Below are 72089 nucleotides of genomic sequence, written 5' to 3' on the forward strand. Positions count from 1 at the left end.
CGCTTCATACATATATGTCTTGTACCCGAAAATGAAGTAAAGCTCCTTCAAAGTGGGGACCAGGCCTTCTGTTTTATTTGTAAACTCATCTAGAACTTTGAAAGACTAACATAGCTATGGTCACACAGCTGTAGGAAGTGAGGACACACGTTGACACTGGGTCTTTGACAGCACACACCCCTCTGCTGTCCTGAACACTTGAGGCCTGGCCTAGGGTATTCAGGTGGCTGTGCTGACAGCCACATTCCCACAGCACTGTGGATGTGCCTAGCCTAAGGGCATTCATTCAGCAATCCCAAAGCCCTTGCCAGAACCTTATCATTTTCTCTGGTATTTCTTTCCAGGTTTAGCCTTCTACTCCCCTTCAAGCCCCTTTGCAGCCAGGTATAATAAAAGGGAGGGTCACCCACAAAGGGAGAGAGAGAAAAACATACCCATGGTAAGTCATACCCAATTGTCATAGGCTATCTAAAATATATCTCAGCCTGACTTTGAAAATATACCAAATATAACTACAAGATGAATTATAATTGATGACTATTAATTTATATTTCATCATATTCTAATTAGTTGATAATAATAACTTTCAAGGTGTACAAATTTGCATTAAACTGTTAAATAAGGTATATAGGTACAGTACTTTGATCAAGATTAGAAACATATATATGTGTAATTTTCTAACAAAACAACTATAAATTTGTATCAATTTACAAAAATCCACATCAATATAAACTGAGATTACCCGAGGTTTACCCTCAAGGGCAGAAGATCACCCTGGAAGGTAAGGAGTCAGTTTCAATGACAGGGACCCCGCTCATCTGAATGAAGATGCCCCAGTGTGCAGGACCCAGCACCGGAAATAAGACCTGCTAAGAAGGAGGTCAGCTGACCAGTGGCCTCAGCAGAGCATAGTGCACACACCAACTCTGCTTCCTTAGCTTCATCAGCAGTACATGACTTATCTATCTAGGAAGCACAGCTGAGGATTTTGAAAGTGTGGGCAATTTGAAGTTAAGATTGAAAGCTCCATGGTTCGGAAAGAATCCCCAGGGATGTTGATTTTCTTCTCCAGATGGGAACTGGGAAAGAAGTGGAGATGGAATACAAACAAATAGGCTTAAGCAAGCACACCGAAGATAAAAGAACCCTCCAGAAAGGCAAAGCGGAGCTGCCTCCCTCCGGATGATTGCAATGACCTAGGGCAGTAGCTACAACACATGCACAGGTGAACTCCAGTGACCAAGTGTGTGACCCTGGAACACTCATCCCACAGGCACATCTGGGGCTTGTCCCCTCCACCTCCACTCCAAGATGGCCAGGACTCATGTCAGTGGGGTTCACTTCGCACCTCTGAAAATCAGACAGTGACATTTCATCATTAAGTTTACCTGCACTATAAACAAGCCCTGAGTCTCGACGAAGGACCTGTGCCTCTGCCAGCTGCGACCTGGGACGGGGTACAGAGTGCAGGTGTGGTGCCGAGAGGCCTAGCATCTGAGACTCCCCTTTGGTGGAGTTCCCTTCAAAGAGAGAGAAAGAAAAGAGAGCTACCCTTAAATGGAAAAGAAAGGTTAATGTGTTTGCTTCTGCTAGAGGAGTCACACAGACTTGGGTTCCCACTCGGAACCCCCAGATCCATCCTTATTTATAAAATACAATATGTATTTACCTCACAGGGTTCCCTGTAAAGCCCAGATCAGACATGGGAAAGAGTCTGCTCCTGGCACATAGAAGATCCTAAAGAATAGGATCTGCTGTCCCCCAAAGAAGCTACAAGGAAAGAAGAGGGAGGGAACCCCACAGGGGTAGGACTTCCACCCGCTACTTCTGGAGGTTAGACCTGTCCCTAGCGGGAGACCCCAGAAACGGGTTTCCAGGAAGGAGCCAGCCCATCACTCCACTCACCTCAGAGGCACCAGAGTTCAGAGGGTCGCCTGAAGACCAGAGGAGCCGCCTCTTATGAGAGAAGCACATTGTCTGAACAGCCAATGGGTGCCGGGCGCACGGGCCAGCGGCTAATGAGGATGGAGCAGTGCGAATGTGGGCGGGAGCAGCCAGCGCTGACCTCGAGTCTCTGGCCGCAGCCCAGGCGGACCTCTCATTCGCAGCTATTCTCCAGGAGTTTTAATTAAGTTAATGTTGACTCATCCTCAGCCACAAAAGTCTGAGTAAGATCAAACAATCCGTTTAGAACTTCCCTCCAAACCCCATCACACCTGTTATTGACACAGTGACCTCCCGCGGGCTGGGCTTGGACCGAGGCTCCAAGATTAGAAACCAGTGCAGGACTCCTCCCCCTCCCCCGGCCCTGTGTCTGGCTTATCCCTGAGCTTCTGGGTTAATAACCTGGGCCTGCCTCGTCTTTCTCCTAGTATAGAGCCTTATTCATTTAGACAGAACAGCCACTGAACTTTTTAGAAGTGCTCAGTACTCCTGCAATTAAAAAAGTTTAGGATGCACACAGACAAAGATACTGTGTTTACTGAAATATCACTCTCCCTGCCATACGAACGTGGCACAGAACCCAAATAGCATTTATCTGTTGATAACCCATTATTAGGCGCTATACTACAGCTCTAAACCGTGGCCCCTCTGTATTCTGGGGGACTGTTCCCAGGACGCTTACAGACGCCAGTGTCTGGGGGATGTTCCAGTCTTATAAGGAATGTCATGTCTGTATTCTGTAGGCTTTAATCATCTTTAGGTTATTTACAGTACCCAACGCAATTTTACTCCTATGTAAATATAATAGTGTTGCATGGACTAAGGACAAGGAAATAAAGTCTGCAGAAGCAACCCCCAGCCTCCACCCAACCACCTCCTTCAATGCAGGGTAAGAGGTTGATGTGTGATTCCTGGGTGAGGAGGGCCAGCTGTATACGCAACACTTCGTATTATAGGATATTCTGGAAGAGGAGTGCCAGCTGTATACGCAACACTTCATATCATAGGGTATTCTCCTGGAAGAGGAGGGCCAGCTGTATACACAACACTTAGTATTATATGGCATTCTCCTGTCCAGATTTTGGAAATCTGGGTTAAATGGTCAATGCAGAAACTAAGCAAAGACATATCCACTCTTTTGAGGGGAGGGTTTTTTTGAGACAAGTTCTTATGCTGTATCTGAGGCTGGCCTGGAACTCACTCCATAGCTCAAATTAGGCTAGAGCTCTGGCAATGCTCCTGCCTCTCCCTCTCAAGTGCTGACACTACAAGCATAAGCCAGCATGTATGGTTGGATATCCACTTTTTTTGAGGTGTACAATTCTGAGTCTTGACAAACAGTATGTAGCCACCATGCAAACAATCAAATATAGACTATTTTCGTCTCCAAAGAGTATTTGCTTGCCTCAAACTTCTCACCACCTGCACCCATTTCCCAGAGGCAATCACTGATCTGATTCTGTCCCTATTATTTTCTTTTCTCTGGAATGAGAAAAATGGATTATACAGTCTAATCGGGCTTTTGTTCCAGGCACATATCGCAATGTTTTTGAACTTCACGATGCATATTTTATCAGTTGCATTGCTGAATGTGTGTGTATTGCAGAGTCTGTGTGAGGGGTCGGGCAAGGTCTTTCTTGCTCTGTAACCCAGGCTGGCTTTGAACTTCAAGACACATGGGGAGAAACCGACCAGCTGGGGACAGGGGAAAGGATTTTTTTATGCTGAATCTTCACTAACTAGCCCAGTGCCTGGCGCAGAGACATGCAGTTTTTTCTCAGTACTTGTCTGTGGGAGGTTGGGCACAGAGGTACACATCTATAGTCACCGCAGCCTGGGACACTGAGGCATCTGACTCCAGTAATTCAAGACCAATCTTTACAACATATCAAGACCTCCATCTCAATGACAGGCTGGAAAGATGGGTCACTCAGAAAAGCACTTACCCTGCAAGTATGGGAACCTAGGTTCAGGTTCCAGAACTCAAGGAAAACCTCAAGTGTTCGGGCACCTGCTCATCATCTCAGCTCCGGGGAGGGAGAGTCAGGAAGATCCCTGGGGTTCCAAATCACAAAACAAACAAACAAACAAACAAACAAACAAACAAACAGATTCTGTTTCAGAAAAAACACTGGCAGGCTGCGGATAGGGCTGAGGAGAAGCTGCACCGCGATCACAGGGCTTTTGCGGCAGATGGGAGGCAGAGACCAAAGAGCCTGAAAGCTCTTGGCCCCGATCCTGGTGGACGGACTCAGCAATAAACAACACAGAGACCCCCCGCGCATCAAGCAAAGGGGAGAGGTACACCAGCACCCCAGGTTGTCCTTGACCTCCATATGTGCTGTGGTTTATGCATTCCTACACACACATACACACACCATACAAACCTGTGCACACGTGCATACACACTATACTAACCTATACACACATAAGCATACACACAGATCATACATACCTGTACACACACATGCCACATGCACATACCATACATACCTTATACACACACATATACTTGTACATACATATAAGTAAATACATAAAATAAATACAAATAAGTGATAGAACTTAAGTTTGGATAAAAGCAGATATGCCAGGCGTGATGGCACTGTCATCTTAGCACAAGGAAGAAGCAGAAGATGGCAAGTTCCAGGCCAACCTGGTCTGCACAGTGAAAGTGTCTGCCTCAAAAACAAATACTTTTATCACAGAGCTTTTGAAGAGTGGATTCCAGATGCGGGAGGCCCACTTGCCTTCCGAAGTATTACACCAGCTTATATTCCCACTGGACGGGGTCTACGGCCCTTCCATCCTTACCAGCATGGATGCTCTCCTCCATGCCTGCTGTGTGGCCAGCAGAGGGGACTCGCTATTCAGCAGCCCTTCGCCATCGCTACCTGAGCTGAGGTCTCATCGTGTCACCTGAGCAGGTCTGTCATACTTTGGGACCCCTGGAGCTTCAGACTCATGAGCTCTGGAGTTAGGGGCTGTGCCCCCTGGGTGACACGCACATGGGCTCTAGAGATTGTGGATCTTGGTTGCCACCACCAAAACCTTCCACTTGTCTTTAAATTCACTTAAAGTCTTCTGTTCCTCACAACTTATTTTTTATTGTTTCTATAGTCAAAGCGACCTTCTGATTAGGCCACTGATTGATGGCTGCTGCTTCCAGAGTTACCAATGGGAAGCAGAAAAAAACAGGAACAGATTGAGATGATTCCAGGGTAAAGGAGGATTTTAAAAACTGATGTTTCTTAAAAGTAGCATAGAGAGGAGCTGGAACACTACACCAAGAGGAGATGACGGTAGAGGAAACAGAGGGGGTGCCCTCATCGTTCTGATGGGTCAGCTGGAAAGTCCCCTGACTTTGTAAATCAGACCACCTGAAACACACCTGGAAGACAGCACAGCTCTTCAGGCAAGTGACGCTGAGAAACATCAAGAGGGTGGCTCCTAGGTAAGACAGGGGCTGTGACAGAGAGACACAGAGGAGAATTCAAAATAGAGTGTATGTTAGGGCTGTCAGGAACATGTTCCACACACCTGTTCCAGCTTTTCGTGGGAGTATTTCTAATGTTTCTGTTAACAGCCCCCATGCCCCTTGGGGGATGCACAAATGGCTCGTCAGGTCAGAGCACTTGCTGTTCTTGCACCTGAGTTTAGTTTCCAGCACCTACATCAGGCAGCTCTACCTGTAACTCCTGGTCACTTTTAAAACATAAAACTAGCCGGGCGGTGGTGGCGCATGCCTTTAACCCCAGCACTCAGGAGGCAGAGGCAGGCGGATCTCTGTGAGTTCGAGGCCAGCCTGGTCTAGAGCTAGTTTCAGGACAGGAACCAAAAAGCTATGGAGAAACCCTGTCTCGAAAATCAATTCAAACAAACAAACAAAAAAACCCATAAAGCTATTTTTTTATCCTCTGACAACACACACACACTTAAAATTAAATCATTTTTTTTCAATTTAAAAGAACCATGTCTGCTATAAGTATCATATTAACTAGATTTTCCCTTTATACCAGTCTACAAAGGAGACTCTATCTTTGCAGAAATACACACTAATTTTTATTGAATGAGCTACTGCCATTCCCTGGAATGGTTGCATAGTTCTGTTTTCATTTGTAAATCACTTTGCCTTTCTGGGATAAGATTCATCTTGGTGTGGAATGAGTTCAAAATGTCCCACTCCAGAGGGGCATGTGGAGAAGTTAAGACCAGTGAGAATGGGGTGTGGGAGTGGATATGGTCAAGACGTGTGGGGTGTGTGTGTCTGTGTGTGTGTGTGTGTGTAATTGTTAGAGGATAAGAAATAGTTTTAAAAGTTCTCCCAGCCGGGCGGTGGTGGCGCACGCCTTTAATCCCAGCACTTGGGAGGCAGAGGCAGGCGGATCTCTGTGAGTTCGAGACCAGCCTGGTCTACAAGAGCTAGTTCCAGGACAGGCTCCAAAGCCACAGAGAAATCCTGTCTCGAAAAACCAAAAAAAAAAAAAAAAAAAAAAGTTCTCCCACCTTTTTTCTTGCCTTCAGATGAATGGTGTGGAAGGTCCTTCTGTATATGTGTTGCTTTTATTGGCTAATGAATAAAGAAAATGCCTTGGCCTATGATAGGGCAAAGTAGAACTTGCAGGGGGAGGGGATTAAACTGAATGCTGAGAGAAAGAAGGTGGAGTCAAGAGACACCATGGACCCTCCAGAGGGGAAAGACATGAGCTGTTAGATGGAACCATGCTGGTAGGCCATGAACCTCATGGTAAAATATAAACTAATAGAAATGGGTTAATTTAAGATATAACAGTAAGCCAGAAATACACTTAAGTGATTGGCCAAGCAGTGATTTAATTAATACAGTTTCTGTGTGGTTATTCCAGGGCTAAGCTGCTGGCTAAACAAACAAGCGGCCTTCCCCCAACAGATTGGTGCACCAATGTGGTAGACTATCCACATAAAACTCAAGAAAGCTTAAAAAGGAATTCTAGACACACACAACACACATAGAGTTTAACACAGTATCTTGCTCTGTTTGATGGTAGTGTACTGCTGCTCCTGTAAGAGAGGTCTTCCTGATTCAGTGGTAGAAAAAAAAAAGCGCAGTTTTGAAACAGTGGCTGCCTGGGCCATGCTGCTAGAATGAGCTCTGACTCTTTCGGGAGGCCTGGCTGTGGAGCATTGAAATGGGTTTGTGAGCAGAATACTACAACTTGCTTAATGGCAACACAGACCTGCTGCGACCTGACCCTGGATCTGAGGCAGAATGGCGCTCAGAGGCAACGAACAGATGTCCCCTCTGACATGTTGGACTGAGTGGAGCCAAAGGCAAAGCATTCTTAGTCTTAGTCAGGCTGTGGCTTAGCATTTTAAGAAGCATTCCTGGACAGAAAAGTATTACAGATACACAATAGGACAGATTCAGACATAAAAGGACTCTAAACAAGACACAGTGTGTTTAAAAAGTGTACATAGGCTTGGGAGAGAGAAGAAAAAGAGTAAAGAGACATTAAATGTGATATAAAAGATTACAGACAGTCATAGATTAAAAAAGTAAAGATAATAAAATAAAATAAAACTTGTAGAAAAAGTAATAGAGTAAGAAAAATAAGCTATGTGAAGATGGAAAATACACAGAGAGTCTGAATTATGTATATTATTGTGTTTTCTTTTAATTTTTTTCACTGTGAAGGAGCTAAGTACAGGGAGGCATTTTATTGTATGGGCTGCTATGCTAAACCAACCTATATATTTTAAAGGTATATTCATTCCAAAATTTGGGTCTAAGGATTTGTTGCATTGTAAAAGAGGTTCTGCTTTTGTTTCCACAGAAGATGAGAACCTGTGGATTAATTCCAGACTAATGTGGTTTGATTGACCAAGACCCCCCAAAAGGTCGTTGTGAACACCCCTCCCCCCCGCAAAATTACTCTGCCCAACAAAAAGCAGGAAGCAGTTTGGAGAGAACTATGCTCAAATTCTCTAAATGATTGTTTATAAATGTTTGTTTACATTTAAAGGGGGATATGAATAATATATAGAAATAAATAATTTGCATTGTATGGATCTTGTTCTATTGATGCAGGTTTGGGGTCAATATTGTTATATGTATGTTTCTGCTCTTGATTAGGGTATTGTGATTGTGCAGTTCATTTGAAAATATAATGTATAATTAAGAAATATAGGTTAATAGATAATCATCTATAATAGTCAAGTGTGTAGTCATGTGGTAGTTAGGTTTTCTATATACATAGAGATATGTTTCAGTTAGACAGGTATTTTTTAAATATTTCAGAGACTTTCAGAATATGGTATTTAAGATGTTTTAAAAACTTAGGATTTTTCATGACAATGAGACACATCTGCTCCTGGCAGCACCAATTTACTTCAAGAGGATGATGGGCACTGAAGAGGCTCCTTATGGCTCCATTTGGGCAAGAAACTGCTCTTGCCTGGACAGCTTGATGCTATATGTATGAACTAGACATGTAAGACCCACAGAGAAATGAATACTGAACTTGCCAAAAGGTGATACACTCCTTCAGGTTTTCTGCTTCATGAAAGAGTCTGCTAGATATTCTGCAGGACACAGGTGAAAGTGAGTGACAAACTGCCAATATAGGTGGAACTGTCTTTGAAATTTCCTGCTTCATGGAAAAGTCTGCTGGATACTATGGGCCTGTGGGCTGAAGATGGATGCCCCAAAAGTACAGAAGAACTTTGGGTGACTGTCCAGGCAGGGAGATGTCTCTGTCAATTCTAGAGTTTTGGAAGTATCTTACAATGCATTTCCTATTAACCTAGGTAATATTATATCCTTCTGAAGTCTTTGATGGAGTTGAAAAATAGTTATAGTTTTCCTTAGTTATGATAAAAGATAAAGTAGATATAAATATTGTAACTGTAATTCTTGCTTGTTACCTGTTTTGTTATATGTAATTTTACTATGTTAAAGTTAAAACATCCCTTTTATTTTAAACAGAAAAGGGAAAATGGTGTGGGAAGTCCTTCTGTATATGTGTTGCTTTCATTGGTTAATGAATAAAGAAACTGCCTTGGCCTGTGATAGGGTAGAGTAGAGCTAGGTGGGCGGGGTGGGGGGGGATTAAACTAAATGTTGGGAGAAAGAAGGCAGAGTCAAGAGACGCCATGGAGCCTCCAGAGGGAAAAGACACGAGCTGCTAGCTGAAACCTTGCTGGTAGGCCATGAACCTCATGGTAAAATATAAACTAATAGAAATGGGTTAATTTAAGATATAAGAGTAAGCCAGAAATATGCTTAAGTGATTGACCAAGCAGTGATTTGAATAATATAGTTTCTGAGTGGTTATTTCGAGTCTGGGCATCCGGGAATGAACAAGCAGCCCCTGCCTACAGATGAAAGTGAGGTGGTCTTTCTACAGCATTTTCAATATTTGTACCTGTACCTTAGTGCGAGGTTAGTTAGCTACTATTTTCCCAGAGAGTGATTAAAATTTTTCATGAGGTTCTCTTCTTCCCTCCCTTCCCTTATTCCTTCCTTCCTCTCTCCCTCTGGTCACACTTCTAAACTGTGTGTGTGTGACATACCAGCTATGGTAGGACATACCCGTAGTCTCAGTTACTTGGGAAATTGATGCAAGGTGTCTTTGCCTGGTCACTCAAGGCCAGTCTGAGCAACCCCTATGGCGGGGGGGGGAGGAAGAGGGAGACAGAGAGAGAGGAAAAGAAAGTATGTGTATGCATGCATGAGTGAGTGTGTGTGTGTGTGTGTGTGCTTGTGTGTGTGTTTCTTTCTCTGCTTTACTGCAAAGAAGGTAGAGAATGTGCGTATATGATTTCTGGGGTGGGGCTCTGAATCACCTGTTTTATGGGTGTCCCATTTAAATATAAAACAAGGTAAATTTTTCCATTTGACTAATATGTGGTAAGTACAGCGAAGGCAGCATTCAATTGTCTCTTTGTTCTGTCAACACCATAAAAGCTTATTTCTCTCTCACTCTTGTTCAACAGTCTTTGAGTGACTCTCCAGAGCTGTTCTTCTCCATGTGATCTGTGTGGTTGCTCAGGGATTTTGTAAACCTCCATCTTAGGGTTGTGCCATCTGAATATAAGCATCACCAAAATGGATAGTAATTTTGAGATGTAATACCAGAGTTTAGATGCTTCGACATTCCCTGGCTCCCCTTAGTCACATTGCCCTCTCTTACTGTAGAAGTGTAAAGTGTCTTCCCATAAGCCAAGAAGAAGAAGATGAGAAGCAAATATGGAAAGTCCAGAATCATCTCCACAGAAAGTAAAGGTCTTTCCCCATGTGCACCGACAGCACACGGACTCCAAGAAGACCCTGGGGCCCAACACAGCCTCTTCATTAGCTGTGAGACAGCAGGCAGCTTAGCTTTCTGTTTCTCTTTATTGCCTTTATTTCTCTCCCTGTCAGGTGCCTTCTCACAGTGTGCATTAAGGGTTTCTTTTGTGATCACCATAAAACTATCAAGGAAAACATTCACCCTTTAGTAATGGTAATTAGTTCACCCATATCAAGGGTTGCACAGTTTAACTCCGGAAGACAAACACCAGCCAGAAAGAACTTCAAGGTGCAAGTGTTTCCCTTTGCTCACAGATTCAGAGGCGTCAAGTCTAGCACTGGCAGCTATTGTTTCTGGATCGCAGGGAGGCAAAATATCACAATGGAAGGTGTAAGAGAGCCAAGGTGCTCAGTATGGTGGGCTGGGAAGCAAAAAGCAACAGGAAGGAACCGTGACCAACACATACTCATCAAAGTGACCCTAGTGACCCAGCCGTATCCAAGTAGGCCCCACCCTGCCCAGTTCTATTACCTCCCCAAAGTAAATTCAGACTTTTAATCCTTTGACGCAGTAAGCCACTGACCAGGACAGAGCCCCTGATCTAATCGCCTGTCCCTGATCTAATCGCCTCTGGGCACATTTGCAGCCACACTCTGAGCTCTTCCTAATCTCCTGGGCATTTTTCAATCCAATCAAGTAGACCAATATTAATGATTAATTGGTTTAATTGATTAGGAAAAAGAAAAGGTACAGGGAATGAGAAGAGGGCATACAAATGATCAAAGTACATTATATACTCACAGGAACATATTATAAAAAGGCCCATTATTTTGTACAGTAAGTTTTAAGTTATTAATAAGACATTATATTTGACTTTGTTATTATGTATCTTTTTGTTTTATTGTGAAGTAGGGATCAAACCCAGGGCCTCACATTTTCCGGGAAAGTTCCAACAAATGAGGAAAATCTCCATTCCTGTTTGTACTTTTTATTTGCTTGTTTATTTTTAGTTTCTTACATGTATGTGGTCTATCTTGATCATAGCCACCATCCATTCCCTCAGATTCCCTCCATCCCAACACATCTTCCAACTTGTGCCCGTCTTCTTTTTAAACATCAGCTGTTAGTGCTGCCCGTACACACGTGGTTGCAGACCCATTCACTGGGACAGAGGCAACCCACCAGGGGCCACACCCCTAAAGAAGACTGACTTTCCCCTCTAGAGCCAGCACGTGGCAGCAGCTCCTCATCCGGGGTAGGGTCTAGCAGCTCCTCCCGCATTCATGCTGGGATTTTAACCGGAAAGACAGCAAAATTCCTGCTGAATTTTAAGTGTTGAATCATTAAATAGTAAAACGCAGGTGTACAGATAGCACAGAGTGTCCCTTCATCACACAGCACTCAGACCCAGTGAGGTCACTCTCAGGCTGGTCTATTCAGAATTTCCTTAAAGGAAAAGTCTACATTTATGTCTGTACGCCATGTGTGTGCCTGGTGCCCATGGAGGTCAAAGGATCCCCTGGAACTGGAGTTAAAGATGATTGTGAGCAACTATGAGGGTGCTGGGAACCAAACCTGGGTCCTCCGCAAGAGCAGCCAGTGCAGTGCTCTTAATCTGAGGCACCCTGCAGCTCCCCGTGAGAATTTAATTCCATGTTACACAGAGACTGAGAGTCCAATGTCCATATTGTCTTGAGTCTCGAGATTTGGGTCAAAAAAATTATTTTTAATATTGCAATGTGACTTTTGTTGGCAATTAAGGAAAAATCCATTTAGATAAAAATGTGTTTTGAAAACAAAACAAACAAAAAGTCTAAAGTAAAACAGTGTACTCTTCATCTATACAGTAGACTCCTGGGCACACACAGCCTAGTGAGTAAATGGGCTTGGTAATCTCTAAAATCTATTTAGTGTTTTTCATTTAGCAAAGTATCTTTGTATTGTTTACATTGGTTCTTAAACTAACAGAGACGAAGAATGGCTGAGTGACCTTCCAAGGTTCTACGTCAGGACAGAAGCTGGAAGCAGCTGCTGTGCCTTAGCTCTGTGGTATTTACCCTTTGTGTTACTTATTCTAAGACAAAAGAGGATTTGAGTTACAGGTGCTTAGTTTAAATTTCTTCATTTAACTGAGGGAGACTGGAAACAAGCCATGCCAGCCCCCAACCCCCAGAAACCATAGCAGTATGCTGTGCTCTCTCAGCTTCTTCTGGCTCTGGCATAGTATTGGCCTCCTTGCTTCTCTCAATGCTACAAACTCCTTCAGGGAAAGAACTGAGACAGCGCAGGATCCAGCACAGTCATGTGAGAGACGGCTCTCAAACCAACAACAATACCATACGTGTTTGTTCAGAAGGAATACAAAAAAGCACAGGCGTACTTGGGAGAAATGAGGGGACGATGAGGCAAGACATTCTAGTTTGTTCTTCACCAGGGAGGGTTGGGCACAAAACACATGTTTATAGAAAGCACCGCAAGATACTAGAAGTCATGTCAGATTTAATCAGAAGAGGGGAAAGTGGGTGATGGGAGAGGTCAGGCTGAGACAAACTTTCCGGAGTCCACCAGATCCAGATCTATAAAATCCCCACCCTAGAAGGACTATCATCCTCACATGATGCCCTGGGCAAGTGCTTGCGTCTGATAACACCCAGGGGTTTTGGGGGAAGATCTAGGCACAAATCTATACACCAGAGTCCAGATCCAAATCAACTCCCCACTGTCACACACAAGCGAGTACGATAACCTTCACAGGATGTCTTCAGCAAGTTCCCATGGCAGATAGCATCTCGTGGCTTTACTGAGAAGAGCTAGGGACAAGCTTGCTTAAATATAATGCATGCTTCATCTCAAATCCTCTTCATTTCTTAGTAGTTTTAAAAAAAATGTAACTGAAAACCATGTTTGCCGGGCGATGGTGGCGTACACCTTTAATCCCAGCACTTGGGAGGCAGAGGCAGGCAGATCTCTGTGAGTTCAAGACCAGCCTGGTCTACAGAGCTAGTTCCAGGACAGGCTCCAAAGCCACAGAGAAACCCTATCTCGAAAAACCAATAAATAAGTAAATAAATAAATAAATAAACCATGATTTTTATGTGAGCATTTTTGCTCCATCACATCACTCCTCCCCCAAATGATGGTCATTCCAAACTCATTGAGAAATTAGCCTAAATTAGTCATGACAAAGCCTCCCATTCGCTCTGCATTGCGGTTGCCTAAAAACACATGAATGGGGAGGCTTCCAAGGCTTCTCTCTAGCTCCGGAAACATTTGTCTCAGTGTACTGCAGAGTTTTCAAAATTCAGACTAAAGAATACAATGATTGCTTCACTTTTAGTTTTGTAGGGTGTGTAGGCTTTGTTAACTTTGTGTTTTGAATCTTACAGACCCCTCTTAACATTCCCAAGATAGTTTTATAGGTACTCAAGGGGTTAAAAGAAGGAAGGCTTCACAGTTGAGAGCACTGGCTGCTCTTCCAGAGGACTGAACTAATTTCCCGGCATCCACATGGCAGTTTGCAACATCTGTAATTCCAGTTTCAGGGGAGTCAACAGCCACTTCTAATTTCTTTAGGTACCGGGCATATAGTGCACAGATATACATACAAGTAAAACACATAAACAGAAAATAAAAATATGTCTTTTAACAAATTTTAAGTACTCAGTTGTACTTGGAAGAGCCAAGACTGTAGCTTACGGTGTCCCCTTTAGATGAAAGGGGACAAGAAGGGTGCTCAAGATACACCTTTCTTCTCAGATGCCCAAGCAAGTGGAGAAAGGGCCTCTGCCTGTGGAAGCACAGTGCTCAGAATCGCTGGGAATCACCAGGAGAGTGGTTGTCTGGGCTTTTAAGATGGAGAGGTTATCCTATGAGGATCCATTGGGATGGGAGAAATGGGCCCTGAGCTTGGACACCACTGCCCACCATGTCTGCTGTCTTGTTTGCTTTGCGCGGTGTACAGAGGCATTATCACCATCTCATTCATGGCTACCAATCCCTTTTCCAAGCAGCAAGTCAAATAGGGTTTGTTGGGACCATTGAGCACAAAGCCTGGACCATTTGTCTAGTTTAATGATCTCTGAAGAGAACCTTTTATAAAAGGGTTTCACCGAGTCTACATCAGGGGAAGTGAGCCAACATGATTAGCCTCCCTTTGTTGTTTCTGTATTGTGCTTGGTGGAGCAGTCTGCCTTCCACAGCAGTCAGGAAGACTCCAAGAGAAGAAAATGTGACCGTATGGAAGGACCAAGAGAAGAAAATGTGCCTGCAGGGACAAGGATGGCTAGTCTCAGAGAGCCAAACACAGAAAAGGGTTCTCCTCTCATCTCCAGGAAATGCGGTCTACAGTGCCCCAGACCCCACCTGGAAGAGGCTCATGAGGCACTTTCCCAGATGTGCCAGATGTAGGGATGCTCTACAGACTCCAGTGTGGGGGAAATAAATCAATACAGCCCCAGCCATTCCCTACAGAGGGCAGTAGCCAAGCCCTTAATTGGCCTTTATTCTTCCCTAGAGAAGGAAACTAGCTATATATGACGAAATGTTTGTAATGCTCTCAGGAGGGAAGCCAGCGTGCCTAGAACTGCCTGGTATACATGGCAGGATTGTAGTTCATAGGGTTTTGCATACTGACTGGACTCCATGCTCCACACAGCTGGGGTTTGTTTTGGTTTCCTTTGCAGCATTTCTAGCGCGTGGCTCTCTAAGAGGAATCCTAGACAGCGGCCACCAGGAATCACACACACGCACATAAGGGATCTGAGTGGCCAAGTTAGCGCTTCTTACGCAGACTGGGCCAAGGGGACTCTCAGCCAGGTGTGGCCAAGAAAGGAAACCTGAGGATACCCTAGACTGGCCTTTGTGCTTTATAGGTGACATGAGTAAACACACAGCCACTCAGTGAGTTCGAAGCCATTGAGAGCCCCTGTGATCTCCTAGACCACGAGCTCCAACTTCTCCCCCTTCAGCCGATGTCATGCTCACTCCGCTGAATGCCAGGCAATGCACCCAGACACACACCCAAGTGCAATGCACCCCAAGACAGACACCCAAGTGCAATGCACCCCGAGACACACACCCAAGTGCAATGCACCCCGAGACACACACCCAAGTGCAATGCACCCCGAGACACACACCCAAATGCAAGGCACTTGGCCAAAAGAAGAGAAGAGGAAGCTCCACACCCGGCCTGCCTGTCTGTGACCCACCCACAGGGTAGCAGAGATGACTGCTTGCCTGTGGAATAAAGTCACTGAAATACATTTTGCAGTGTTGTAAACTAGCCTTATAAGTGTCTTTATGCAATTCCTCCAGAAAAGTTGGGGAGGGGGTTGAGTAAGGAGCAGAATAACTGCAGGAACACAGGAAGGGACCATAGAATCACTCCCAAAAACTTTGTATGGGAAATGCTTTGAGAAACAAATCTTTGTTTGACCACATAATCCAATTCATATAACATAACATGTAGTAAAACCCTGTTACCTGCAGTCAACTGAGTCTTCTAGAGCAGTTCAGTTCATCCTGAAAGTACTGCAAAAACCGCGGTCAAGGTCATCAACCAAAGACAGAGTCAAGGACGCAAGAGGGGTCAGCTGTAGCTTGTAAGGGCTTAGCTTCGCATGGTAGCACCATAAGAGGATGTAAATCTGTCTTCCGGCCAAGCCACACTTCTGAAAAGCTCACTCTGGCTCAGCCACCAGTTTCTGGACTAAGCACTCAAGGACAGGGAAGGTGAGAGCCACTTGTGACACCTGAAGCCTATTCAGCGTAGGTGGCCTGTTTAAGAAAAATAATGTGAGCTTACAAATTCAAAATGACAAGGCACTTCCCAGAGTCTTAGGGCTCCAACAAGTAAGAGGCTCTTAAATCAGTGATCCCCAAACTTTGCTAAACACTCAGGGAGCTTTGTTAAAAACAAACAAACACCCAAAACCTAAGGCATGGCCAGAGAGGGTGACCCACACTTATAATAACAAGGCCCAGGGGTGGAGGCAGTAGGTTCAGTAGTTCAAGGCCAACCTTAGCTACTCAGCAAGTTTAAAGACTGTCCTACAAAAGCATAAAGGTCCAGTTTGTGTCCCATTGCCAACTAAATTGGTAGGTCTAAAGTCAAACTGGCATCAGGTCTTAGAAATCCCCCCAGTGGGCTTGGTTCCAGGCCTAGTAGGAGTCTGGGAATCTGTTATAAGCTTAGCTTTATTAGTTTCAAAAGGGAGGCATGATGCTCATTCATTTATATAGCTAACGCCAGGGAATGCCATATACCAAACACTGCACTCCCAGAATTAAGTTCATACAGCCAGCAATCAATAAACGTTTGTTAGAGGGATACAGGAAGCCGGTCTGTCATGGATTCTGGGGTCTAGAAAGGAGTGAGGTGGGGGGGGGGAGGAGAAGGGAGAGGCCAACAAGCCTCTTGACATATTGGTCTGTCTTTGATCTCTCTTTTCCTGGGGAGTGAGTCTGTGTGTGTGGAGGGATGGTAAGTGTACCTTCCTATGGAGAATCCAGAAGATGCCCAGATATTCTCACCTCTCAGCTCCAACGCTGGCCACTCCATCTTCTCCCCGCACCCATGACACAGGGCCTCAGCACTTCATGCACTGTTCTCAAATGCGAGGGTGGAAGGCCACAGCTGCATTTTGTCCATAACACATTAGATGTTTCTTTTGAACCGCCCACACCCCCCATCCCCAAAGTAATAAAACAGAGATCCCTGTCGGCTTTAGTTTGGTCTGATCCAAGAATTTAAATATACCCTTTAAGAACAGTCTTGTGTTTAATTTGACAAGAACTTCACATTTTAAATGGCTTTTTCCTACGATAGTGTCAGGTGCAGAAGGGTAGCTACGAGGCCCACCTCATGATACCCACTGTGCTCTCCTTAACCCCCTCCTGGCTTTGAGGGTTCTGGTCACTTAAGGCTGTGATCTACAGTTAAGATAAATTCCAGGTTCTGTTTTTTTTCTTCCCACTTAGGCCCCTTGAGTCCCCTGCACACAACCTGGATTGGCTCTTCCCCTCCCCCTCTGCTGTAGCATCACCATGCCCTGCTGTGGCAGGCTTGTTGGCATCACCCACATCTCAATTTGAGAAATTCTGGAAAGCTAACTGGGAGCTTCCCTTTGCAGACCGTAGAGCTGAGCCCCGAGCAGCCAGAGAGCCATCTCTGTGCTGGGTGAGTGGGGACAGACATTTAGCTGCTGACCTTGTCATGAAGATGGAGGGCGGTGGGATGGTGTTAGGGCTGCACATAAGTTGCAGGAAGAAGGACATGTGGACCTCTTGGATCCCCGGACATTCAACCTGGAGGACTGACCAGAGGCAGAGGCATGGGCCTTGGTTTGCAATGACGGAGGAGGTGCTAACTAGCACCCTTGTTTCTCGCCTATCTTGAATTCCCACCTCTTTAGTCCCACGAACAGCACAATACTTCACACAAGGTCAACTTCAGGTCACTACAGACCACGGAAGGAATGAATGAGTAGGTGTCCTTACAGCTCAGTTTCCATCTTACCTCTTTCAGAAACATCAACAGAGCACTTAGGGACAACACCCCGAAGGTCTCTGAAGAGATGGCATCTTAACAGAATCCATGCTAATACACAAGTTCTCACTCAGTGGACCAGCCCTCTGCCCACAGAAGCTCGTGAAGCCACGTGGAAACCAGTGCTAGAGTGCAGCTGGAGAGAACGAGACAAGAACCATGAAACAGGCTGGCAGTGCGTGGAGACGGGATTTGGGGTTCCATTTAGCCTGGGCATGTAGCAAGGCTTTGTCTCATCTCCCCCAAAGGCTGGTGATAGGTGCTTAAAAAAAACAAAACAAAACCAAACCATGCCTGATGGTGGTGGTGCACGTTTTTAATCCCAGCACTCGGGAGGCAGAGGCAGGCGGATCTCTGTGAGTTTGTCTGTCCTCCCTAGGACGGCACTCCCTGTGTACCCCGCGGAGTTTCTGCTCTGGGGGAACCACATGAGCTCAGCTCTCCCCATGCCTACCTTTCAGCCACCATCTAATGGCTTTCTTCTAGATTTTAAAAATATCCAGAACCGCAAAGAGAAGCGAATCGCTTAGCTCCTGACAGCAACAAACCCTTGAGTTTCTTTCTCAATCACTTTTCTAGATGAATTCAGAGGAAATAAGAAAGGAAGACTTTTTTCTCTCTCTTTAATTAATTTCCATTTCTTTCAAGGCTGAGTAAACTCTAGGTCCAGAGTAAGCAGGATGATATGATTATGGGATGTATTAATCTCCCCATCAAAGGAGAGGCGGCTTATGGTTACAGAGCAGCTGGTATGTTCCTCCAAAGGGCTTCTGGGGGGTTACAATACTCAGAGAACACCCTTCCAAGAGGCCAGCAACATCCTAAAAGCAAAAAGCATCTCCAGGACTTGGTATTTGCTCTGTGTGCTTCCCCTCTGCTGTTCTAAGGAACAGCCAGGCCCCGTGAAAACAGGTTCAAACAGGAAATCTGACTACCAATGTTTTCATACCACTGGGAACTCAAATGAAACTGTGAATTTTTAGCCCGGTGGTGGTGGCGCACGCCTTTAATCCCAGCACTCGGGAGGCAGAGGCAGGCGGATCTCTGTGAGTTCGAGGCCAGCCTGGTCTAGAAGAGCTAGCTCCAGGACAGGAACCAAAAAAAAAAAAAAAAAAGAAAACAGAAAATTTTACATTGTTCAAGTCTGTTCATTGTCATAGAATGTATTTGGGGCAAGCCGTCTATATTTCTTTGTAAACTGAATACTACAACTAAAAAAATGAAAGTAATTGAGGTCATTTAAAACAATCAAGTCATTTATTTTATTCAAACCTAAAACAGATATGAAAAAAAATGAGTTTCATCTAGGGAGTTGGTTCTGGGGTCCACGTCAGTGGGCTTCTCTTCCCTTCTCTCTGTGTGGGGGGAAGTTAGAAAATTTTTTCCTCCAGAGAAGGGCTTGCTAATTGCGAACTGTCCCTGGTTACAAGCAGAAGTCAGACAGCAGCCACATCTGAAGAAAGCATGGTTCTGGATTTGCGAATTCCCCAGCATTTCCAATAGAGACCCCAAAGGAAGAGGGACATCCTCACACACCTTTCCCAAACACAGGCTCAGGGAAGAGTGGCTCCCCAGTGATGCTAATTCTTCAGATGCTGAGGTGTCCACAGGCAGCTTCAGGATCTAGTGTTGACTGGTTCTAATGGAGCTGGTGACTGGCACAATAAAGTCATGGTGCTGGACTCACTCACTGTGGCTGCACATGCAGGACCCACCCCACCCAGCCATGCTCTGAGCTTTCAATGCACCCTCCCTGCAGGCAGAAGCCTAGACTTGAGGAAGTCAAACTCCTTCAAAACACAACCTCTCCATCCTTTCTGTCCTTTCTTCCCATATCCTATCCTTGAAGCTGGGAGCAGCTGGGCCTGAGCAGGAAAGTACCATTTGTATTGAAGACACCAAACCTCGGTGTCTCCTACAATCATGAGTGTCGGATGCTGTGGGGAAAACCACAAAAGCCATTATAAACAGACCCCATGATGTCAAAGGAAAAACAGTTAGGGCAGCCACTTTAATAAACAGCCTTCTTTTATTACAATAGGCTTGACGTCACCTGTTACTTATTGTTTCCATCACTAGAACACAAATCTTTGTGGGACAGGATGAAAAGGACATGTGGACTTTACTGAAGCATTTTAATAACCTTGTATTGACAGTAGATAGAAGCCCTGAACAAGGGCTGGGAGCAGGAAATGATCTTAGTGATTTCATTATGGTTGGAGGGAAAGCCTTCCCAATTACAGCATTGGGCAGATGGTCTTCCACTTGCAAAGAGCCTGCAGGTCAACAGGCCCAATATTGATACAAGGCTAGTAAGTAATTAGCAGGAGCCTAACAAGCAAGAGAGTTTTCATGAATATATACTGCAGCCTGGGCAGTGGAAGAGGAAGCTGGTATTTAAGGTTCCTTCAAGGCGTCTCACGAGGCAAGGTGTTTAGGGGCCGGAGGAATACACCGAGACCACAGCCAAGGAGCTCTGAAAGTTTTGCTACAAACATGGCTCACGGAGAAATAGAGACCATGACATACTCTCCCGTCTGCCTCGCCTCAAGTCAGTGACCAAGTCCTGTTGATTCTTGATGTACACTTGCTCACATTAGTCCCCTTGTCTGTCACCAAAGCTTCCGGCCTGTGATGAGATGCCAGGCTTCTCACTGCCTTTGGCCAAACCCACTGAAGTGATGTATCACTGAGAACAGGGGCATCCTGAGGCCTGCGGTAGTTCTTCAGAACCCGAATCAGGGTCTGGTAGTGTCTTTCCTCACCTGCCTTCCCACTGCCAAGGTGGTTTCTTGTGCCTGCTATTCCTGTTATAAGTGAGACACAGAAAGGCAAACAGCACAAGCTCTCAAAGGTGACATGGAAGAAAAAATGATTTCCTAATAAAGGGGATAAGGGTGCCCAGAGGTGGTGGGAGCTGGGTGCAAAGAGTAGAGGGCTCAGGGATGAGCACAATCGGACAGAGCACACGTCTAACGTTCTGTGACACAGCTGGGTAACTACTTAGCTGCATATTTCAAATTAGCTAACCAAAAGGATTTTTTTCTTAAATTCTCAAGAAAAAGCAATGATAAACAGGAGACAGAATGATTACTCTGACTGTTGTGTGCCTTATGTAAATGTATTACAACCATGTTGCACCTTATAAATACATATAGGTGTGTGTTAATACTCTGTTTGAGAGAGAATCTTGCTTTACAACCAGGCTCGACTTGAACTCATGACCCTCCTGCCTCGGCCTCCAGAGGGTTGGAACTATAGCTTTGTGCTACAGTTCAGACCAATGGAAAAAAAAAAAAAAGACTAGGAATGCAAATGACTGTCTAGAACAGGAAGCATGCCCAGTGCACTTTACAGCAGGGAGCCGTCACACTCACAGACTTGAATGAGGAACTACTCTGAAGACCTCAGATGGGATATGAAGCCAGAGGGCACCTGAACACCAAGGCAGCGTCTCCCTTGGGCTGTTTCAGAAAGCTACTTCATTAGTACTGAGTAAAAAGCCACTCCAAAACAAGCATTTTAGTTCCTACTCATTCGCATGTGGGTCAGGGTGGACTACAGCCATGGTTCTCAACCTGTGGGGCATGATCCGTTTGGATGGGGGTTGAATATCAAATATCCTGCATATTATATTTCCACATAGTAATTCATATCAGTAGCAAAATTACAGTTATGAAGTAGCAATGAAATAATTTTATGGTTGGGGTCACCACAACTTGAGGAGCTATATTAAAGGGCTGCAGCATTAAGAAGGCTGCGAACCAGTGGTCTACAGACTTCTGGTCGCAGACTGAGCATGTATTTACTTCATTAATTTCTTGTCCTGCAGGGACTAACAGTTCCCCAGGACATGTTCTCCTCCCAGTGAATGGCAGGAATGCAGGAGGCTGAATGCGCAGAAGCATCCTATTCTAACAGTCTATTGCCTAGTGACCTGGGCCAGCCCAAAGTCAAGGGACAGGAAAGCATGCGTCATTCACCAAGGAGGCATAGCAAGGACACAGATACAGAGGTAAGCTGAGTGAAGGATCTGCCCACAGCTGTCTACCTTGTCTGTCCCCTGTGCAGTCTGCAGCATCTGCCTGCATCTTTATACATCTAGTGTATGAGCCCTCACTGGGACAAGACTTCTGTCTGCTCTGTCTACTGTGGTCTTTTCAGAATGTTGCCTCTGGGTTTTGTTCATCTATCTTCCTAGTGTCAAAACATGCACACAGTGGACAAACAATGGCTGTCTGGCTGCCCCAGACCATGTCCCCAGCCTTATAAGTTTCATGATGTTGAGTCTGGTACCCCCGAGCCAACCTCACTTGCCAAGCTTTATTCAGACATCATCCTCCTTCTGTCAGACATGGTAACAAGGAAGAATGCAGGCAGCTCAGTGACAGGGAAGGGGACGCGGATAGGCAGATCCCTTTAGAAACCCTTCACGACCTAATCCATGCTTACGCATAGGCTGTTAGTATCATATGAGGAAGAAGGCTGGCTTTAGGGCCAGGCAAGCCTAGAGTAGATTCCAAGGCAGCTATTTGCCAACTGTGTGACGCTAGGCACGTGTGCAGACACTCTGAGTTAGCCTTTTCCCATCTATAAAATGGTGACTGTTGCCTTTGGGAACCATTGTAGAATAACATAAATGTGTTTGTACAGTGGATGCCACACGGTAAAGACTGAACCAATGGGGACCAGTTCTATCACGAATCTTAGGTCCTGTGTCTGCCACACTCTTCTCCACCCTGTATCAGGCTCAATTAAGTTCTCTTTAGTGGATTGTACTTGAAGTATATACTTAGTCCAAAGTAGCCGCTGTTGTTGAGTACAGACTTGGTGCAGGAGAACTGTATGTATTCTGTCAATCATGTTTCAAATAAACGCTGATTGGCCAAGCAGGAAGTATAGGCGGGAAAACCAGACAGGAAACAGAAATGATGTAATGAGAACAGGAGAATTCTGGGAAGGAGGAAGCTGATTCCTCCCACTCCTGCCCAGTCCAACAAAGCAGCAGGATGTGATCTGCCTCATTGGAAAAGGCACTGAGCCACGTGGCTAACATAGATCAGAAAAATGGGTTAATCAAGATGTGAAAGTTAGCCAGTAAGAGCCTAGAGCTAATGGGCCAATCAGCTTATAATTTATGGAGACCTATGTGTGATTTTCTTTGGGGCTAAACAATTGTGGGGTACCGGCAGGGGGGACAGAAACCCAAACAAGCAGGCTTGGCCCCCCCTCCATGTTACAGAGACTCCTCCAGGTCTGGGTGCAGAGTCACACAGCCTTTCCCAGAACTGTGCTCCTTGCCAGAACCCTGAGGTATAAACACTCAGGGTGAACCTGGTTGCTTTGTGGTGCTGCTTGGTCACGGAGGTCTACCCACACTTCTGGCTGTGAAATGCACTAGAAATCTAGATTCCTTATATTTCACAGATGCTCCCTGGGCTGTCCAAGACGAAATCTAAGCGAATTTGACTTCATACAAATTAAACTAAGGCATACTACACAATTTTATCAATGCAGGCTTTGCATTCTATGCAGATATGCAGCACAGACAGGTTAAAAAATGAACCACAGAACAAAAGCTAGCAGCATCTCCACAAAGGGTCTATTGGTTTCCCATGGTTCCCACTACTCTAAGTCAGGCATAGCTGTGGTGAGATTTTGTTTGTGTTGTGTTGACTGAGGGGCAGGCCGACCTCTGCAAATTCAAGGTGTGGTGGCACACACCTTTAATCCCAGCACTTGGGAGGCAGAGGCAGGTGGATCTCTGGGAGTTTGAGGCCAGCCTGGTCTACAGGGACCAGGCGGGACAGAAACCTCGGTCAGCACAATGGCGCCCATGTGGACAACTGCATCCACATAAAACCTGAGAGAGTTTGGGAAATAATTCTAGACAAAAGAGAGGGGGTGGAAGAGAGTAAAGCATGGCTTATTGGTAGCAGCACATTCTCGGATGGACTCTGCTTGTTAGAGGCAAGCACTCTCATTTAAGAGAGGCTTCCTGACTCAGCTTTAGCTGCAAAACCCTGCAGCTTTTAACGAAACACTTAAATGGTGTTGATGAAAAGATGACTGCATGCTTTTTGGTGGTGGCAGGGATCTTGAAATGCCATAGAGTGGTGGCAATAAACAAGGCTCCTGTAGTACTTCCGCCATGAGGCTGGAATCTCAGAAAGCTAAGTAATGGGCTGGATCCAGCCATCAAAGTCATGGCTTTAATCCTAGCCATATCACTTAGCAAAGTAAAGACTCATGTGGTCACAAAAAGAGAGAGTAAAGAGAGATTCAAAGATGAAGAAAACCTCTACATGGTTTACAGTGTGTTAAAAATATATCCAGGCTTGGGAGAGAAAAGAAAAAAGTTAAAGTCCTTAAAATAAAAAAGAAAGAAAGACAGTAGTTGGGTGTGGTGGCAAACACTTTAATCTCAACACTTGGGAGACGGGCAGGTAGACCTCTGTGTGGTGTAGAAGGTCCTTCTATCTTTGTGTTGCTTTTATTGGTTAATAAAGAAACTGCCTTGACCTAGTTGATAAGGCAGAACTTATGTAGGTGGGGAAGACAGAACTGAATTCTGGGAGGAAGAAAGCAGAGTCGGGAAAGATATGCCATGTATCCGCCGGAGACAGACACTGGGAATTTTACCTGGTAAGCCACTGCCATGTGGCCATATACAGATTAATAGAAATGGGTTAAATTAATATAAGAGTTAGCCAATAAGAAGCTAGAGCTAATGGGCAAGGCAGTGATTTAATTAATACAGTTTCTATGTGGTTATTTCGGGGCTAAGCAAGCTGGGCAGCCAGGAAGAACAAGTAGCCCCTCCTTGCAACATCTGTGAGTTCAAGGTGTGGTAGCACACACCTTTAATCCCAGCACTTGGGAGACAGAGGCAGATGAATCTCTGTGAGTTCAAGGCCACCTTGGGCTACCTGAGACTGAACTAGTCTAAAAGAGAAACAGAGCTCACACATTTGATCCCAGCACTTTGGATTACATCCCTTTAAACCCAGCACTAAGGAGGTAGAGACTGGAGTGACATGGCAGGGTGGAGAGATGAATATAAGGTGGGAGGAGATGAGAGCTCAGGACATTCAGTCTGATGATCTGTAGGGACAGGATCGCCCCTTTGGTCTGAGGATTCAGTAGAGGTAAGAACTAGTGGCTGGCCGCTCTGCTTCCCTGATCTTTCAACATTAACCCCATATCAGACTCCGGGTTTTTATTAATAAGACCAACTAGAATTCGCGTTACACCTGGCCACGAGGACGATGTCTGACCAGCTTTTAGGTTTGACTAACCCAATGAATAAGCACTGAGAATAGCAATATCTTAAAAACTTTTCGTGTTTGAGATTCTGATAGTTTCTTTCCCTACCTACTATACCACAAAACCACTAAAGACTTCCAACAAGACTGTGCTAGTGCCAAACCACATACTCAGTTTCCATAGTGAGAAGACACCGACACTCTTCAGGGCAAGAGTCTTCATGCAGTTTAGCTGGGATAATGAAGATAATTTTTTATACATTTATAAACACAAATCCTTCAAGGAGTACAAAGAACATCCCCTTAAATTCAAAGGTTCTGAGGAGAACTGGGATGGATTTATAAAGCTGCCCTTACTGTGCATAACTGAGACTTTTAAAAAGCCAATGAAGAACTCCAGTTAGCACCTGAAGTGATGCGGACTGAAACCTAAGCACCTGGTTGGCTGTGCCCGTATCCTCATCAGGAAGCCTTGGTTGGAGGGACAAAGCACCAGGGAGACAGACTGCAGAGGCTGTCACATTCTCTCAATCTCATCTACAATTTGCTCAGTAAATCACGCTCTGAAGCAAAACCATGCATTTCCACCTCCAGCTGCGAACCAGAGTGACTCTCAGGGGAACAAAGGCAAAGTAACTGTGGTGGTTTGAAAGAGAATGTCAGCCAGGTGGTGGTGGCACACACCTTTAATCCAGGCACTTGGGAGACAGACAAATCTCAATGAGTTTGAGGACAGCCTGGTCTACAAAGAAAGTTTCAGGACAGCCAGGACTGTTACACAAAGAAACCCTGTCTCAAAAAACAAAAAAAATAAAGAAAGAAATAAAGGAAGGAAAGAAGGAAGGAAGGAAGGAAGGAAGGAAGGAAGGAAGGAAGGAAGGGAGGAAGAGAATAGGGAGGAAAGAAAGGAAGTAAGAAGAAAACGGCCCCCAAAGGGCATGTGTCACTGTGGGGGTGGGCTTTGAGGTCTCACCTATGCTCAAGCTACTCCAGTGTTCCAGTCAACTTCCTGTTGCCGCTAAGATGTAGAACTCTCAGCTCCTTCTCCAGCACTGTGTCTGCCTGCACGCTGCCATGTCCCACTATGACAATGGACCAAATTCTGAACTGTGAGCCGCTGCCACAATAAAATGCTTTCCTTCACAAGAGTTCCATGGTCATGGTGTCTCTGTACAGCAATAGACACCCAAACTAAGAGAGTAACAACTGCTTCCAAGTTGTCACTAACAGCCTGGAGAAGTCTAAACAGCTTGTTAAATGCTTAGAGAACCACTACAGTGTATTAGCAGGTTAGCGCTCTAAGCCGGTCACACCTTACCTCTTACAGAGTGCAGGGAGGATCGGGACGTTAAATATAACACAGAACAGGGGTCAGGGGAAGCTGCCAGAATTTTGTAGAATGCCTCTTCCTTTTCATCCCCGGATGGAACGGCACAGCCCTCATGGTTATGAATAAGTAAGTGCAAAGATCTGCGCGGTGGGCCACTGGGACTGGGAAAAGCTGATGGTCTCTGTACACATGCATGAGACACACAGATACCGGAGAAGCTGTCATTCGAGGGCTTCTGCTGCTGCAGCAAATATACTTCTAAAGGACACAGACTAACACTTGTGAAGACAATCCTTACCTACTCTACTATTTGAATTTGTCAACTGCACAGCAGTAACATACAATCAGTGCAAAGGGGAGGGGGTGACAGTGGAGAAACCCTAGGGACCGGCGCAAATGAAAGTGGGGTAAACGGGGAGCAGGGACATCAGGAAGTACACGGTCATCCAAATCTTCCAAACGCCAACTTCAAACCACTGCAAACAGTTTATTCCTTAGAGAGCAGGAACTCCAACTCGGGTCTCAAGTCTGAGCCTTCACACTGGGGAAGCTGTCTTCCAGGTCCTCGGCAAGAGCCTTGTCAACCTCGCGTAGGACTTTAACGAAGTCTTCCACCTGTGAACCACACGAAGAACCAAGTAACTGTAGTGGAGAAACAGGCAGTTTTAAAGACATTTGTGGTTAACTATGAAAATGCTCCTCCAGAGGCTTTGAAGCTGACAGAAGCCTGCAGCAGATTCACAGGGGTCAGCCTTGGCACTTCCTGCAGTCACTGGAAATACCCTAGTAGTGACTCTAGAAGTGCGAGCCCTGACCAGCTCCTTCCCTCCGACTGCTTCCCTTTAGGACGGTGCACCGACACTCTATCATAACCCTCTGTGCACCGACACTCTATCATAACCCTCTGTGCACCGACACTCTATCATAACCCTCTCTGCACCGACACTCTATCATAACCCTCTCTGCACCGACACTCTATCATAACCTCTCTGCACCGACACTCTATCATAACCCTCTCTGCACTGACACTCTATCATAACCTCTCTGCTGACAGGTCCTTACGCTTTCATTTTCCACAGTTCATTTTCCTAAAAACTCTTATTCTGAAATTGTCTTCAATGGTAATAAAGTGTTGTGTGAAAAATCATAAAAATGTATTCATAAAAATTAGGTTTGGGGGCAGGCATGGTGGCACACGCTTTTAATCCCAGAACTCAGGAGGCAGAGGCAGGCAGATCTCTATGAGTTCAAGGCTAACCTAGACTATAGAGTTACAACCAGTCTATGCTAAACAGTGAGACCCAATCTCACAAGGTGGTGGTGGGGGAATGGCAGGGAAGAGAGAGAGAGAAGAAAATTTAGCTCCTGAGTTCAGAGAACTGGCTATTCTTCTTGAGGACCTGGATGTAATTCCCAGTACCCACATGGCAGCTCCCAACCATCTGTAACTCCAGTTGCAGGGGATCCAATACTCTCTTTTGGCCTTTCTAGCCAACTGTACACATATTCTGCAGACATATATTAAGGGGAAAACACACACACAAAATCTCAAAAAACTTTAATTAAAAAATTTAGACTTTCACTTACTATACAGGCTGTCTACTTCATAACAGGAAGGGGCACTATAAACCCATGTTGATTTCTTCCTCTTGAGATCATAACTAATCTCAAGACACAAGGCACTGAATCCTGTAAGGTATACCACCATTTCTGACAGAATCTCAGCCCCCGTGCATTCTCCCTACTCACCACGGGGCTGTAGAGGGGCAGGAGGCTCTGAAATGCACAGGAACACTTCTCTTTGTTTAACTGGCCCTCCTTCAGTCCCTGAGCCACAGTTTCCTACAGCAAACAAAAGAAAACTTAGTATCAGAAAAGGAAAATGTCCAACGCTGTACCTGGCAAACAGATAAACATCAGTATACACAATCACAACTGGTCCCACTGGCATTTCAAACCCTCAGCTGAGCTGCCATGAAGAGCCTTGTGTACCCCGAACACTGCTAACCTCAGTGAAGGATGCCACTCACGGAAGCCTGCCTGCTGGCCCCTCCTGTGCACCTCCCTCCCCCATCCCAGGCTCTCATTTCCAGACTATTCCCGAAGATTACCGTCTATAAACCCACTGGCTGGCTCGTGGCCTCCAGCCCTCAACTCAATTCCTTTATGCCTGCTGTGTTTGGAAGGATCTTTCCAAATTGATCTTATCACTTGCTTATAAAAAGAAAGAAAACTTCAGCTGCACCCCAGTTTCCTCAAGATTAAATCCAAATTCCCTGAAGTGGAACCTAAGAGTCTCATGGCATGCCATCGGGTCTTTAATCAACACACCTTCCTGCTATTTGCCTGTATCTTAAAGACAAAGGAACAGGCTTGTCTTTTCCTCCCAAACCTAAAGCAATGATGAACAATCGAAAACATATCTGAAAGCAAAACAAAAAAGACGCTGTGGTGGTTTGAATGGGGCTGGTGCTTACAGGTGCATATATTTGAATGATTAGTCACCAGGAAGTGGCTCTATTTGAAAGGATTAGGATTAGAAGGCATGGAGGTGGCTTTGTTGGGAGTGTGTCACTGTGAGGTTTTTGAGGTTTCAAAAACCCAAGCAAGAGCCAATGTTTCCTGCTCTTTGCAGACCAGGATGTAGCTCTCAGCTCCTTCTCCAGCACCTCTCCTGCCTGCTCCCATCCATGATGACAATGGCTAACCTCTGAAACTGTTAGCAAATCCCCGATTAAATGTATTTTTTGTTTGTTTTTTTAAGAGTGGCCTTGGTCATGGCATCTCTTCACAGCAACAGGACAGCAACGGAGACAATAAGTATGATTGGAGAGATTCATATAAACCATCAAAATGAATACATCTGTCCAGGGATGGAGCTCAGAGGGGAAGCACCTGCCTAGCATGTGAGAAGCTCTGGGGTAGACTCTTAGCATCACAAAAATATGAAACTTTAAAAATTAGATCTTTATAAAAAGTAAACACAAATAATATACAAATATATGGAAAGACAATCCAGCTCACTAATAATAAAACATGTAAATCAAAACAGAACACAAAATAATTTCACCTGTTGAATTAATATAAAATTATAATATCCACTAATAAAAATCAAACAAAACTAACATTTCACACATCAGAAATTATCAATATAAATTTTAGTAATGTAGTCTGTTGATATGCCTAGTGTCATAAAGTGTGTGCACACACAAACAAGACCAGTTATTTTAAGACTAAAAATAATAACAAAATTTTCCCAAATTGAGTAAAACAGCCATACTACACACACACAGACACACACAGACACACAGACACACACAGACACACACAGACACACAGACACACACACACAGACACACACACAGACACACACACACAGACACACACACAGACACACACATAGACACACACACAGACAGACACACACACACACACAGTGGAAGAGAAGAATCAGCCCTCGCACTTGTGCTCTGACTTCTACACATGCGCACCTTCCCCCGTGAAAACGAACAGGAGCAGGGCCGAGGCTGCAGCTCAGAGGCACAGCACTCGCCTATCATGTATGAGGCCCAGATCCCAGCATCATACCGGCAGAGGAGAAGGGAGGAGAAAAGAAATCTTTTTCAATATCATAAAAAACAATAATGGAGCTGAGAACACAACAAGTGGTCCAGAGTTTGCCTGGCCACTATACCCAGGTCCTCTCTCCATCATGGCTGGGGTCTCAGTTCTATCACGGCACAGCTGCCTGTGCCTCAGCAGTTGAAAGTTCAGCACGTCTAGTAACCCACGCCTTTTCTAAGAAACCACCAATACTTCTTTCCTACCTTTGATAACTCCTGAAAAATATTAGAAAGGAATTCACATGAAATATCCTTTAGGATCTTCATATGGAACTCATCTTGGGTTGAACCACAGTTTGTAGGCTCCTCTGGGTCGGACTCTGTGGAGTTCTCTGGTTTCTTCTGACAATGTTCCATATTTTGTAACACCCGAATCAGGCTGTCAATTAGAGGAAGATCCACTGCACCGAATAAGAGAATGATACCAGCCAGGTAAGTATTCCTTCATTTGTTCCCTCGTTCATCCACCCACTCATCCTGAACTAGCACCACATGTGTTTTGGGGACTATAGACAGGTAGAGTGGTTCCTGCTTTGATTCCACCGATGACGGTCTCTAACTTTTAAGCTCAAACAGACTGCCTCCCTGCAGCCAAGTTGATTATGGTCAGTGTTGTATCACAGCATCACACAAAACGGGAATAACCCGCAACTCCACAGAGCTTCTCTGAAAGGCTTGAAGCAGGCAAGCAGAGAGTTAACAGTGAGGAGAGGAGACAGCTAACTGACAGGAGTTAACGTGGATGTCCATGTTCTGCCTAAACATACAAACTACATCAAGTTTGGGTGGCAGAGCAGGCAGCAGTATGAACGCCTAGTCCTGCAGCAGCAACAAGTGGGATGCTCCTGGTCTCACGAAAAAGCTCCCCATGGGTTTCTAGAAAGATGACACCCACGACAGCATGATGGCCCTCGCTGGACAAACTGCATGACGACCCAGAACAAGATAAACACGTCTGCGGTAAGAGAAGGACTCCCTCGTTTCTCACGTCAGAGCGAGTCCAAGAAATCTCTGCGGTTTAGCCGACACCATGACACCTCCCCCGACTGCTGACTTACACTGCCCCTCAGCACGCACTCAGACCCCTCGGGCAGCGCACTCACAGCCAGTCGTGCGCTTCGCAGTAAGCAGCAGCTGCTTTACCCACTCACCCTCCCAGTCTACAGGGAACAGCCTGGTATTATCCTCCCGCATTTCTACTGTTCCTGCCTTTGCTTGTCCTCAATGCCTGCCCGCCCGTACAGCCTGCCTACTCGACCTTTATCAGCCCCTGGCTGTCTATCACAGCCACACCTACCCAGTCTATCTCCCTCCCAGCAGGTCCGGCCCTCCGCACTCCACTGCCTGGCAGCTGGGCTGCTTTTCTTCCTTTCACTCTTAAGCCACCCTCGCCACACAGAGCCTCAGCCCTGCTCCTCCAGCACAGTGCCCAGTGTGCCTGTCTCCATCGGCTGTGCTTCCTCCCGAGTATTCACACGAAGGCCTCCACTAGCTCCTCCAGCCGGCACTCGGAGTTCCTTTGGCCAGTGACATAACCTCTCCAGAAATATAGAGTCGACACTCAGAAACAGTGCTTATTTATAAAACAAAACAAAAAGCTTAAAACAGGGAGAGATCAAAACATCCTTGAGCCAGGTGGTGGTGGTGCACGCCTTTAATCCTAGCACTCGGGAGGCAGAGGTCGGCGGATCTCTGTGAGAGTCTGGTCTACAGGAGCTAGTTCCAGGACAGGCTCCAAAGCTACAGAGAAACCCTATCTCAGGAAAAAAAAAAAAAAAACATCCTTGAGAGGCAAAAACAAGCACCATATGCCCAGTTACACTAAATGGCAAAACTCTAGTGCCATTTTCAACAGTCGGGAAGAAGATAAAGATGTCTCCAGCAGGCACTAAGCAATCCACTTAGATAGGAAAAAGAAGTCAGAGATAGAGAATGACAAAAGTAGATGTGCCTTGATAGCAGACAAAGTTAAAGATTACCATGAGAACTACTACCAAACACGGTAAGACAAACGCTGGAGAGATGGCTCAGCAGTTAAAAGGACCAGCTGCTCTTCCAAAGGACCTTGGTTCAAATCCCACCACCCCTATGTTGGCTCAGAGCCCATTATAATCCCCACCCAGGGCATCCAACACCTTCTTCTCGTCTCCACAAGCACCAGACATCTGTTGTACATGTGTGCGTGCAGGCAAAACACCCATACACATTAGATAGATAGATAGATAGATAGATAGATAGATAGATAGATAGATAGCAACAGGATTCCTACCTACAGGTGCAAGGCCCTGAGTCCCACCTCAAGCACAGTGAAAAAAACTACAGGCAAGTCAGTAAAGGTCCCACAGTCAAAGTTAACAATCCACAGCCTCCATAAAGTCTAACAATCATCAGTGAAGAAAGCATGCAACAGAGACTAGGACTTCAAAATTAAAATGTGCAGGAATAAACCTAGTAAGAATGCAAGATCTGTACACTAAAGAAACCTCAAGGCACTTCTGAAACAGACCTGCACAATACATTCCTAGACACACCACACATTCAACACAATCGCAATGAAAGCATCGGGAAGTACATGGGGCTTTGACCCTTTGACCTTAGGACCCTAATTCAGCACTGAACAGGTCAAACAGTCAGAGATACTGAGACATCAGACTGAATAGAGACCATCCTCACTGGGGACTGAGACAAAAACCTTACCACCAGAGCACTCTGGGGCTGAGCGTGAGTCCAATGGAGTCAGCAGAACACAGAGGACTTTAGGGAGTATTTCTGATAAAAGTGGGGTGGCTCTTCTGGGCAGAGCCATGCTGTTCGGTGCTGCTTTCTTTTTGGTTCTAGGGACTGAACCAGGGGGCACTCATGCTAAGCAAGCACCCCATTACTGAGCCGTACCCCAAGTCCCCTCCTTGATGCCTCTTAGAAACTTTGTAATATTTTTGTATTAAGCATTTAACATTTTATGTTACTAGGGGAATAAGGGTATTTTCTTTTAATGGAGAAAAATTGAAAAAGAAACCCAATGAAGAGCAGACACAGGCCTGGCACTTACGATCTGTGGGTGCCAGTTTAATTGGTGAAAGGGAACTGCACTTGCCTTCTTCCCTCTTGGGGTGCTCCTGTGCAGCCCACGAAGCACTGATGGCAGACATCACGGAGAAGACAGAGGCCAGCACTGTTTTCTGCTCCTGCAGTATGATGGGCGGGTCACCAACTTGGCAGAATTCATGGCACACCAGGTCAAAAAGTAAATTCCATGTGTCTTTTGCAGTATCAGGACACTGTACTTAAGAAATATTTTTTACAAATAGTAATTTAAAAATAGCGAATACTTAACGAGCAACGACAGCGTGCCCCAAGAAACCGCCTTACCAATTGCTTGAATCCCATCGTCCGCTGTGGTGAGCAGCTGTAAGATGTGCATGTAAACATCAAGCCCTTCCAGGTTTTCAGACCTAAGCAGACAGAAAGGGCACAGCACTCTTAACTTCAGCGTCAGAGAACAGCGATGCTCACTCGCCCTGCAGGGGTTTGTTACCTCATGCTAACGTGCAGAACGTGAGACGGCCAGCCGAGTAGACTCTGTTCACTAGCACTGACATTAAAATGGGAAAACTGAAGAAAAGGAGTTTATGTTTTATGAGTGCGTGAGTGAGCGTGAGTATATATGTATGTGAATGCATAGGTGAGTATTATAGCTGTACATATGTCTGTGTGTGAATTAGTGTGTGTGTGTGAGCATATATATGAAGTGTGTGAATGTGAGTGTGTATGTATGTGTACATGAGTGTGAGTGCATGTATGTGAGTGCATGTGCAAGTGTGTGTGAGTCTACACATGTATGCTACTGATACTTCTATGGGAGGGACGTGAGGCCTACGGCGCAGACTCCATGGTTCTGAAGTTCTTTAGAGTTCACAGATCATCCTAGCTCCTTAGCTGAGAAAGCAGAAACATAAAAACCTAATTCTTTTGCTCAACAGTTTGTATTCTTAGAACTCAAAATACTGTTTCTTCAACCAGTTAAGTGAAAAACATGAACAATTAAATGGCTCAGCTACATTTACTGAAGTATCTATCATTTGGGGCACTTACTGCTAGGGGCTGGAGAGACAGAGAGTATTAAGATGTTACACCCACCTTCCCAGATTGTAACAGTCTGAGAGGAAAGAAGTAAAGGGCCATAACCATAAAACAAAATGAATTCAACACTAGAAGGCCCGGGCACTAAAAGACCACGCAGAAATTTGGTCAGGGAAGAGATCTTGAGAGAAATGGAGTTTCCACAGGAACCTGAAGAGGCAGGTGTTTGTGGCATTGGAGAGACACCTTGAGCAAAGGCTGTGAGACAAGAGGGCCTGGTTCATCCGCAGAATGGAATTTCACATAGAAGAAGCAAGAACAAGGATGGATAGGCCTTGTGTGCAGGATTGTGCGCCAGTTTTGCTTGTTTTAAAAACCTGAACTATTTCCTGCGGAAGGCCACTGAAAAGTCGGGAGCACGAAGCAAGATGGGTGTGCACCACGGAAGCAGCTGCAAGGCTCGGGAGAAGCCAGCAGAGGACAGGCGGCTCAGAGGCAGACAGTGTGGCACTTGCCCAAGCAAGGGAGAAGAGGTCTGGCTGCCAGGATGGGGTCACAGTAAGAGTCGACTGGCCATGAGGAAGGAGCTGGACAGGGCAGTCGGGAGGGACTTTCCAGTTCTCCCACCTTCTCTAGATGGGACACTGGCAACATCACTCACTGCTGGAAACACTGAAGAGGCAGATACGTGTGTGGCTTAATCTTCATTTGATAAAAGGTTTAAAATTAATAACTTTTAACATAGCCTAATAAGTTCTGAGACTATGCTGTTAACAACTAAGCAGATAATTCAAATGTTAATCTTGCAGTTATCAGTGCTATATTGTTTTAACAACTCATAAACAACCGCCTCTCATGACAAGACATCAAAGCCCCCAAGCTGATCATCTGCACAGACTGGTATGTGCACACAAGCTGATCATCTACAGACTGGTGTGTGCACACAAGCTGATCATCTACAGACTGGTGTGTGCACACAAGCTGATCATCTACAGACTGGTGTGTACACACAAGCTGATCATCTACACAGACTGGTGTGCACACACAAGCTGATCACCTACAGACTGGTGTGCACACACAAGCTGATCACCTACAGACTGGTGTGTACACACAAGCTGATCACCTACAGACTGGTGTGCACACACAAGCTGATCATCTACAGACTGGTGTGCACACACAAGCTGATCATCTACAGACTGGTGTGCACACAAGCTGATCATCTACAGACTGGTGTGCACACACAAGCTGATCATCTACAGACTGGTGTGCACACACAAGCTGATCATCTACAGACTGGTGTGCACACACAAGCTGATCATCTACAGACTGGTGTGCACACACAAGCTGATCATCTACACAGACTGGTGTGCACACACAAGCTGATCATCTACAGACTGGTGTGCACACACAAGCTGATCATCTACAGACTGGTGCACACACAAGCTGATCATCTACAGACTGGTGTGCACATACAAGCTGATCATCTACACAGACTGGTGTGCACATACAAGCTGATCATCTACAGACTGGTGTGCATACAAGCTGATCATCTACAGACTGGTGTGCACACAAGGAGGAAGCAGGGAGCAAACAAATATGCTCAATGAGTTGTTTCACATTCAATGTAAAATAAAACAAGACAATCTTTTCTCCTTGATTATTTAAAATACATAAAACTGCTGTCAGTTACCATAGCAAGCTATGACAAGCCATACTGGAGCAAATGCTCTGAACCCGTACTATTCTTGCCACCACAAACCTAAGAGAGACTGGTTGCTTACTGAAACTAAGACTCTCCCATGTAAGGATGTTTCGAAGAACTGAATTTTTCTAGACCATTCTGTACAAGAGTTCACCTACCGTATTTGTCTGGCAGCTTCCAGGATACTGGGTACAAAAGAAAATACTGGCTGCTCTTCAGAGTCCTCCTGGGGTTGGTCCGGAAGCCGGGCAGTCCCATTTCTAATCCACTCCAACATGAGTTTTTCATCCAAGTCAAAGAGCTTGTCCACGACCTCCCCCACCTTCACCAACAAGTCAACTGCAGTCAAGACAGGTGTTCAACTGAGAACCCAAGCGTCTGAAGCCACAAGGGGGAGCCAAACTCCTCAAGCTCCTCCAAGAGCCAAATCTTCCAGGGTGCCACTTCCTCCCAGGTATCTCCAGGAGCCTATTTAAACTGGCTTATCTTCCTTCAGTGCAAAGTGGCCTCTGGGGCTGAAGAGATGGCCCAGTCATTAAGGGCACCCAGGTTTGATTCCCAGCACCCACACAGGAAATAGCTCACAACTGTCTGGAACTCCAGTCCTGGAGATCGACACTCTCTGCTGGCCTCTGTGGGCAGCAGGCACATACCAACATGCAAGAGACACACAGATTTACATGCAGGAAAACACCCATAAATTTAAAAAATCAAAATATAAAATTTTTAAAATGAAGAGTCTAAAGTAGCTTCCCAGGATATGCTCCAGTCTTTCTCCCTAGAGTGCACGGAGACTCACCATTTGTTGAACTTGACATGATGAAGCAGATGCTGGCATAAATGGACGGATGTTCCCGGATCCTTTCAACCCAGACACTGGCCACTTCTGCCTGGGAAAGGCAAGTAAGCAACAACCTACATGACAAATGTGAGCTCAATATCTGTGCGGGCAACAACAAGGGCCACCACAGTCAAGAGTGCACTCTGCTTTCCCAGGGCTTCTGATGAGTGGTCTCGAGAAAGGCTTACCTGCTGGTTTCTAGTAGAGTGGGTGGGTCTGAGTCGCACAAACACTGCAGAAGCACCTGCCTGCCGAGACACCGTGAGCCATGAGTATCATTGCAAATAAGCAGTTTTCATTTCATTTTAGACATCTTCTATTGTAAGACAAAGCATAAATGCATTTCATAAATTCTAGAGCAGTGGTTCTCAGCCTTCCTAAGGCTGCAACCCTTTCCTACAGTTCCTCATATGGGAACCCCCAGCCATAAAATTGTTTCATCGCCACTTTGTAACTGCAATTTTACTAATGCTATGAATTGTAATGTAAATATCTGGTTTATGACCCCCCACAGAAGGGGTCATGACCTAAAGGTTGAGAAGAACTCGTGTTTCTAAGGTACAGAGCAGAGTTGACCACCTGCAGCTGCCTTTGTCCACCGTGTTCCTCTCCCCCCTAGAAAAGGTGGCCCTGACTTCCTCAGAGATCACTTCCTTGCTCTGCTCTATAATTCTGTTAATAGATTTCTGATTTTGCATTTAATTTTATATGAAAGCAGCTATGGTTTTTCCTTAAAATATCCTTTAGTTATCTGTGCATCTTTTTATCTGCTTTATGTGACACATATCACTGTTCACGCGCTCTTCAATTCGTCATGGAACACCTTGTGTGTGAATGTAACAGAAACAATTCAAGAGGCCCAGGCCCTTGAAGACAGGGATAAACCCTTATGACCTCCAATAAGAACAATCACTTTAATGTATGCTGGACACAGACTTCTTTAGATCATTAAGTTAACAGCCATGAACCATCTCCAGGAAAATGAATATGCCCATCAAATCTGTCACGTTCTCAGATCTACTATGGTAACCGACCACCTGAGACTCCACTATTAAAAAGCCCTCTGTCCAAAGTTTTCCGGCTTTAGAAAAGAACTAGCCTCTAATTAGAAGTCTGACAGCCTTTTAATCCTAGAGGCGACTCTTTATCTTCTGGTCCCTAGGCAAGTCCCACTCCCCTATTTAAGTCTCAGTTCTCAGAGCAAAACTGTCCAGCAATTGAGTTTCCCAGACTAGTTCTGAGTCCTTGGATTCTCCATGCTTAAATAGTTCTGGATTCTGACCAGAGGCCTCTAGCTCCAATTTAGGCTCTACATATTCTTTGCCTCACCCCCTTACTCACTGGGGTAACTCATGCTTTACCGTGGATGCAAAGGCTCAGTCCTAGGTCAAGTCCATAGCTAGTGCAGAAGTCTCAGCCACGTCAGCACCCAGGGTGTCCTGAGACAATGAAACAGCACACCCCACACTTCCACCTCTCCTAGGTTCAAGGGTTCCCTTGGAATAGAAACTTAACACGGCTATTAGGTAGTAGGACTTACCCATGATCTTCGCAGCTGCTGATGGACACACATATCTCCCGGAAACAAGCCATATTCCCTAAAATTCCCACACAAATTTCCTGTCAAACCAAGTAACACAGGTCACAATGGCTGTGAGGTAAAAGCTATGAAGAATAACTTGAACAAAAACTTGTGCTGAACCAAGTTTGAGGGGAGGAAAGAGGGAGGCAGGATATGGACGTTTACAGCTGGCATCCAGATTTACAGACTCGGCTTGTACAGCTCACACAGGTGAGAAGGAACAGAAGACACAAAGCACAAGTCATAGATGAAGAAGCGTTATGTGGGGAAGGATCCTTAGCACAGACGACTAATGGAGAGAACGCGGGAACCATGAGGAAGCACAGGAGAAATGGAGCAGAGGAAAAGGACTTGACTGTCATGTCAAAGGGTTTAGACTTAATATGGAATGGTGTCTGGAGCCACGGAGGTTCTCAAAGAGGGAACACGACACACTGGAACATTTGTCCACACAGCACTTTACACAGCATTTACAAGATGGGACTGTATCGTCCTCACTTCTGAACTGAGGAGACTGAAGTCCAGGGAAGTCCAGCAAGCTGCCTGAGATCTTCAACTGAAGGCAGCAGCAACCCAGAGCTGTCATGTTCCAGGGTACTCGCCCAAGAAGCCATGGCTGCTATTATCAAAGAGGGGTAATGGCAGACATGGAAAAGGACTGAGACACTAAAGGGGATGGCAAACAGTCTGGTAGAACGAGAAGAGGGGGTGTAAGGCACAGTTATAGGTCTGAAGTTGCCATGGTTTCCCAGTCAGAAGTATTAGTCATATCAACAGGAAAAAATAAGATGGAAGGGCATGGTTCATTTACACAGAACAGGGATTCCAAACTTGCTGGGATTCAGCACTCGGAGTTTGTCGATGATTTCCAAGCCCCATCAACTCCACTGAATCAGAATCTCCAGGCTACACTTAGCCTCAGTAGCTAGTGTTTACCAAGTATACCAGGAGTTTTTATGATCAGGGTAATAATTACTGGATTAGAACAGAGGATGGATATAGGATTAGAAAATACACAGGCTGAAAACTCATCAAGAAAGTTGTAAGTGACACCAGATACCAACAGGGGAGTCGGGGCTTATGCCATTGCAGGACTAGAGCTGTGGTTTAAGCGAGTAAGAAAGGGAGCTGAGCTGGCCGTGGTGGCACTGAGCTGGCCGTGGTGGCACTGAGCTGGCCGTGGTGGCACTGAGCTGGCTGTGGCGGCACTGAGCTGGCCGTGGCGGCACTGAGCTGGCCGTGGCGGCACTGAGCTGGCTGTGGTGGCACTGAGCTGGCCGTGGTGGCACTGAGCTGGTCGTGGTGGCACTGAGCTGGCCGTGGTGGCACTGAACTGGCCGTGGTGGCACTGAGCTGGCCGTGGTGGCACTGAGCTGGCCGTGGTGGCACTGAGCTGGCTGTGGTGGCACATGCCTGTAACCCCAGCGCTTTGCAGGTTGAGACAGAAACCGCAAGCTCAAATCCTCACGCTGGGACTCACTAAAAACTGGCTGTAAAGAGAACAGGGTGTTCCCTCTGGACAGAGTCCAGACTCAGGCACAGGAAGAAATAGGAAGGGACAAAAGTTGAGGAAAGTTAGAGAGGAACTAAAGAGAGCTTTAGTAAAAAGCAGACGGTTCAAACACTGGCAGAAGAGCAAGTGATTCGGGACAGAAAACACAAGTTCTCTTAGAAGATAGCGAGGGGAGGAGTGAACGTTCGCTGAAGACCAACTCCTGTGTCGGCTGTGTAGGAGAACCCCTGGTAGACGACTTTGGAAAGTCCTCCAGGACAAAGTTTTTGAAAATAGTATGGCCCTGATCTAAAGTATTGACATCACCTGGGAACACAGCAGACGCCTAGGTACTACCCCAGCCTACTGGACCAGACGCTCTTGGGGAGGGCTCAGCACCAATGCTGACATTTAGACCAGTGATTCCTCATAGGGCCAAGGTTGAGAACCACTGCTGTAGCAGGCTGTGACCAGGACACATTTACAGCCGTGTGGCTAATTCCTGAACTTATCATGACTAATATAAAAAATAGTAAAATCAAGGAGGGAACGCCACAAAATCACCAACACTTTATGTAAATATAAGGACCCAACATGGGCGGAGCATTCCCCTAAATAAAAATCTTAATTCAAGGGGCTGGAGAGATGGCTCAGCAGTCAAGAGCACTGACTGCTCTTCCTGGCACTCACATGGGGGCTCTCAACCATCTATGAGATCTAGTACCTTCTTCTGGTGTGTGACAGACATGCGGACAAAGCATCCCTAGACAGAAATACATAAACATATTTGTAAAAACCTTAATTCAACATTCAATTTGTAATACACTCTATGGAATTTTCTACTTTATCTCAAAGAAAAAGAAGCAACGACAGGATTATGCTAGAACTGGGCATAAGCTCAAACTCCAGCTCCATCTTTACAAGCTGTGTGACTTTGGACATATTATCTTAGTCTGAGACTCAGTTCTTTTACCTATTACGTGTGTCTCAAAGGAGGAAGGCAAACAGTAGAGAGTGGATATTCATAAACTGCAATCCTTCAGCACATATTAACAGTCCTGTCTCATGTGCACTGCACAGCGACCTAAATGGCAGTAACACTCAGGACACTGCACTGCTCCTGTGGTCCCACTGCTCTTCTTGGGAGCTTGCTCTCGGCAATGACAAAGCAGAAAAGTGCCGCACTGAGTAAGAGAAGGAGAAGGGAAGGCCAGCAAGGGTTACACGACGCAGCCAGCCCTCGCCCAGGAGCATATGGGGAGATTTTGGAGCGGAGAGTTCTCACGGCCAGCCTGTGGGCACAGTGAGCTGAGAGATAAACAGCAGGTCTAGGCACTGCTTCTTGTCCTGCCACAGCAGCAGCCTAGCATGGCTATGTCTATCTGTTTCCACAGCTGCTAAATCAAATTATTGATTCCCCAAATCCAAACCTAAAATTCTACGTATCTAATTATTTCAAGGAGTGCGTTACCTAAGAATGTCCAATAGCATTTGTACACCGATTTATTTGCTTATAGCCAGTAAGCAAAACAAGAGCAGAACTGTATATACTTACTCTTAATCGGGGACACCTGGATTTGGCCAGCACTCCCATGAATATATCAGGAGCCTTAAATTCTTGTAGAAACAAAGCCACATCCTATAAACAAAAATGATTACCAATTTAGATGCTGCATACTGCTCAAGCTCTATAGCTCAGATATCCCTAAAAGTTTAATTTCATGTTTACTTCCTTTCATCCATAACAGAAAAATAAAAGGTCAAAAAGACAAAAGTAAGTCAAGTAGTGGTGGCGCATGCCTTTAATCTCAGCATTTGGGAAACAGAGGCAGGTGATATCTGTAAATTTGAGGCCTGCCTGGTCTACAGAGTGAGTTCCAGGACAGTCACAGCTATACAGAGAAACCCTGTCTTGAAGAAGCAAAACAAAACAAAACCCAACCAAACAAAAAGACAAAAGTAACATAAGAGTCTTTGTGGTACCTGGTACCAAGACAGTAGAACGATCCCATAACCCAATATAACCCCGACGGTGACACACCAGAGGATAGCCCTCCTTTTATTTTGCATGATCCTGGAATTCTTATAACTTACCCAAACATATTTGCTGACTGCCAGATACTAAGTTAGAAGCTGGGGGTGAGAAAGGGGTATGGGGAAAGAGTCAACTCCTAAATCCTACCCTGTAAGAACTTAAAACTGAGAAAAATGCTACTGGGTTACATCCGATATCAGGACTTGGGCTTCAATGAGCACACAAAAAGAATTCTGATCACAATGTAACTACAACAGTCTGGAACTTTCTCCCTAGAGATTTTCTTCCACCCGCATCACCTAAGGGGGCACACCACACAGGTGAACCTAGAGTGGACATGCGGCCGCAGAGAGAGGGCTCTCACAAAGGAATGTAAGGTACAAAAGCTAGATCTGTTAGCTGTGGGATATGCCTATTAAAAAACACACATCTAATGATGTGGGAAGGTCATATGTCTATCTGTTGCTTTCATTGGTTAATTAATAAAGAAACTGCTTGGCCTGATAGGTCAGAACATAGGTGGGTGGAGTAGACAGAACAGAATGCTGGGAAGAAGGGAAGTGAGCCAGACGCCATGCCTCTCCTCTCCAGGTCAGACACATGGAGCCAGCCGCCAGGTCAGACATGCTGAATCTTCCCAGTAAGCCACCACCTTGTGGTTCTACACACATTAATAGAAATGGGTTAATCAAGATGTGAGAGTTAGTCAGTAAGAGGCTAGAGCTAATGGGCCAGGCAGTGTTTAAATGAATACAATTTGTGTGTTGTTATTTCGGGGTATAAGCTAGCCAGGCAGCCAGGAGCTGGGCAGTAGGAACGCAGCCAGCAGCTCCTTCTACAATCTAAAACTAAACAAATAAACTAAAGTTTTAGTCAATGATGACTAAATGTATGTGTGTATGTACGTACGTCAATGGTCCTATGAAATTATACTGCCTAGTGATGTCATAGCTATCTTAGCTCACATTTATATTCAATACACCATGAGGCTCCTAGGATGAAACTGTATTTGTGTTCAAAGCACGATTTTAACATTAATAGCTCCTGGATCTTCATACCCTGAACCACAAACTGGAGGGGCTACAGTCACTCAATAAGGCCTTGCCAGAAGGAATGAGCCTTTTTTCTTTTATTTAAAAAAAAAAAAAACTATCGTTTTTTTATTTTACATACCAATCCCAGTTCCCAGCCCCTCCCCTCCTCCTGTTTTCTTCACTTTTCTCCCCTCCCCAGAGAGGGTAAGGCTTGTTGCTTTGAGGAAGGATCAAAGCCCTCCCTACTATATCTAGGTTGAATCAGGTATGCCTCCAAAGAGAATGGGTTCCAAAAAGTCAGTACAAGCAGTAGGGATAAATCCTGGTGCCACTGCCAGTGGCCCCACAGTCTGCCCCAGCCATACAACTGTTACCCACATTCTGAAGGCCTAGTTTGGTCCCACGCTGGGTACTTCCCTGTCTGGCTGGATGTGGTGAGCTCCCATTAGCTCAGGTAGATTGTTTGAGTGGGTGTCCCTATTACGGCCTTAACCTCTTTGTTCATATTCTCATTCTGCCCACTCTACAACTGGACTTTGGGAGCTCAGCCCAGGGCTCTGCTGTGGCTCTCTGCCTGTTTCCATCAGTTGCTGGATGAAGGTTCTGTGGTGACATTTAAGATAGTCATCAATCTGATTACAGGGCAAGGTCAGTTCAGGCACCCTCTCCATTATTGCTTAGGGTCTTAGCTTGTCATCCTTGTGGATTCCTGGGATTTTTTTCTAGTGCCAACTATGTTCATAGCAGTATTATCTGTAATAGCCAAAACCTGGAAACAACCTAGATGCCCCTCACCTGAAGAATGGATAAAGAAAATGTGGCACATTTACACATTAGAGTACTACTCAGGGGTAAAAAACAATGACAGCTTGAAATTTGCATGCAAATGGACGGAACTAGACAAAAACAAAACAAACAAACAAACAAAAAAAAACAACAAAAAACCATCCTGAGTGAGGTAACTCAAACTCAGAAAGATGAGCACGGAATGTACTCACTCCTAAGTGGACACTAGCTGTAAAGCAAAGGATAACGAGCCTACAGTCCATGACCCCAGAGAAGATAAGCAACAAGGAGAGCCCTAAGAGAAACATATATAGATCCCTCTGGGAAGGGGAAGTAGACAAGATCTCTTGAGAAAATTGGGAGCATGGGACTGGGGGGAAAGGGAGGGCAGAAGGAGAGGAAAAGGGGAGTGGGGAGAAGAACTTGAGGGGATGGGATAGTCAAGATGGGGCAAGGACAGAGACAGAGAGCACTGAAAGAATATCTTGATTGAGGGAGCCGTTATGGGGTTAGCAAGAAATCTGGGATGAATCTTTTCAAAAGTCTTCTCAGTCTAGAGTTTCCCTTTTATCCTCATACCTCATCCATGGACATATCCCAGACTCTGCAGATTCCGCATACCTCATCCATGGACATATCCCAGACTCTGCAGATTTCGTTCTCCGTTTCCTCAGTGAGCTCTGTCTGTTGTTCCTCATCCGAGCTGGACTTGGCACTTTCAGGTGTGACAATCTTCAGACACATAGAGAAAAAAAAAATCATCAGTTAAAACACTCAGAGTTCCTCAAGTAATATATCACTCAGATGTCTCCAAGAGAGTATCCCTAAAGTACTTCCTCCGGCGAAGGTTTCTAAAAACTGCCTTGCAGTGCCTTGGATGATCTACAGTATTCTTGGAGGAAACACTGGCTGAAGGCACCGCAATAGAAAAAACAGGAATGACAACAATACGAACTTTTGCTTTCAAATGATTTAAGATTAGTGTAGGAAAGCCATGTAAACAGACAGTCACGATAGAAAAGGCCGACTTTGCTGAGCTGGTGAAAAGAGCTAAGGTAGAAAGATGAAGGACTTTGACCTATCCCTGGGAGGAGAAAGACATTTTTTTTAAAGAGGAAAGTGAAATCTCATGGGAAGGGTAGGACTCGAGCATTCAGAGGTGAGTACAAGAGTTTACAAAGCATAGTACATGACTGGAGATGGCCACCAGTCTACTGGTCACGGAACATAACGTAGCTATCCTTAAGTATAGGTTAAGTATCGTTAAGTGAGTTGTGGTAAGCAGCCTTGGATCCCCAGTTAAGAAGTTGAAAGTGTTCATTTATAGCAACAAAAACACCCCCCCCCTTTTTTGGGGGGGGGTTCGAGGCAGGATTTCTCTGTAGCTTTGGTGCCTGTCCCGGAACTAGCTCTTGTAGACTAGGCTGGCCTCGAACTCCCAGAGATCCGCCTTCCTCTGCCTCCCGAGTGCTGGGATTAAAGGCGTGCGCCACCACCGCCCGGCTAAAAACACCCTTTTAAAATAATAAAAAAGGAAGACTTTTTTGGTCACTATGAAGAAATTGTCTCTGAAAAAAAAACTAAAACCAAACCCAGGAATTGGCGGCATAGAGGCAGTACACAGAAAAATCTGCTAGCCTCCTATAAATCAAACACCATTTCAAACACTCTACTATCATCATCATCTCAATCTATACAAAAACCGTGTGTACAATAACACTGGTTATCCTAGTTTATAGAAACGGAAAGAAATCGAGGTTCTGGGTTAACGAATCACACTTCCAGCATGGGATGGAGATCAGGGCTGTCTGACTCCAAGCTATGCGCTCCACTATGACAAGAGCTCACGAAACAGGAACTGATTTCAGAAGTGACAATGGAGTTGCAGAGCAAAATCCGACTAAAGTATGTGTGTGGTGGTGTTCCGGGAAGAGTTAGGAAACTGGCACCCGGACCCTCCAGCATCCCATCCACTCCCTTGGTTCGGAGGACGCCTGCGCCAGTCTCCCCACCTGGATGAGTCCGCTGAGTACTCCGAAGAGCCAGTGCTTGCTGTAGACCGTGCTCCCAATGCAGTCTCCCCCGGCCAGGTCCTCCTCGTCCTCCTGACTGCAGCTAGGCGGAGGAGGGGACGGGTTACGGTCCATGCTGGCGCCCACGAGAGGCGCCGGAAGCCCCGGAGGAGGCGAGAGGATGTGCCAGAGAGCCCGACTGACCCGGCGCTGTTCTCCACAGCGCCCCCTGCTGTCAGGCTTCGGAATGGTCCAGGAACCTGTGGAATAGGTGGGAACTCCCACAAAGTGTCCTCCTAGGGACCAGCAGCATGAAACACACACGTCAGTATTCTTTGTCTGGAACGAAGAGGGGTCAGGCAAGAGAGAGAGAGATAGAAAAGATTCTCAGCCAGGGAGGAGGAGGAGGACGGAGATGGCTTTAATACAAGCTGAATCTGAATAAAGAACTGAACATATAAAACAAAACTTTTAAAGGTTTTAGATGTAGAAGAAACTGTAAAGGACCTTTTATGACCTGAGAGAAGGGAGGGTGTTCTTAAAACGCACAACGCCTAGTGTGAGAACCAGGCACATTTCTCAGACTGCGGAGATGGCTCAGTGGTTAAGAACACTCACTGGTCTTACAGAGGATCTGGTTCTAGTTCCCAGCACACACATGGCAGCTCACAACCCTCTGTAACTCCAGTGCCACGGGATCCAACACCTTCTTCTGCCCTCTTTGGGCACCAGACATGCACAGACACACATACCGGTAAAATACATAAAAATTAATTGTTACATTTCTCACTATTGTTCTCCATAAGACAGATGAGATGTAAAAGCCTCAGCTGGACCTGGTAGCTCACACCTGTGACCTTAGTACCTGCGAGGCGAATGAAATTTAAGGCAGTCTATGATTCACAAGACCATGTCTAATAATGATCTGTATTTCTTCAAATTGCAAAAAAATTAATCTATAAAAATGTAGGCTCTGTATCAAAATAATAAATCTTATAAATAACAAATAAACCAGTAAGAAAGAGACAGCTCATTGAGAAAACAGAATATAGAAAGAGCAGTTCACAGAACAGGAAACAAAGCTGAAGGGACTGTCATCAGGATCTCAAGTCTGACTTATTTAACAAGCATGAAGGTCTGGGCATGGAGTCAGTGCAGGAACACATGTCTGCCAACAATGCCCGAGGCCCGAGGTTCAGTCACCATTTACAAAGACAAGAAAATCCCATGGGAATGGAAATTTATTAGTATAAGGTGCGGCTTTGCATCCACACGGTTGAAATCTGACCACTCCGGGTGTAACGAGGACAGTGGAGAAGGGAGAACTTCCACACTGAGGAGAGACTTGACCCGAGCACAATTACTCTGCAGGACAGGATGACCAAAGCTACTTGATTTCAAGACTGGCGACCTGTTTGGGAGGCGTGAAGTGTGTCCTGCCTGCACATTGTTAAAGATGCAGACAAGACTAGGCCAAAATGAAATATACCAGAGGCCATTATACAGACCAAATCTTAGCATCGTTTCATGAAACTTTCATTTCCGTAGCACACAGAATGCCGGTGTTTCATAGAGCTTCTGTCTTGCTACATACACACCACACACACATCACACACTCACACATACATCACACACTCACACATACATCACACACACATACCACACACACATCACACACATACATCACACACATCACACACACATCACACACTCACACATACATCATACCACACACACATCACACACACACATCACACACATACATCACACACACATACATCACACACACATCACACCACACACATCACACTACACACACATCATATACATACATCACACACACATATACCACACACACATCACACTTACATCACACATATACATACACCACATGCACATCACACATACATCAAACACACATCACACCACACACACATCACACTTACATCACACATATACATACACCACATGCACATCACACATACATCAAACACACATCACACCACATACACATCACACTACATACACATCACATAAATACATCACACACACATCACACACACATACATCACACACATACATCACACACATAAATCACACACACATATGTACCACTAACACACATAGGCCACACATATAACTATATACACACATACACCACACACATACACTACACACGCATATTCCACACACACCACACATACATCACACACATACATGCACCACACACACACACACACACACACACACACACACACACCAGATGGGAGGAGGGATCTACTTAACAACTGCCATGCTGAGGTATATCAACCATTAGTAGTCTATACATTACATCATCTTAAATTTCAGCATCCACTTGTGGGTTTTTACTTTTGTTTGCTTCTCTCTTTGAACAGGGTCAAGTCACACAGTCTAGGAAAGCCTGGTGTCGCCATCCTCGTGCCACCACCTCCAGCAGTCAGAATTATAGGCCAGTGCCACCATGCCAGAGAATGCCAGTTAGGTTTTGTTTTTTTAAATTCTTTTCTCTGTGGGTCATACTACTACACTGATGTTTGCATACATGCTTTGTGAATTTTCTTTTCTCTTAGAATCTCAGGGGCACGACATGGGATTAATTGTGACTCTTGTTCATGGCATCTTCTGATTTGCCATTATCCAACCAAGCTTTCTTGTCTTTCTCTCACAGAATTACATTCTATAACCAGAAAGTAGCTATTTTATCTTTTCTCTTTTCCTCAATACCCCTTTCTGTTGACCTTGGATGAAAGCGCAAGTCAATTCTCGCTTCTCCAGTGACTCGTAAGAAGTCAACCATCCCGCCTGAGTTTAAACCATAACCTTGAAGACTTATTTTAATTCACCATTATGACTGCTCCGCAGCATCACGTGACTGGGAGGCAGAGGCAGGTGATATCTGAGTTTGGGTTCAGCCTGGTCTACAGAGTGAGCTCCAGGACAGTCAAGGCCGCAAAAGGAAAACCTGTCTCAAAAAGCTAACCAAACAAAATCCCAAAATGTACTTTTATTTTAAATGTTTGTGGTGTGTGTGTGTCTATGTATGGGCATGTGTGTGCCTAGGTATAGTCATGTGCGCATGTATGTGTCTATGTATGGGCGTGTGTATGTCTAGGTATAGTCATGTGCACATGTGTGTGTCTATGTATGGGCGTATGTGTCTAGGTATAGTCGTGTGCACATGAATGCAGGCTTCTGCAAAGGACAGAAAGAGTCAGAGTCTCTGGAGTTACAGGTGGTTTTGAGCCACCCCAGCTGAGTCTAGGAACTGCACTTGGGTCCTCTGCAGGAGCACTCTGCATTTGTAAAGGCTCAGTTCAAGTATGAAACTGAGAAATACATGCTTTCTTTTTGTGCATTTTTTGAGGCATAAATGATGTGTGTTTGGCCTTTGCCTGAGCAGCGTGTTTGAGTATCTGCCTCCTTATTGTAAAGATAGTTTGAAGCCAGGAATGGAGGCTCACATCTGTAGCCCCAGGACTCAGGAGCAGGAGGCAGCAGGGTGAGGAATTTAAAGCCATCCTCAGCTACATCAGGTGCTTAAAACCAGCCTGAGCTAATGAGATCCTCCCTCAGAACTAATATGGCATGCAATCCAAAGCTGGATAAAACCAAACATTCAATGTCATATGTTTTTTAAAAGTATGTCCTATTTTATTTATTGTGTTGTATGTGTGTGCCCGCCACGGTCACATGTGCAGGTCAGAGGACAGCCTGCAGCATAACTCCTCTCCTTACACCATGTGGGTCCCGGGAATGAACTCAGGTCATCAGGCTTGGTAGCTATTTCCTGTGCCTCAGCAATTTACTCTAAATCAAGCATCCCCCCAAAAGGCCAGGCAGTGGTGGCGCATGCCTTTAATCCCAGCACTCGGCTGGCAGAGGCAGGCGGATCTCTGTGAGTTTGAGGCCAGTCTGGTTTACAGAGTGAGTTCCAAGACAACCAGAACTACACCGAGAGACCCTGTCTTAAAAAGTCACATGCGCACACACATGTACACACACATACACACACATGTACACATACACACTAAAATAAAATAAATAAATCAAACATCCCCACATCCTAATCCAATCCTGAAAGGAACACTTTCTGTCCCCTTCCCCACACCTCCCACTTCCCTGTGCCTCTCTGGACACTGGTTCTATCTTAAAGTCTGCTGGTTTTGGTGACCTCAAGACCCCTTTAGGTGTGGAACCAGTGAAGAGATTCCATGGACCAATCTCCTAAAGCACTTCCCAAGGATAAGAAGGAGAAAGAGCCTATGGAGAAAGAACCCATGTACAGGAAGAGGGGCATGAACCCCACATCCGTGTCCCGGGGCTTCAGGACCAGAGAGGGCCAAGTTACCAAGATCCCAAACCACTTCCAGGCGAAGAAGACAGAGAATATCCTGATCTTGGTGGCCTTCTCCATTGAACTTGGAAGTGTGTGGAGTTTCCCATACCTGTGCCACCAGAATGGAGGAGGTGAAGCCAGAGCCTATGCTGTGAGGTTAAGGAAGGGGTGTCGAGACCTCCCAGGGAGGAGTGTGAGGGCTGAGGGGCTCCCAGCTGCCTGAGCAAGATCCCACCCCTCCGCAGGCAGCTTTCTGCTAATGTACCTCATCCTGCTGCTGCTGGTGGGGATCCCTTTCTGTACTGGCGATTGTCTCCAAACTACAGTAAAATAGAAACTACTCCCTATGCCAAGGGAGTCGCTCTACTCTGACACAAGAGAACTCCAGCTGCCTTGTGACTTCAACCTAAAAAAATCTGCTGTTAAAGGCAGGCACTTCCAGGAGTAGTAAAGGGTTCCTTTAGTTTTGATGGGTTTTTGTTTTTGTATTTTGTTTTGTTTTTCTTTCTTTTTTTGTGTGTGGGGTTTTTTGTTGTTGTTTTGGTTTGGTTTTGGTTTTTGAGGGATTTTTTTTTAAATTATGTATTTATTTATTTAATTAATTTTTTAAGAAAGAAAACACACTATCTTTTTTCATTTTCCATGCCAATCCCAGTTCCCACTCCCTCACCTCCCTCCCATTCCCCTGCCTTTACCTCCTAAGCACTTGAGTGCTAGGATTACAGACCTGGGCCGCCATGCCTTGCTATAAGATTTTTTTTTAACTCCCAAAATGGGCATCATTCATATTCAATGTCTTATTCTTTCTCTCCTCTCCTTCCTCCCTGAATGACCTGGAACTGGAACTTGTAACCCAGGCTGGCCCTCTGCCATAGCAGTGTTCTTAATCTCTGAGCTGTCTACTCTTGCCCCTTTGGTTGCTCCTAATACCTACTTTTTTTTTTTGATGTTTTGACACTTGACTACAATTTTTGTACATAGTATTTTTCCTCATGAAGGGGTCTTGCCATATCGCACACCTGGCCTCAGATTTCGGGGCCCAGGCTGTCCTCCTGTCCTGCCTCTTGAGAGACAGGGACTGTAGTCACAGGCCACCCATCGGGTTAGAGGGTTTGGGGGTTGTTTTTGCAGTGGATGGCTAGCGACTGAACCTGTACATTAGAAGTGAATTCTCTGGTACTGAGCTGTACTCCAGCCTTTTTACATGAATTTAAGTGATATCCCATGCAGCATATGTTGGGTTTCATGTAGTTCCTAACACACACATCGTGCTCAGTCTTGGGAACTTCTCGGCCACTCTCTCGGAACGCTGTTACCATTCTCCCAGGAATTCTGACTCAGCATATGCTACGTTTCTTGTTCCATCTTGTTTGCCTTTTCAGCTTCTTCTGTGTCTCCTTCTGCTCCATGAACATTCCAGATAGTATCTTCAGATCTCTCCTTCAGCTCCTTGGCTCACTCTTTTCCTTGCCTGCTGCTTATGACACAATTGGGGTTTTGCTTCAGAGTTAAATTTGGGCCAGGAACTTCTCCATGTTCAATGTCTCAGGCTTCACTTCCATAAAATTTTATTTGATTCTTTTTCCAGTATTCCCAGCCACTCCAGTCTTTCCTTAGTTAATTTTCCATGTCATTTTTATATCTTCAAATATGTAATATTTAATTTTATTACAATGCATTGTCTATAACTGCCATTTTTAACATCTAAAATGTTTAAAGACCTAAAATTATTGTTTATAATTACAATTTATTCTTTCATACTGGTTGTGTTGTATGTGCGTGTGCTTGCACACATACACCCACATGTTACTCTGAAGGCAGTCTCTACTTGTTTTCCCGCTGAGATGGTTGTTTGCTTCTGTAGCAATCAGAATCCATGTTAAGGCTGTGCTCCCCTTGCTTTGGTGCCCTTTGCTACAGAACGGGCTAGGCCGGGTTTACTCAGAGACTGACTCAGCCCATCCACGTGCTGAAGGCCCGAGGCTCATTGTCAGATACATGCATTTGCCTTCAGAGCAGCACCCCCTTTCCTGCTGCTCAGATTTTAGCTTTTGGCCTTTGCCCTTCTGTCTTTTCTCTTTTTTATTGTTTATTTATTTATTCTTTGGTTTTTTGAGACAGGGTTTCTCTGTAGCTTTGGAGCCTGTCCTGAAACTAGCTCTAGAAGCCCAGGCTGGCCTTGAACTCACAGAGCTCCGACTGCCTCTGCCTCCCAAGTGCTGGGATTAAAGGCGTTGGCCACCGCCACCCAGCTAAAAAATGTCATTTTACTGATTTGTTTTGTTTTGGTTGTTTTTTTTTTTTTTTATTTTTTAAAGAGGGATGGGTAGCATAGACGTGGGGAACATTCTTAGTGATTTTGTCACGTGAACTGAGCAGTGCCGGAAAAGAAAAAGTATGTTCTGGGTTCAGGTCCAAGTTGTAATTTAACTGGAGGACCCCCAAGAATATCTGTCTGGGGCCTGGGAAATGGTTCCATGGATAAGGGTGCTCGCTGCCAAGCCTGATGACCTGAGTTCAGTCTTCAGGGCCCACATGGATGGACACACACATGCTAAATAAACATGAAAAAGTAATTATATAGATATATATTACAGGGTTTCTCTGTGCAGCCCTGGCTGTCCTGGAACTCACTCTGTAGACCAGGCTGGCCTCAGACTCACAGAGATCCACCTGCCTCTGCCTCCTGAGTGCTGGGGTTAAAGGTGTGTACTACCACTGCCTGACAAAATAATATACTTTAAAAAGAACATCAGTCTAAGAGTTGAGAAGATAACTCATTTGGTAAAGTGCTTGCTGTTCAAGTAGAGGGGCCTGAGTTTGAGCCCCAGAACATACAGCAAGAAAGTGAAGCGTGTTAGTGCACACTTAAATCCCAGAGCTGGAGAGGCAGAGACAGGCAGACCCCTAGGGCTCAGCCCACCTTACTTGGTAAATTCCAGGGCCAAGCTGAGATCCTGGTTGAAGAAAGAAAGGGTGAAAGCAGCTGAGGAGTGACACCCGAGCGTGTCTTCTGGCCTGCTCACATGTACAAGTGCAGTCACACGTGCACCCACAGTCTGTGCGTGCCCACACACCCCTAAGTCTGTTTCCTACTGAAGAACTGGATGCCACTCTTTGTATGCTGTGCAGGGTGACGTTGTAGGTCTGGAGCGAGGTGGAGGGAAGACAGAGGTGATGGCGACCGAAGGGGTGACGACTGTGGCCTACACCCTGGACGAGGGCCTGATTGAGTTTGGAACAGCCATCGATGACGGCAGCTACACCCGGTGAGAGATGCTAACAGCCAGTGTGGTGCTGAGCCAGTGTGGGCCTAGCAGTGACCCATTAAAATGTCACAGCTCAATGGGGCCCTGTAGTCATGGGAGGAGCCTACACAAAGGGCGGTGTTTCTGGCCTTTCTTCCCCCCTCCTGCTGCCCCAGCAGCACCAGGGTTCCCCTCTGCTCCTCCAGATCCTGCTTCACTCCTGTGCTTTCTTCCCTTCCTCTCCAGGGCAACAGCCTTATTGGAGACCCTGGAGATGACCCCAGAAACAGAGGCAATGTTGAGCAAACGCCCTGCAGGCAAGGCAGCTCCACACTGCTGAGAGGTGAGAGCTGTGGAACTGAATGCTGGCCACTAGGAGGCCTGTGGGCTGCTTCTGTCCTGTGTGTGGGCACTGCTTCCCACACACCCCAACAACATGAGCCCTTCCTGCTGCACCTACTCCAAACTCCTTCCTACTCTAGATCAATATACCTTTTTAAAAATAGTTTTAAATTCTGTGAATAAGAATGTCGATGTGTGGGTTTGTGCACGAGAGTGCCAGTGCCTGCCAAGGTCAGAAGAGAGTTTTGAACCTCCTGGAGCTGGAGTTCCAGGCGGTTGTGAGCCGCCTTGATAAAGGTGCTGGAACCAGACACCAGTCTCTCCAAGAGCAGTATACACTCCTGATTGCAGAGCTGTTCCTCTAGCTCTGAATATGCCCTAATGTTTTAGCTTCTCCTTTGCAAGGTTTTCCTTTAAGAGGTTGTTTCTTGTTTGTATTATTACTGTTTATATATTTAAAGCTTTTACATTTTTAAAATTTAGTTACTTTGAACTGGGTGTTTTAGTCACTTTTCTCTTACTGTGGCAAAACACCGTGACCAAGGCAGCCTATAAAAGCCTCCCAAAATGACCTTACAGTTCCATGATAGCGGCAGTGCGAGCAGAGTGGCCTGAACAGCTGAGAGCTCACATCGTGGAACCAGCAAACAGACAGCACTGGAGATGGCAGAAAACTTTTGAAACAGCAAAGCCTCACCCGCAGTGACAAACCTCCTCCAACAAGGCCATACTTCCCAATCCTTCCTAAACAGTTCCACCTCCTGGGGACCAAGTCTTCAGACGTCTGAGCCAGTGGGAGGCAGTCCCATCCACACTGCCACAATGTGTCTGTGTGAGTGTCCATGTGTGGGTGTGTCCACATGAATGATGGTCGCTGCAGAGGCCAGAGGTGTAGGATCCCCTGGAGCGAGAGCTTCAGGCAGTTATGAGCCTTCATATGTAGATAGTGGGAATTGAACTCAGGTCCTCTGCAAGAGCAGTACACACTCTCTGAAAAGGGGGACTGTGTTGGTTCCTCACATAAAGACTGAGCCGACCCTTGGGGAGTGATTATGTCCCCTTCTCTCACGAGGGCTCCTCCCTGAGGAACTGCCTGAGGAACTGCGAGGCCTTCTCCCAGAAGGGCTGGATTGGCTCCTCCCTGCAGGACTGCGACCGCTCCCCTTAGAGAGCCTGGGCCGGCTCCTGTCAGAGATACTCTGAGGGGTTCTTCTAGAGGGACTGCGATCCTTCCTCTGGGAGGGACTGCGACATCTCCTCTCCGAGAGGCTTCTAAGGGTTCTGTCAGAGGGACTCCTATGCTTTGTCTGAGGACTGTGGCGTTGGAGAGAGCTCACTTGTTTTGATTGTTGAGCTTGGTCACATGTTTTCTGCAACCTGTCTTCTTTCTTAGGGGTGGAACCCAGGAACCTTTGCTTGATAACAGGGGTGCTGGCACCTCTGCCATCTCCTGTTAAACAATCATCCTCGTCTTTTTCTTCGGGGTACAAGTTTTTGCTTGACCACAAATTGTCTGGACTAGCCCTGTCCTCAGGCTTCTGTCCAGTGAGAGCCATAACTCTATGTGCTCTTTGGAATGCCTGCTTGAGGCGCTGAAAAAGCAGCTGGATGAACCTGGGCTGGGAGGATTTCTTCGGTTGTCTCTTTGAAGAAACAGTGCTGGCTGGTTTGAGCGGTTTCGATACTCTTACTTCTTGATGGATCAGTCAGTGTTCCAGAAGGACACTCTTCTGTGGGTCTACTGTTTTTGTAGAGCTTTATGTTTTGTGTTTTAAGTTCCTTGGTGATTTTCTTCATTGGAAAATTTAATTCTGAGGTCTTCCTGAGTCTTGACTTAGCGAAGAGAACCTCACAGAATTCATAATGCCCAGAGTCTTTGGCTTCTGTCTTCCCTGCCATGCCATGGCTGCCCCATTGCTTTTGCCTCCTGTGAACTGGTACAGAAGCCGGAGACTGGGAAGACCTGGACTGGAAATCTCTTGTAGAAGTTGGACTCTTGGAAGCTGGAGTATAGATTTTAGATGTCCTGTGCGATGATGAAGAAGAGTTCTATGTGTCCGCTCTGTTTCTGCCACTATACTTTGAGACTTGAGTCTTTTTCTAATTCGCAGCATAAAACCAAGATCTTCCGATGTTGGAAGTCATATTTTCACAGTGATTCTGTGGCCTTGTCTCAGAATGTCTTAAACACTCAGACTGTGGCTGTGCTCCGTGGTGTAATGACACACTTTTGACACACTCAGACTGTGGCTGTGCTCCGTGGTGTACTGCTACACTGTTTACACACTCAGCCTGTGGCTCTGCTCCGTGGTAAATGCCACGCCTTTTATACACTCAGACTGTGACTCTGCTCCGTGGTGTAATGCCACACTTTTTACACACTCAGACTGTCACTCTGCTCCGTGGTGTAGATGCTACACTATTTACACACTCAGTCTGCAGCTCTGATCCGTGGTGTAATGCCACATTTTTACACACCTAGACTGTGACTCTGCTCCATGGTGTAATGCCACACTTTTTACACACTTAGACTGTGGCTCTGATCCATGATGTGATGCCACACTTTTTACACACTTAGACTGTGACTCTTCTCTGTAGTGTAATTCCACACTTTTTATACACTCGGACAGTGGCTCTAATCCGTGGTGTAATGCCAATTTTTACACACTCAGACTGTGACTGCTCCGTGGTGTAATGCCACACTTTTTACACACTTAGACTGTGACTCTGCTCTGTAGTGTAATTCCACACTTTTTATACACTCAGACTGCGGCTCTGATCTGTGGTGTAATGCTACACGTTTTACACAATCAGTCTGTGGCTCTGCTACGTGGTGTACTGCTACACAATTTACCCACTCAGCCTGCGGCTGTGATCCGTGGTGTACTGCCACACTTTTACACACTCAGACTGTGACTCTGCTCCGTGGTGTAACACCACACTTTTTATGCACTCAGACTGTGGCTCTGATCCGTGGTGCTACATTATTTATACACTCAGACTGTGGCTGTGCTCCGTGGCGTACTGCTACACTGTTTACACACTCAGCCTGTGGCCCTGCTCTGTGGTAAATGCCACGCCTTTTATACACTCAGACTGTGACTCTGCTCCGTCATGTAATGCCACACTTTTTACACTCTCAGAGTGTGACTCTGCTCCGTGGTGTAAATGCTACACTCTTTACACACTCAGTCTGCAGCTCTGATCCGTGCTGTAATGCCACATTTTTACACACCTAGACTGTGACTCTGCTCCATGGTGTAATGCCACACTTTTTACACACTTAGACTGTGGCTCTGATCCGTGATGTGATGCCACACTTTTTACACACTTAGACTGTGACTCTTCTCCGTAGTGTAACTCCACACTTTTTATACACTCGGACAGTGGCTCTGATCCGTGGTGTAATGCCAATTTTTACACACTCAGACTGTGACTCTGCTCCGTGGTGTAATGCCAATTTTTACACACTTAGACTGTGACTCTGCTCCGTGGTGTAACGCCACACTTTTTATGCTCTTAGACTGTGCCTCTGATCCGTGGTGCTACATTATTTACACACTCAGACTGTGGCTGTGCTCCGTGGTGTACTGCTACACTGTTTACACACTCAGCCTGTGGCTCTGCTCCGTGGTAAATGCCACGCCTTTTATACACTCAGACTGTGACTCTGCTCCGTGGTGTAATACCACACTTTTTACACACTCAGACTGTGACTCTGCTCCGTGGTGTAAATGCTACACTTTTTACACACTCAGTCTGCAGCTCTGATCCGTGGTGTAATGCCACATTTTTACACACCTAGACTGTGACTCTGCTCCGTGGTGTAATGCCACACTTTTTACACACTTAGACTGTGGCTCTGATCCGTGATGTGATGCCACACTTTTTACACACTTAGACTGTGACTCTTCTCCGTAGTGTAACTCCACACTTTTTATACACTCGGACAGTGGCTCTGATCCGTGGTGTAATGCCAATTTTTACACACTCAGACTGTGACTCTGCTCCGTGGTGTAATGCCACACTTTTTACACACTTAGAGTATGACTCTGCTCCGTAGTGTAATTCCACACTTTTTATACACTCAGACTGCGGCTCTGATCTGTGGTGTAATGCTACACGTTTTACACAATCAGTCTGTGGCTCTGCAACGTGGTGTACTGCTACACAATTTACACAATCAGCCTGCGGCTGTGATCCATGGTGTACTGCCACGCTTTTACATACTCAGACTGTGACTCTGCTCCGTGGTGTAACACCACACTTTTTATGCACTCAGACTGTGGCTCTGATCCGTGGTTTAATGGATCAGTCAGTGTTCCAGAAGGACACTCTTCTGTGGGTCTACTGTTTTTGTAGAGCTTTATGTTTTGTGTTTTCAGTTCCTTGGTGATTTTCTTCATTGGAATATTTAATTCTGAGGTCTTCCTGAGTCTTGACTTAGCGAAGAGAACTTCACAGAATTCATAATGCCCAGAGTCTTTGGCTTCTGTCTTCCCTGCCATGCCACGGCTGCCCCATTGCTTTTGCCTCCTGTGAACTGGTACAGAAGCCGGAGACTGGGAAGATCAGGACTGGAAATCTCTTGTAGAAGTTGGACTCTTGGAAGCTGGAGTATAGATTTTAGATGTCCTGTGCGATGATGAAGAAGAGTTCTATGTGTCCGCTCTGTTTCTGCCACTATACTTTGAGACTTGAGTCTTTTTCTAATTCGCAGCCTAAAACCAAGATCTTCCGATGTTGGAAGTCATATTTTCACAGTGATTCTGTGGCCTTGTCTCAGAATGTCTTAAACACTCAGACTGTGGCTCTGCTCCGTGGTGTAATGACACACTTTTGACACACTCAGACTGTGGCTGTGCTCCGTGGTGTACTGCTACACTGTTTACACACTCAGCCTGCGGCTCTGCTCCGTGGTAAATGCCACACTTTTTATAAACTCAGACTGTGACTCTGCTCCGTTGTGCAATGCCACACTTTTTACGCACTCACTGTGACTCTGAGTTTTCCCCTTCTTGTAACTCTGGTTTTGGGGATGCCTCAAGGGTTTTTACGTGCTGTACTTTTGGTTCAAGGTTAAAATCTGCAGATTTATTCACTTGATATTTTGGCCTTACAGTTGTTTCAGGTCGTGACACACCTCCCAACTTTATGGGTGGTTTCTGTTCTGTAGTTTTTGCACTTTGAGAATGTGATCCACGATATAACCCTAAACACTTTTTACACACTCAGCCTGTGGCTCTGCTCCATGGTGTACTGCTACACTATTTACACACTGAGCCTGCGGCTCTGATCCATGTTGTAATGCCACACTTTTTACACACACAGACTGTGACTCTGCTCCGTGGTGTAACGCCATACTTTTATGCACTCAGACTGTGGCTCTGATCCGTGGTGCTACATTATTTACACACTCAGACTGTGGCTGTGCTCCGTGGTCACTGCTACACTGTTTACACACTCAGCCTGTGGCTCTGCTCCGTGGTAAATGCCACGCCTTTTATACACTCAGACTGTGACTCTGCTCCGTGGTGTAATGCCACACTTTTTACACACTCAGACTGTGACTCTGCTCCGTGGTGTAAATGCTACACTTTTTACACACTCAGTCTTCAGCTCTGATCCGTGGTGTAATGCCACATTTTTACACACCTAGACTGTGACTCTGCTCCGTGGTGTAATGCCACACTTTTTACACACTTAGACTGTGACTCTGCTCCGTAGTGTAATTCCACACTTTTTATACACTCAGACTGCGGCTCTGATCTGTGGTGTAATGGTACACGTTTTACACAATCAGTCTGTGGCTCTGATACGTGGTGTACTGCTATACAATTTATACACTCAGCCTGCAGCTGCGATCCGTGGTGTACTGCCACACTTTTACACACTCAGACTGTGACTCTGCTCCGTGGTGTAACACCACACTTTTTTTTATTATTCTTTTTTACTTAAAATTTCCAACTGCTCCCCGTTTTTCATTTCCCTTCCCCAACTCCCACATATTGCCCCCTCCCCCCGCTCCCCTCCCCCTATCCCCACTCCACTTCTCCTCCCCCCAGTCCATTCCCCCTCCCTCTCGATACTGAAGAGCAGTCCAAATTCCCTGCTCTACATGAAGACCAAGGTCCTCCCACTTCTATCTAGGTCCAGGAAGGTGAGCATCCAAACAGGCTACGCTCCCACAAAGCCAGTTCATGTATTAGGATCAAAACCTAGTGCCATTGTCCTTGGCTTCTCATCAGCCTTCATTGTCCGCCTTGTTCAGAGAGTCCAGTTTCAACCCATGCTTATTCAGTCCCAGTCCAGCTGGCCTTGGAGAGCTCCCAATAGATCAGTTCCACTGTCACAGTGGGTGGGTGCATCCCTCGTGGTCCTGATTTCCTTTCTCATGTTCTCCCTCCTTCTGCTCCTCATTTGGACCTTAAGAGCTCAGACGGTTGATCCAAATTGGGTCTCTGTCTCTCTCTCGATCCATTGCCAGATGAAAGTTCCTGTGCCATTCTCCTTGGCCTCTCGTCAGCTCTCATTGTCCACCACATTAAGAGAGTCCGGTTTTATCCCATGTTGTTTTCAGTAGCAGTCCAGCTGGCCTTGGTGAGCTCCCAATAGATCGGCCCCCCTGTCTCAGTGGTTGGGTGCACCCCTCATGGTCCTGACTTCCTTGTTCATGTTCTCTCTCCTTCTGCTCCTCATTATAACCTTGGGAGCTCAGTCCGGTGCTCCAGTGTGGGTCTCTGTCTCTATCTCCATCCATCGCTAGATGAAGGTTCTATGGCGATATGCAAGATATTCATCAGTATGATTATAGGATAGGTTCATTTCAGGTTCCCTATCCTCAGGTGCCCCAATGAACTAACTGGGGACATTGCCCTGGGCTTCTGGTAGCCATTCCAGGTTCAAGTCTCTTGCCAACCCTTAGGTGGCTCCCTTAACTAAGGTATGAGTTTCCCTGCTCCCCCATCCAACCTTCCTTTACCCCCAATCACCCCGATTCCCCCAGTTCCCCTCATCCTCTCCTTCACAATTTTCTCTCCCCATCTCCCCTCATCCCCATCCCACCCCACCCCCCAAGATTCCCATTTTTTGCCCATCAATCTTGTCTATTTCCCATAGCTGGGAGGATATCTATATGTTTTTCCTTGGGTTTACCCTCTTGTTTAGCTTCTTTAGGATCACAAATTATAGACTCAGTGGCCCCTATCCATGGCTAGAAACCAATTATGAGTGAGTACATCCCATGATCTTCTTTTTGGGTCTGGGTTACCTCACTTATGCACTCAGACTGTGGCTCTGATCCGTGGTTTAGGGATTAGTCAGTGTTCCAGAAGGACACTCTTCTGTGGGTCTACTGTTTTTGTAGAGCTTTATGTTTTGTGTTTTAAGTTCCTTGGTGATTTTCTTCATTGGAAAATTTAATTCTGAGGTCTTCCTGAGTCTTGACTTAGCGAAGAGAACCTCACAGAATTCATAATGCCCAGAGTCTTTGGCTTCTGTCTTCCCTGCCATGCCACGGCTGCCCCATTGCTTTTGCCTCCTGTGAACTGGTACAGAAGCCGGAGACTGGGAAGATCTGGACTGGAAATCTCTTGTAGAAGTTGGACTCTTGGAAGCTGGAGTATAGATTAGATGTCCTGTGCGATGATGAAGAAGAGTTCTATGTGTCCGCTCTGTTTCTGCCACTATACTTTGAGACTTGAGTCTTTTTCTAATTCGCAGCCTAAAATCAAGATCTTCCGATGTTGGAAGTCATATTTTCACAGTGATTCTGTGGCCTTGTCTCAGAATGTCTTAAACACTCAGACTGTGGCTCTGCTCCGTGGTGTAATGACACACTTTTGACACACTCAGACTGTGGCTGTGCTCCGTGGTGTACTGCTACACTGTTTACACACTCAGCCTGCGGCTCTGCTCCGTGGTAAATGCCACACTTTTTACACACTCAGACTGTGACTCTGCTCCGTTGTGCAATGCAACACTTTTTACGCACTCACTGTGACTCTGAGTTTTCCCCTTCTTGTAACTCTGGTTTTGGGGATGCCTCAAGGGTTTTTACGTGCTGTACTTTTGGTTCAAGGTTAAAATCTGCAGATTTATTCACTTGATATTTTGGCCTTACAGTTGTTTCAGGTCGTGACACACCTCCCAACTTTATGGGTGGTTTCTGTTCTGTAGTTTTTGCACTTTGAGAATGTGATCCACGATTTAACCCTAAACACTTTTTACACACTCAGCCTGTGGCTCTGCTCCGTGGTGTACTGCTACACTATTTACACACTGAGCCTGCGGCTCTGATCCATGTTGTAATGCCACAATTTTTACACACACAGACTGTGACTCTGCTCCGTGGTGTAACGCCACACATTTTATGCACTCAGACTGTGGCTCGGATCCGTGGTGCTACATTATTTACACACTCAGACTGTGGCTGTGCTCCGTGGTGTACTGCTACACTGTTTACACACTCAGCCTGTGGCTCTGCTCCGTGATAAATGCCACGCCTTTTATACACTCAGACTGTGACTCTGCTCCGTGGTGTAATGCCACACTTTTTACACACTCAGACTGTCACTCTGCTCCGTGGTGTAAATGCTACACTTTTTACACACTCAGTCTGCAGCTCTGATCCGTGGTGTAATGCCACATTTTTACACACCTAGACTGTGACTCTGCTCCGTGGTGTAATGCCACACTTTTTACACACTTAGACTGTGACTCTGATCCGTGATGTGATGCCACACTTTTTACACACTTAGACTGTGACTCTTCTCCGTAGTGTAATTCCACACTTTTTATACACTCGGACAGTGGCTCTAATCCGTGGTGTAATGCCAATTTTTACACACTCAGACTGTGACTCTGCTCCGTGGTGTAATGCCACACTTTTTACACACTTAGACTGTGACTCTGCTCCGTAGTGTAATTCCACACTTTTTATACACTCAGACTGCGGCTCTGATCTGTGGTGTAATGCTACACGTTTTACACAATCAGTCTGTCGCTCTGCTACGTGGTGTACTGCTACACAATTTACACACTCAGCCTGCGGCTGTGATCCGTGGTGTACTGCACGCTTTTACACACTCAGACTGTGACTCTGCTCCGTGGTGTAACACCACACTTTTTATGCACTCAGACTGTGGCTCTGATCCGTGGTTTAATGGATCAGTCAGTGTTCCAGAAGGACACTCTTCTGTGGGTCTACTGTTTTTGTAGAGCTTTATGTTTTGTGTTTTAAGTTCCTTGGTGATTTTCTTCATTGGAAAACTTAATTCTGAGGTCTTCCTGAGTCTTGACTTAGCGAAGAGAACCTCACAGAATTCATAATGCCCAGAGTCTTTGGCTTCTGTCTTCCCTGCCATGCCATGGCTGCCCCATTGCTTTTGCCTCCTGTGAACTGGTACAGAAGCCGGAGACTGGGAAGACCTGGACTGGAAATCTCTTGTAGAAGTTGGACTCTTGGAAGCTGGAGTATAGATTTTAGATGTCCTGTGCGATGATGAAGAAGAGTTCTATGTGTCCGCTCTGTTTCTGCCACTATACTTTGAGACTTGAGTCTTTTTCTAATTCGCAGCCTAAAACCAAGATCTTCCGATGTTGGAAGTCATATTTTCACAGTGATTCTGTGGCCTTGTCTCAGAATGTCTTAAACACTCAGACTGTGGCTCTGCTCCGTGGTATAATGACACACTTTTGACACACTCAGACTGTGGCTGTGCTCCGTGGTGTACAGCTACACTGTTTACACACTCAGCCTGCGGCTCTGCTCCGTGGTAAATGCCACACTTTTTATAAACTCAGACTGTGACTCTGCTCCGTTGTGCAATGCCACACTTTTTACGCACTCACTGTGATTCTGAGTTTTCCCCTTCTTGTAACTCTGGTTTTGGGTATGCCTCAAGGGTTTTTACGTGCTGTACTTTTGGTTCAAGGTTAAAATCTGCAGATTTATTCACTTGATATTTTGGCCTTACAGTTGTTTCAGGTCGTGACACACCTCCCAACTTTAAGGGTGGTTTCTGTTCTGTAGTTTTTGCACTTTGAGAATGTGATCCACGATTTAACCCTAAACACTGTTTACACACTCAGCCTGTGGCTCTGCTCCGTGGTAAATGCCTCGCCTTTTATACACTCAGCCTGTGGCTCTGCTCCGTGGTGTACTGCTACACTATTTACACACTGAGCCTGCGGCTCTGATCCATGTTGTAATGCCACACATTTTACACACACAGATTGTGACTCTGCTCCGTGGTGTAACGCCACACTTTTTATGCACTCAGACTGTTGCTCTGATCCGTGGTGCTACATTATTTACACACTCAGACGGTGGCTGTGCTCCGTGGTGTACTGCTACACTGTTTACACACTCAGCCTGTGGTTCTGCTCCGTGGTAAATGCCACCCCTTTTATACACTCAGACTGTGACTCTGCTCCGTGGTGTAATGCCACACTTTTGACACACTCAGACTGTGACTCTGCTCCGTGGTGTAAATGCTACACTTATTTCACACTCAGTCTGCAGCTCTGATCCGTGGTGTAATGCCACATTTTTACACACCTAGACTGTGACTCTGCTCCGTGGTGTAATGCCACACTTTTTACACACTTAGACTGTGGCTCTGATCCGTGATGTGATGCCACACTTTTTACACACTTAGACTGTGACTCTTCTCCGTAGTGTAATTCCACACTTTTTATACACTCAGTGACTCTGATCCGTGGTGTAATGCCAATTTTTACACACTCAGACTGTGACTCTGCTTCGTGGTGTAACGCCACACTTTTTATGCACGCAGACTGTGGCTCTGATCCATGGTGCTACATTATTTACACACTCAGACTGTGGCTGTGCTCCGTGGTGTACTGCTACACTGTTTACACACTCAGCCTGTGGTTCTGCTCCGTGGTAAATGCCACGCCTTTTATACACACAGACTGTGACTCTGCTCCGTGGTGTAATGCCACACTTTTGACACACTCAGACTGTGACTCTGCTCCGTGGTGTAAATGCTGCACTTTTTACACACTCAGCCTGCAGCTCTGATCCATGGTGTAATGCCCCATTTTTACACCCCTAGACTGTGACTCTGCTCCGTGGTGTAATGCCACACTTTTTACACACTCAGTCTGCAGCTCTGATCCGTGGTGTAATGCCACATTTTTACACACCTAGACTGTGACTCTGCTCCGTGGTGTAATGCCACACTTTTTACACACTTAGACTGTGACTCTTCTCCGTAGTGTAATTCCACACGTTTTATACACTCGGACAGTGGCTCTGATCCGTGGTGTAATGCCAATTTTTACACACTCAGACTGTAACTCTGCTCCGTGGTGTAATGCCACACTTTTTACACACTTAGACTGTGACTCTGCTCCGTAGTGTAATTCCACACTTTTTATACACTCAGACTGCGGTTCTGATCTGTGGTGTAATGCTACACTTTTTACACAATCAGTCTGTCGCTCTGCTACGTGGTGTACTGCTACACAATTTACACAATCAGCCTGCGGCTGTGATCCGTGGTGTACTGCCACACTTTTACACACTCAGACTGTGTCTCTGCTCCGTGGTGTAACACCACACTTTTTATAAACTCAGACTGTGGCTCTGATCCGTGGTTTAATGGATCAGTCAGTGTTCCAGAAGGACACTCTTCTGTGGGTCTACTTTTTTTGGAGAGCTTTATGTTTTGTGTTTAAAGTTCCTTGGTGATTTTCTTCATTGGAAAATTTAATTCTGAGGTCTTCCTGAGTCTTGACTTAGCGAAGAGAACCTCACAGAATTCATAATGCCCAGAGTCTTTGGCTTCTGTCTTCCCTGCCATGCCACGGCTGCCCCATTGCTTTTGCCTCCTGTGAACTGGTAAAGAAGCCGGAGACTGGGAAGATCTGGACTGGAAATCTCTTGTAGAAGTTGGACTCTTGGAAGCTGGAGTATAGATTAGATGTCCTGTGCGATGATGAAGAAGAGTTCTATGTGTCCGCTCTGTTTCTGCCACTATACTTTGAGACTTGAGTCTTTTTCTAATTCGCAGCCTAAAACCAAGATCTTCCGATGTTGGAAGTCATATTTTCACAGTGATTCTGGGGCCTTGTCTCAGAATGTCTTAAACACTCAGACTGTGGCTCTGCTCCGTGGTATAATGACACACTTTTGACACACTCAGACTGTGGCTGTGCTCCGTGGTGTACTGCTACACTGTTTACACACTCAGCCTGCGGCTCTGCTCCGTGGTAAATGCCACGCCTTTTATATACTCAGACTGTGACTCTGCTCCGTGGTGTAATGCCACACTTTTTATGCACTCAGACTGTGGCTCTGATCCGTGGTGCTACATTATTTACACACATTTAGACTGTGGCTGTACACCGTGGTGTACTGCTACACTGTTTACACACTCAGCCTGTGGCTCTGCTCTGTGGTAAATGCCATGCCTTTTATACACTCAGACTGTGACTCTGCTCCGTGGTGTAATGCCACACTTTTTACACACCCAGACTGTGACTCTGCTCCGTGGTGTAATGCCACACTTTTTACACACTTAGACTGTGATTCTGCTCCGTAGTGTAATTCCACACTTTTTATACACTCAGACTGCGGCTCTGATCTGTGGTGTAATGTACACATTTTACACAATCAGTCTGTGGCTCTGCTACGTGGTGTACTGCTACACAATTTACACACTCAGCCTACGGTTGTGATCCGTGGTGTAATGCCACACTTTTACACAGTCAGACTGTGACTCTGCTCCGTGGTGTAACACCACACTCTTTATGCACTCAGACTGTAGCTCTGATCCGTGGTTTAATAGATCTGTCAGTGTTCCAGAAGGACACACTTCTGTGGGTCTACTGTTTTTGTAGAGCTTTATGTTTTGTGTTTTAAGTTCCCTGGTGATTTTCTTCATTGGAAAATTTAATTCTGAGGTCTTCCTGAGTCTTGACTTAGCGAAGAGAACCTCACAGAATTCATAATGCCCAGAGTCTTTGGCTTCTGTCTTCCCTGCCATGCCACGGCTGCCCCATTGCTTTTGCCTCCTGTGAACTGGTACAGAAGCCGGAGACTGGGAAGACCTGGACTGGAAATCTCTTGTAGAAGTTGGACTCTTGGAAGCTGGAGTATAGATTTTAGATGTCCTGTGCGATGATGAAGAAGAGTTCTATGTGTCCGCTCTGTTTCTGCCACTATACTTTGAGACTTGAGTCTTTTTCTAATTCGCAGCCTAAAACGAAGATCTTCCGATGTTGGAAGTCATATTTTCACAGTGATTCTGTGGCCTTGTCTCAGAATGTCTTAAACACTCAGACTGTGGCTGTGCTCCGTGGTGTACTGCTATACTGTTTACACACTCAGCCTGTGGCTCTGCTCCGTGGTAAATGCCACGCCTTTAATACACTCAGACTGTGACTCTGCTCCGTGGTATAATGCCACACTTTTTACACACTCAGGCTGTCACTCTGCTCCGTGGTGTAAATGCTACACTTTTTACACACTCAGTTTGCACCTCTGATCCGTGGTGTAATGCCACATTTTAACACACCTAGACTGTGACTCTGCTCCGTGGTGTAATGCCACACTTTTTACACACTTAGACTGTGGCTCTGATCCGTGATGTGATGCCACACTTTTTACACACTAAGATTGTGACTCTTCTCTGTAGTGTAATTCCACACTTTTTATACACTCGGACAGTGGCTCTGATCCGTGGTGTAATGCCAATTTTTACACACTCAGACTGTGACTCTGCTCCGTGGTGTGATGCCACACATTTTACACACTTAGACTGTGACTCTGCTCCGTAGTGTAATTCCACACTTTTTATATACTCAGACTGCGGCTCTGATCTCTGGTGTAATGCTACACTTTTTACACAATCAGTCTGTCGCTCTGCTACGTGGTGTAATGACACACTTTTTACACACTCAGCCTGCGGCTGTGATCCGTGGTGTACTGCCACACTTTCACACACTCAGACTGTGACTCTGCTCCGTGGTGTAACACCACACTTTTTATGCACTCAGACTGTGGCTCTGATCCGTGGTTTAATGGATCAGTCAGTGTTCCAGAAGGACACTCTTCTGTGGGTCTACTGTTTTTGTAGAGCTTTATGTTTTGTGTTTTCAGTTCCTTGGTGATTTTCTTCATTGGAAAATTTAATTCTGAGGTCTTCCTGAGTCTTGACTTAGTGAAGAGAACCTCACAGAATTCATAATGCCCAGAGTCTTTGGCTTCTGTCTTCCCTGCCATGCCACGGCTGCCCCATTGCTTTTGCCTCCTGTGAACTGGTACAGAAGCCGGAGACTGGGAAGACCTGGACTGGAAATCTCTTGTAGAAGTTGGACTCTTGGAAGCTGGAGTATAGATTTTAGATGTCCTGTGCGATGATGAAGAAGAGTTCTATGTGTCCCCTCTGTTTCTGCCACTATACTTTGAGACTTGAGTCTTTTTCTAATTCGCAGCCTAAAACCAAGATCTTCCGATGTTGGAAGTCATATTTTCACAGTGATTCTGTGGCCTTGTCTCAGAATGTCTTAAACACTCAGACTGTGGCTCTGCTCCGTGGTGTAATGACACACTTTTGACACACTCAGACTGTGGCTGTGCTCCGTGGTGTACTGCTACACTGTTTACACACTCAGCCTGCGGCTCTGCTCCGTGGTAAATGCCACACTTTTTATAAACTCAGACTGTGACTCTGCTCCGTTGTGCAATGCCACACTTTTTACGCACTCACTGTGACTCTGAGTTTTCCCCTTCTTGTAACTCTGGTTTTGGGGATGCCTCAAGGGTTTTTACGTGCTGTACTTTTGGTTCAAGGTTAAAATCTGCAGATTTATTCACTTGATATTTTGGCCTTATAGTTGTTTCAGGTTGTGACACACCTCCCAACTTTATGGGTGGTTTCTGTTCTGTAGTTTTTGCACTTTGAGAATGTGATCCACGATTTAACCCTAAACACTGTTTACACACTCAGACTGTGGCTCTGCTCCGTGGTAAATGCCACGCCTTTTATACACTCAGACAGTGACTCTGCTCCGTGGTGTAATGCCACACTTATTACACACTCAGACTGTCACTCTGCTCCGTGGTGTAAATGCTACACTTTTTACACACTCAGTCTGCAGCTCTGATCCGTGGTGTAATGCCACATTTTTACACACCTAGACTGTGACTCTGCTCCGTGGTGTAATGCCACACTTTTTACACACTTAGACTGTGGCTCTGATCCGTGATGTGATGCCACACTTTTTACACACTTAGACTGTGACTCTTCTCCGTAGTAGTTCCACACTTTTTATACACTCGGACAGTGGCTCTGATCCATGGTGTAATGCCAATTTTTACACACTCAGACTGTGACTCTGCTCCGTGGTGTGATGCCACACTTTTTACACACTTAGACTGTGACTCTGCTCCGTAGTGTAATTTTACACTTTTTATACACTCAGACTGCGGTTCTGATCTATGGTGTAATGCTACACTTTTTACACAATCAGTCTGTCGCTCTGCTACGTGGTGTAATGACACACTTTTTACACACTCAGCCTGCGGCTGTGATCCGTGGTGTACTGCCACACTTTCACACACTCAGACTGTGACTCTGCTCCGTGGTGTAACACCACACTTTTTATGCACTCAGACTGTGGCTCTGATCCGTGGTTTAATGGATCAGTCAGTGTTCCAGAAGGACACTCTTCTGTGGATCTACTGTTTTGGTAGAGCTTTATGTTTTGTGTTTTCAGTTCCTTGGTGATTTTCTTCATTGGAAAATTTAATTCTGAGGTCTTCCTGAGTCTTGACTTAGCGAAGAGAACCTCACAGAATTCATAATGCCCAGAGTCTTTGGCTTCTGTCTTCCCTGCCATGCCACGGCTGCCCCATTGCTTTTGCCTCCTGTGAACTGGTACAGAAGCCGGAGACTGGGAAGACCTGGACTGGAAATCTCTTGTAGAAGTTGGACTCTTGGAAGCTGGAGTATAGATTTTAGATGTCCTGTGCGATGATGAAGAAGAGTTCTATGTGTCCGCTCTGTTTCTGCCACTATACTTTGAGACTTGAGTCTTTTTCTAATTCGCAGCCTAAAACCAAGATCTTCCGATGTTGGAAGTCATATTTTCACAGTGATTCTGTGGCCTTGTCTCAGAATGTCTTAAACACTCAGACTGTGGCTCTGCTCCGTGGTGTAATGACACACTTTTGACACACTCAGACTGTGGCTGTGCTCCGTGGTGTACTGCTACACTGTTTACACACTCAGCCTGCGGCTCTGCTCCGTGGTAAATGCCACACTTTTTATAAACTCAGACTGTGACTCTGCTCCGTTGTGCAATGCCACACTTTTTACGCACTCACTGTGACTCTGAGTTTTCCCCTTCTTGTAACTCTGGTTTTGGGGATGCCTCAAGGGTTTTTACGTGCTGTACTTTTGGTTCAAGGTTAAAATCTGCAGATTTATTCACTTGATATTTTGGCCTTATAGTTGTTTCAGGTTGTGACACACCTCCCAACTTTATGGGTGGTTTCTGTTCTGTAGTTTTTGCACTTTGAGAATGTCATCCACGATTTAACCCTAAACACTGTTTACACACTCAGACTGTGGCTCTGCTCCGTGGTAAATGCCACGCCTCTTATACACTCAGACAGTGACTCTGCTCCGTGGTGTAATGCCACACTTATTACACACTCAGACTGTCACTCTGCTCCGTGGTGTAAATGCTACACTTTTTACACTCAGTCTGCAGCTCTGATCCGTGGTGTAATGCCACATTTTTACACACCTAGACTGTGACTCTGCTCCGTGGTGTAATGCCACACTTTTTACACACTTAGACTGTGGCTCTGATCCGTGATGTGATGCCACACTTTTTACACACTTAGACTGTGACTCTTCTCCGTAGTGTAATTCCACACTTTTTATACACTCGGACAGTGGCTCTGCTCCGTGGTGTAATGCCAATTTTTACACACTCAGACTGTGACTCTGCTCCGTGGTGTGATGCCACACTTTTTACACACTTAGACTGTGACTCTGCTCCGTAGTGTAATTTTACACTTTTTATACACTCAGACTGCGGTTCTGATCTATGGTGTAATGCTACACTTTTTACACAATCAGTCTGTCGCTCTGCTACGTGGTGTAATGACACACTTTTTACACACTCAGCCTGCGGCTGTGATCCGTGGTGTACTGCCACACTTTCACACACTCAGACTGTGACTCTGCTCCGTGGTGTAACACCACACTTTTTATGCACTCAGACTTTGGCTCTGATCCGTGGTTTAAGGGATCAGTCAGTGTTCCAGAAGGACACTCTTCTGTGGGTCTACTGTTTTTGTAGAGCTTTATGTTTTGTGTTTTAAGTTCCTTGGTGATTTTCTTCATTGGAAAATTTAATTCTGAGGTCTTCCTGAGTCTTGACTTAGCGAAGAGAACCTCACAGAATTCATAATGCCCAGAGTCTTTGGCTTCTGTCTTCCCTGCCATGCCACGGCTGCCCCATTGCTTTTGCCTCCTGTGAACTGGTACAGAAGCCGGAGACTGGGAAGATCTGGACTGGAAATCTCTTGTAGAAGTTGGACTCTTGGAAGCTGGAGTATAGATTTTAGATGTCCTGTGCGATGATGAAGAAGAGTTCTATGTGTCCGCTCTGTTTCTGCCACTATACTTTGAGACTTGAGTCTTTTTCTAATTTGCAGCCTAAAACCAAGATCTTCTGATGTTGGAAGTCATATTTTCACAGTGATTCTGTGGCCTTCTCTCAGAATGTCTTACCTTGCTACACTATTAAATACTCAGACTGTGGCTCTGCTCCTTGGTGTAATGACACACTTTTGACACACTCAGACTGTGGCTGTACTCCGTGGTGTACTGCTACACTGTTTACACACTCAGCCTGCGGCTCTGCTCCGTGGTAAATGCCACGCCTTTTATACACTCAGACTGTGACTCTGCTCCGTGGTGTAATGCCACACTTTTTATGCACTCAGACTGTGGCTCTGATCCGTGGTGCTACATTATTTACACACTCAGACTGTGGCTGTGCTCCGTGGTGTACTGCTACACTGTTTACACACTCAACCAGTGGCTCTGCTCCGTGGTAAATGCCATACCTTTTATAAACTCAGACTGTGACTCTGCTCCGTGGTGTAATGCCACACTTTTTACACACTCAGACTGTGACTCTGCTCCGTGGTGTAATGCCACACTTTTTACACACTTAGACTGTGATTCTGCTCCGTAGTGTAATTCCACATTTTTTATACACTCAGACTGCGGCCCTGATCTGTGGTGTAATGCTACACATTTTACCCAATCAGTCTGTGGCTCTGCTACGTGGTGTACTTCTACACAATTTACAAAATCAGCCTGCGGCTGTGATCCGTGGTGTACTGCCACACTTTTACACACTCAGACTGTGTCTCTGCTCCGTGGTGTAACACCACACTTTTTATAAACTCAGACTGTGGCTCTGATCCGTGGTTTAATGGATCAGTCAGTGTTCCAGAAGGACACTCTTCTGTGGGTCTACTGTTTTTGTAGAGCTTTATGTTTTGTGTTTTAAGTTCCTTGGTGATTTTCTTCATTGGAAAAT

At 45.7% G+C, this 72089-nt stretch overlaps 1 protein-coding gene across 4 annotated transcripts; it reads right to left on the minus strand.

Moving 5' to 3' along the window:
• Positions 1–24124: 24124 nt before the first annotated feature.
• LOC130869005 (protein SAAL1) lies at positions 24125–45693 on the minus strand. Of its 4 annotated transcripts, XM_057761104.1 has the most exons (12): positions 45543–45693; positions 44152–44262; positions 41231–41314; positions 38142–38221; positions 36790–36849; positions 36560–36675; positions 35919–36099; positions 33348–33430; positions 33073–33261; positions 30183–30379; positions 28105–28197; positions 24125–26970 (listed from the first exon to the last, which is right to left on the minus strand). In XM_057761104.1, the coding sequence occupies exons 1-12, from the start codon at positions 45675–45677 to the stop codon at positions 26878–26880; spliced, it is 1422 nt and encodes a 473-aa protein (XP_057617087.1). In that variant the 5' UTR covers positions 45678–45693; the 3' UTR covers positions 24125–26877. The 4 variants fall into 4 exon arrangements, with proteins under 4 accessions (XP_057617087.1, XP_057617092.1, XP_057617088.1 ...); XM_057761109.1 differs by lacking the exon at positions 35919–36099 and having other exon boundaries at positions 33073–33163; XM_057761105.1 differs by lacking the exon at positions 35919–36099 and having other exon boundaries at positions 33073–33256.
• Between the last annotated feature and the right edge of the window lie 26396 nt (positions 45694–72089).

This window comes from Chionomys nivalis (assembly GCF_950005125.1).
Source record: "Chionomys nivalis chromosome 23 unlocalized genomic scaffold, mChiNiv1.1 SUPER_23_unloc_1, whole genome shotgun sequence".
NCBI lineage: Eukaryota > Metazoa > Chordata > Mammalia > Rodentia > Cricetidae > Chionomys > Chionomys nivalis.

Coding starts and splice junctions, on each gene's coding strand:
- LOC130869005 (XM_057761104.1), bottom strand. CDS start 45,677: ATGGACCGTAACCCGTCCCCTCCTCCGCCTAGCTGCAGTCAGGAGGAC. Junction 44,263..45,542: donor TACTCAGCGGACTCATCCAG/GTGGGGAGACTG, acceptor ATGTGTCTGAAG/ATTGTCACACCTGAAAGTGC. Junction 33,262..33,347: donor CGATGGGATTCAAGCAATTG/GTAAGGCGGTTT, acceptor ATATTTCTTAAG/TACAGTGTCCTGATACTGCA.